This window comes from Bubalus bubalis, chromosome 4 (genome assembly GCF_019923935.1).
Source record: "Bubalus bubalis isolate 160015118507 breed Murrah chromosome 4, NDDB_SH_1, whole genome shotgun sequence".
NCBI classification, from domain to species: Eukaryota; Metazoa; Chordata; class Mammalia; order Artiodactyla; family Bovidae; genus Bubalus; species Bubalus bubalis.
Window position 1 is genome coordinate 164,149,955 of NC_059160.1, and position 71,370 is coordinate 164,221,324.

General features: G+C 48.4%; 1 protein-coding gene across 6 annotated transcripts; it reads left to right on the forward strand.

Annotated features, from left to right (window-relative positions):
* The first annotated feature begins 7,636 nt into the window (after positions 1-7,636).
* Positions 7,637-36,604, forward strand: CXCL12 (C-X-C motif chemokine ligand 12). Of its 6 annotated transcripts, XM_044942454.2 has the most exons (5): positions 7,637-7,810; positions 11,789-11,906; positions 13,958-14,044; positions 25,232-25,283; positions 36,282-36,604. In XM_044942454.2, exons 1-5 carry the CDS (start codon positions 7,750-7,752, stop codon positions 36,396-36,398), a joined length of 435 nt encoding a protein of 144 aa, XP_044798389.1. In that variant the 5' UTR covers positions 7,637-7,749; the 3' UTR covers positions 36,399-36,604. The 6 variants fall into 6 exon arrangements, with proteins under 6 accessions (XP_044798389.1, XP_044798390.1, XP_044798391.1 ...); XM_044942455.2 differs by lacking the exons at positions 25,232-25,283; positions 36,282-36,604 and adding an exon at positions 16,641-19,426 and having other exon boundaries at positions 7,639-7,810; XM_044942456.2 differs by lacking the exon at positions 25,232-25,283 and having other exon boundaries at positions 7,642-7,810.
* Positions 36,605-71,370: the final 34,766 nt, after the last annotated feature.

The following is a 71,370-nucleotide window of genomic DNA, read 5'->3' on the forward strand; positions in this document are numbered from 1 at the left end:
TTTAGGTCCGGGTGAAGCAGATCTTCCAAGTCCAAAGCCACCAAAGGCCGAGCACCTCCACACCCACACTGGAGTGTGATGGGAACACGGGGGCCATCACAGGAGCTCTGGGCAGAGTCTGGTCTGCACTGCCAGCTTGGCAGGTGGTGGGAAGTCCCTTTACTCTCTGGGCATTCGTGGTTGCACCTGAAGTCGGGGACAAGCATACTGACCTGCCATGACGCTGTGGATGGCTGCGTGGGCCATCTCTGCAATTGTCAGCGTCTGTCCGACCCTCAGTTATGCTGCGGGTCACCACACAGGACCTGGGGGCTAAGCGCAGCCTCACAAGGCAGCTTGGCGCTTGGACCCCACAGTAGGACTCCTGTTCTCCTAAGTTTAAGTTTTGCTTTGACTTCAGACTTTAAGATCTGTGCGAAGTCTAGTGGGCTCTTTGTACCAAACCATGAAGTTGGTATACAGCTAAGACTGCCATCCTTGCATGATGGAACGTCAGAAAATCACAGGCCTTCTGAGCACGCTGGGACAAAGTACAGCTTTTGGTGTGGCAGACAAGCAGCGCTACGGGACCAGGTACAAACTAACGCCATCCAGCTCCGCACTTCCATCCAGAGTGTGCAGAGACCCCCACCCCACCTGGCCAGGACAGTACACTGGGCTTTTCTTGGCGTGTTCTGGGCGGGTGTGACTGAATCCTACTGAGGTATGAATGCTCAGGGTTGGAGCTTCCTGCTCAGAACCTCGACTGCAGTCAACTGGTAGACAGAATTATACCCACACTGACCTGCGGAAGAAGCCACAGAAGTAAATATTGCCTCGGGTCAGAGCCCCTCCTGGAATCTCAGGACTTTGTTGAAAGCTGCCGAAGCAGGGGTAATACATCACCACCACCCGCCTCTGTTTACAACCGGGTAATGCCTTTTATGACTGCCTCTCTCTATCCTGAATATTTGTTTTATTGCCCCTGTAGGGAGATTTTTCCATTTGGCAAAAATCGTCAGATGGTTTCAGTCACGTTAACAACTGCTCATTAAATGCAAAGGAGTAAACAGAGAAATAAAGGTTTGTTTCTTTGCTTTTTTTTTTTTGTAATTTATGGAAGAAAATCATGATACAGGCAGTAAGGGTGAAGAATACTCAGATGTTGTCCCTCCTTAGCTCCTGCCTGGGTGGGAAGCCAGGAAGCCCTCCCTGCCTTTCAGAGGTTGCTCTTTTGGCGAGGGGAGAGCAAAGGTTTTGATCTCTATCAAGGTGAGGGTTTACTGGGTGACCTCTGGGTTTCCGGCCTTTGATGCTTCATTCATCTTCCCCCATGGTCCAGAAAGCAGGAGGTGCATCTTTCTTTTCTTGGTGCAAAAGGCATCTCAGGCTAGAGTAGTACCTGGAGAGAACTGGTGGGGAGTGGTTGAAGGGAAGAGCCAGAAGGATGGGTGGATGGGCGGATGGCTGCTTGAGTAGATGAATGGATGGATGGGTGGATGGGCGGATGGCTGCTTGAGTAGATGAATGGATGGATGGATGGATGGATAGATGGATGAGGGGAGAAATGGGTGGATGCATTGGTGGGTGGATGATGATCAGATGAGTGGATGAGTGGGTGTATGGAGGAATGGATGGATGGATGGAAGGCTGGATTGCAGATTTATGAAGGAAGTGTAGCACCTCTTGGTGGCAAGCCTAGGGCTATGAGGCAAAACTTGGGTACTCCACAGAGACAAAGGGCACACCAGGGATCAGTCAACTTGGCTGCAAACACAGGAACTTCATTCCTGGAACCTAAGAAGAGAAAGGCTGCTAGAAGCTGGAAGCCAGTGAGGTGTCATGGATGAGACCCAAATTCCCAGTCAAGATCTTGGAGCTGGCTTGTCTAAAAACAACACTGCCATCCCTAATTTACAAAGTTTAATTGATAAATTATTCCCAAACAACAACAAAAATCTCTTAACGATCCATTTGTTTAATCTCCTCAGTCTGTTTCTGAGCAGTGGGGTGGGTGTTACATACCTTAGAGGTGCTGGCAAGTAGCCCCACCCAAGTCCATCTCCCACTTATCCCATGGACCTGCTGCCTGTGCAGCCTGCCTTTGCACTCAGTCTTGAAAGGCTCTCTGGGCAGCCTTCATGTGAGGTCTTGTCCAACACATCTGTGAAGAAAGACTTCAGACTCTGGCCATGGGGATGTAAGGTGGAGAAAGATGTTCAAGTCCCTCCTCTGAACAGGGAGGGTGGGTAGGTCTGGGATCCTGGCTTCTCTGACTAGGGGCCCAGCTGTGTGGGCAGTAGGCCCAGCTCCTCCTCCATGAACCGCAGCAGCTCTTGACCTCTTTCTTCATCTGCAAATCCCTCTAAACAGGATACTGCCCATGTGATGCTCATTCCTGGGATGACGGCTCCTCGTCGTCCCCCATACACAGCTCAGGCCACCTGAAACACAGAAAGGGTGTCAGTAACTGTGCTTCATGTACATCTTCCCAGACCAGAGGGAGAGGAGGACTGGGGGTGCTGGAGAGAAGAGGCCTGAGGCACGACCAGGACAGTTTCTGGAAGGTCAGGGTTGGGGTTAGCATGTCATTAAACTATTCACAGCAAAAAGGAAAACAGAAAAGATCATTCCCATATTGCTTTAATGCACCACTTTCCAGCATAATAAAACTCTGTTGTAATAAAATTCAAGAAATCCCTTCACTGAGAAAGTGGATGATTTCAGAACTTGCCTTCCCAACACTCTTCCCACCCTCTGCCCACATGTCCTTAATTCCCAGGCAGGGAGCCCACCAAGAGGGGCTTCATGGTACTGAGAGGAGTGTAGACTCTGGAGCCAGGTTACCAGACTCAACAAATAAAAATCCTGCACACCTAGTTAAACTTGAATTTCGGATGAACAAGGAATAATTCTTTTTAGTGTAAGTATGTCCCATCCAATATTTGGAACATATTTATACTAAAAAAAAAAAAGAGACATTTATCTGAGATACAAATTTAATGGGGTGTCCTATATTTTATGTGACAAACCCACCCTTCTATCCTTCACCAGGAACAGCCCCTCCAGAGCCAGGCAGAGTTGATTTGAATCCCGGTTTTGCCAAAGAGTAGCTATGTGATCTTAGTTCCCAAATCTTGGGAATGGAGGGTAACATTGGACTTGCCTCAGAGGGAGACGTGAGGTTGAGGAACTCCTGTGCAAGCACTGTTTATCCCCCGGGGCTCACTCTTCCTATCATCCAGGGATTTATGTGAAGGTTGGGGTATACTCCAGTCCCAGAAACTTCATGGAGCTCCAGATGCTGAGCCCTGTCTGCCCAGAGGCTACCCCTGGACACAGGAAGACGAGGGGAAGCATTAGGATCAGCAGAGCAAATCTGGACTCGACTCCACTGATTTGGGCAATGAGCGCAGGCAGAGTTGTGTTGGTGTGTGTGGGCTGCGGGCATGAAGATGTCCCAGAAAATACCACCCCTGCTTTAGGAGTGTTCATCGAGGCAGAGTCTTTGGGTCCAGGGCCTTCCACAGGAGATCTCTTGCAGGAGGTGCGCCTTCACGTAGGGTGAGCCCTGCTTCCATGTGGATCCCAAAGCCTGCCAGGACCCAGCACTGAACGAGCCCCCCATACAGGAGCCCTGCTCAGCCTCCCTGGGTCCTTCCCTCTGGGATGGACTGGGGCTCCTGCAACTGGCTCCTGAGGCCAATTTAGGATCCCATCAAGGAAGATAGAGTCAGCCTGACAGATTCTGAGTGTGGGCTTTGGGTATAGGGCTACAAGAGATTTCCCTAGACACCTGTCATGAAAGTGACCTCCATCCCGACATACACTGATGTTTCAGAACCCAGAGATTATGGGTCCAGAGAGTTGTGCCTTTGTCTTTGTTCAGCTCTGCCAGGTTGGCCAAGGCCTTGAACTGCTCTTAACTTTAGCCTCCTGTCTACAGAACTGAGGAATTAGGGTTTCTTCTGCAGGTGTCGTCTTTGTAAGAACCAAATGTGACAGATTCAGAGAAAGCAAACTGAAGTCCTGTGTAAATATCTTCTGAGGGCCTTCTCTGTGCCAAGTGCTTTCTTTCACACCTAGCCAATCCCAAAGCCAACGGGAGGGCTATATACCCATTTCACAGATGACAGCAGGCTCTGAAGCTTTGTCGTTCTTCCTTGGCTGCTGGTTCACAGAGTGGGACACACCCTGGTGAACCCCAATGCTAGATGTCAACGATGGGAGAGCGGGGGGCGGGGGGGTGTACCACATGCAGTCGTCCCTGGCTGAGCCCCTCAGGCCCACACTCAGAGATGTGTGAAGGGAGACTCATGGCTGAAGCGGGAGGCCTGTGGGTCTCCAGGGCCAGAGTTTGGAATCTCATAGATTGCCAACCCGAGTGAGCACTCCTGGGTGAGCACCTTCTGGGCTCGTCTGGATGGCAAGAGTGAAGACACCATATCTCCCTTGTATGATTTGGTTTTACCACTTTAAGACCAAACAGTTTGTTCTTAAAAAGGGTGGGAGTATCAAGTAATTTTAAAATGTTCTTTATTTATTTTCAAACTTCAGACCTTTTTGTATCACTGATGTTTTGCTCTTTCCCCAACCACCTATACCATTGACTGCTTTGTTAGTTTAAATCTATTTTTTAAAACTTAAATCATATATTTTAAAATGAAATGTCTTGAGCAATATCTGAAATGCCTGTTTTAAGGTGCTAGTTATACTTTTTTCTTATCACTCTAAAAAATAAATACATAAATCCATGGTTTTTAAAACAAAGTTTTCCGAGTACCACCTAAAGTCACCTTGATGGTTTCACACTGGGAAACACTGATTGGGTGCCAACCTTCAACCCTGTGCTCAGTCCTCCTCCAAAAGCCCCGCCACTGAATTCTGAAGGTATGAACAGCCCAGGCTGGGCAGAGAGCCACAGGGAGGTTCTACACCCACCAGGGGTCCAGAGCCCATAGCCTTGGAAATATATCTGTCTGTTAACAGCCAGACCCCTGCCTCCTTCTGACCTTGAACTCCTCTTGACTGAGGTGCCCTTGAGGAGCTGCAGCTCTGAGTGCTGAGTGTGCATGAGGTCTCACAGGGAAGGTGGCATTGCTTTGGGCCCTGATAGGAAACCGAGTTTCTCGGCAGAGAAAGAAGGTCGAGCCTTTTATGCAGAGATCGAGTCACAAGCAAAGGACAGAGAAAGGGTGGTGTGCCCTGCTGCCTTGAATTTGGGAGGCTTCCCTGGGACAGAGCACAGAGCCCAGGTTAAAAGGGTAGACAGTCTGATGTCCCTGGTCCCCAGAGTGTTGACTTGCACAGAGTTTTAAATGTAAATAGCTTGCCAACTTATAAACTGTGGACATTTTACAGATCCTTGGCTTCCCTATTTAAAAGTCTAACTCACTCCCCTTCCTTCTGGTTCACTTTTTCACTCAATGATTTTCTATCACTTGACAATGCGCTTAGTTACTTACCTGTGGTGCCCATTTTCTTTCCCCACCTCCCAGGGTGTAAACCCAGGAGGACAGGGGTTTGGTTGTTTCGTTTGTTTGTGCCTCCTTTACTAACATATTTCAAACACTTATTCGTGTCTGGAACATAACAGGTGCTCAGGAAGAACTGTAATGAATTAATAGAGGAAGTGAAGGGTCAATGATGTCTGTCCACAATGATGTCTGTTCTGGGATAGCGGGAAGCAGAAGGCCCTTGTTTCCCACCAGTCCACGCGGATCCCTCCCAGTGACTCCCTAAAACTCTGGGAGCAGCTATCGATTTTGTGACAAAAAGGAAACAAGCAAGAGATTTTTACATTGGCTTTGGCCGGTCTTGCAGGTAAAACGCCACCCGCGCATCTCTCGCCAGGCTGTAGGTTCCACGATGTGCCCCTAAGTCCCCGCCGCCCGAGTAAGACTGAACCTTGTAGCTTTACCAGTCTGCTCAGGGATCTGGGGCTGGCCCCAGACTTGGTCCACTCGGACCCCAGGGGCATGGGGGAGGGGTAGAAGGGGAAATGAGAGACGTCGTCACCAGAGGGCGCCCGAGCTCGGCCGCTGCGCTCTAGCTGGTTCGCAGTCGGCTAGGGCTCGGGAACTTGAGATTACCCGCTCCAGCTTTCCCGAGAGGAGGCGATGGCCGGCCCGGGGTTGTCCGAGGACTGTATTATCCATTGGATTGGTAATTCTTTAAGGGCACAGACCAAGTCAGTGAGAGTCCCGGCTCAACGCCCAGTACCCAGAAGTGAGCTCGGCCGGGAGTGAATGAATGAATGAATGAACACGGATTCACAAGGCATCAAATTGGGCGCGACAGTAGTTTGGAAAAACAAAAGACACCCATCCCCACGACTGGAATCCTGGAGCTCTCGCTGTTTCTTGCTGATTTCCCCTTCCCTTGGCCCCCAGTTTGAGCAATTGAATCCAGAGTCGGCAGGCCCCGCCCACTCCCCCAAGGCCAGAGATTCGGGACTCCAGAGACTTGTCCCCACCTAGCAAGCGCCCCTTGGAGGGACGCCGGGAAAGAATCCACTCCACTGTCAGATTACGAGGGAAAGAACAGACGGAGGTGGCCGGGGAGGTTGTGATCACTAGAGAGGATCAAAAGGGCACTTTTCTCACCCCCGCGCCTTCCAGACCGCCTGCTTGCACCCCTGTCCACTTCGGGACCTTCTCATGTGTCCAGGTTGGGGCGCAGCAGCCTGCTGGGAGGGCTGAACACCGCCGAGGGACGACCCTATTGGTATAGTTTCTAAACCAAAAAGACCAACTCCAGGAGCACCGTCCTGGGTGTGGGGAGGAGAGGAGAGTTCTCTCATTGTTTCGGGTGGTAAGAACATCCGATGGGAAGAAGGAGAAAATACTGAAGTGTGAACAGTAATTTCTAGCTTACATTTCTTGAGTACTGACTATCTGTCAGACTGAATGCTGAACACTTCGCGGTGGTCTCAAGTCAATTCCCATAGTTCCCCTTCGCAGGGTGGGAACTAACCCATTTCTCAGTTGAAGAGCAGGTGCAAAGGGCTGAATAAATGCATGGTTACTAAAAGCCTCTGGGGCGAACTGGCATTATTTCCTTTTGACGGCACATTATTCTATTAGAAAGCTTCAACTTCATACTTGAGTAAACTGAGACTTGGCTAATACATAAGTGATAGCTTTGGCTTGGAATAAGAGAAGCTCTGATGCAAAGACCAGTTTGGTTCCCTTGGTTCCAGTTTACCCGGCCGCAGTGCAGCAAGCCGAGGCCCGTGGTCACTTTCAGGTCCTACACTCCCCAAATAGGACGCTATTAGCCTACTCAGGCCGCCACTGGCCTAGCTGGCCCTTACCTCTAGGACCGACCTGTTTGTTTTCCCTTGGTTCTCATTCAGTTCTAGCCTCTGGGACTCAGTCTCTCCATCTGCATAATGGGAACAGTTACCAGCCCTGTCTCCAGCGCTCCCTGGGCACTGGCTTCCTCGGTGCAGGTCGGATTTCCAAAGCAGGACCCAGGGCAACTGAGAGGTCAAAAACTGGAGCTCATCGCAGTCCCGGGAGCATCCAGCGCTGGGGCAGGGGTGGGAAGGGAGGGGACAGGGGGAGCGGCCGGCTGGGAGGGGACTCCGGTCCAAGCCCCCGGCCGCAGCCCGGATTCAGCTCCAGGCCCGCCCCTCGCCGCGCGCCCGCCCCGCCCCGCTCTCGCCTCTAAAGTGCCGGGCGCGCGCCTCCTGCGGCCGCACTTTCACTCTCCGCCGCCGCATCCCCTCCGCGCCCGGCCTCCGTCCGCCCGCCGCCGGCTAGTGCCATGGATGCCAAGGTCTTCGTCGTGCTGGCCCTCGTGCTGACTGCGCTGTGCCTCAGCGACGGTGAGTGCGACCGGGGCGTGGGCAGGCGCCGGGCGCCGGGCTCGGCGAGGGGCCCCGGCTCTTCTGCCCCAGCCCGAGCTGTCCCGAGCCAGCGCACCCCGCGCCGCTTTGCACCCCGGAGGTTGAGGCAGCCCACTTCGCGGGGCGCACTCCCTCGGCGTACGGTGTTCGAAGTCCCCCGCCCCCCAAGCGACCCCGCTCCGAGGCTTCGCACTCCGCGACAGGGCTTGGGTTCCGGGACCCGGGAGCAGCCGCCGACCTCGGGCGGGCTGCAGAGCTTGGTCGCGCAGGATAGTTGGGTGCGAGCGCGCCCCGGGCGCTTTCGGAGTCGGCTAGCCAGGGCGCCGAGGTGTGGAGCTGAACCGGGAGCCGCGGGTCCCTGGCCCTTGACCACCCATCTCCCAGATTAGCGCCTTCCGAGCGCAGCTAAGTTTCCAGAGGCTGGTGGGCTCCGAGGCCCCGCAGCGCATCGCACCGGACATGCGATCTGCGGTTCGTGTTGGAGAGAGCGCTTTGCAAAGCCTGTCTGGCACCGCGACTTGTTTGTCGTGGCGATGCGATCCTGTCAGCCACGAGGCGTCCCATTTACGCGAGGCCTACCCTCTTTCTGCACCCACCTAAGTGGGGCTCCGCGGGCGTCTCGTTCCGAGCAGCTGTCGGGTTTGAGCCAAACGCCTGGCTGCGCTTCCGTACCCGTTGTGCGGTCCGCAGCCACGCGGCGAAGCTGGACGCGCACCCAGCCAGTGCCTTCCCTACCTCTTCCTGGGGTCACCCAAGAGAGACCCAGGCGCCATCCGGGTCATGCATGCTCCTACCCAGTCCCCCAAGCACACCTGCAGACAGGCGCCTTTGTCACCAGCCGACTGAGCTCTCTACCTCGAAGCCAGCTGAGCGCGGCTGCAAAATTCAATCGCCAACGCCTTAGGCCACGGGGAAAGGTGGTGTCCCATTTCACTGTGAGAGGGAGAGAGCGTTTTTTCCTTTTGAGGCTTAAGAGAAAACTCACTGTCCTGTTACAGGACACCGCTGCTGCAAACCAAAATAAACCATTGCCTCTGAACACACAAAACAAAACCAAGTCAGCCTGGTCAGGCCCTGCTGAGAGTTCTTGGCTGCGAAGTTTCTAACCAATCCTGCAGAGAGGGTTGAAGAACACTGAGATCTCCCTGCAGCTGAGGTCAGTTTGGGGGCTCAGACCCTGGAGCAGTCAGCTGGGTTCCCACAGAAGACCGCAGGCTGCATTCTCCATTGCTGGTGACTGACCACCTGGGAAGTGTTCCTTATAAGTGTAGCAAGTTGCTGGTCAAAGCTACAGTGGGACTGCCCCCAAAGGGAATTTAGATTGTTGTTGTTTTTTTTCTGTAAGGTGAAAAAGTAGCCTAGCCTTTTCTTGACACAGTCCTGGCCCCAGGTCATGGGGAGCGCTCTGGTTTGAGGCTGTTAACAAGTGAGTGGTTTGGCGAAAGTGGAGTGTTACTGTCCAGCTGTTGGAGGAGGAAATGGTGCTTCCTCTGGCTGCCACCTCCCCTGGGGAACTGCAGAAATGACTGGAATGCAGGGACCCAGGTCTTGGAGTCCTGGGCTCAGCTGACCCTGGGGAACGCAGAAGGAGTGGGGGCCTCGTTCACAGGCTCCTCCTAGCTCTGGGAAGTGCTGGTTGCTTGCCCATCTGAGTTGCCTCTTGGCAGTTGAGTGGCCAGATCAGGATGGTCATGCTCTCCTTGCATGCGTAGGTCAGGAGGCACTTTGTGACCACCAAGAGGGGGTGTTCACGCTGAGTCCCCATGTTCAGGCTCTGGCTCTGGCTTCTACCCTCCTTCCATTGCTTGACCTCAACCACAAAGCTGGGTCCCTGGATGCTCTGGGCTTCTGGGTCCCTGGATGCCCTGGGTCCCATTCCCAGGCCTGGTTGGAGGGGCTAACTCAGGAGCTCCTGTCTACATTAGTGTGGAAGGACTGCTGTGGAGCAGAGCCCAGTTCACCAGATGCCAACTTCACCAGAAGCCAAGTTCACCCCACTCCTGGGTAATATCTGGGGGCAGTCAGGCCTCTTGCCTGTACATATGCAAAACAGTTGGAAAAGTTAGTAATATTGGTGAAAAGCTGGCAGGACGGTCGGTCACCAGGTGGACACAGCACCCAGCTCTCTTGGTAAGAACACTTGGGGCTCTGTCACTTTAAAAAACCTGTTGAAATTCTCCACTTGATAGGCAGGCAACTGGGTCCTGGGAGCAAGAATGAAAAATTGCCTTTGAAGGAAATGGATAATCCCAGGGTGGGTGGAGAGGGGAGAGGAGAAAAAGAGAAAGCTTGTGTTTTGAGCTCAGAATGGGCTCTGATTTCTGGCCTGATCTCACTGCTTGGTTAATGGAGTCCAAGCCGCATCTGGGGGACGGGGGCGAGGAGCAGCTCCCACCACCCACAGCATCGCCCCAGCAGCTGTCACGCTGTGCACCTTCCAGCTTGATGCTCTGGGATTGGGACCAATGCTGCCTCACCCCTGGGACCCACAGTCTGGTTCTGCTCAGTTGGGACCTGGTCCCAGGACACTCAGTAGGGGGACTTTGACTCTTCCTTTACTCAGGCAGCCCAGCCCCCAGCTCTAGGCCACTTTCCCAGGTGCTCTGGTTACAGAGCCCTGCAGACTTCTGCAGGGACCCGGTGCAGTTGCTAAAAGCCCGGCCCGGCAGTGCCTTTCTGGAGGCAGCCCAGCTGTAAAGCTGAAGGCTGCTCTGGGCTCGCCACAGCCACTGAGCACCTGGAAACCAGGCTTCTTCTTTCTGGTTTTCAGGGAGTCGAGTTTGATCTTGGGAGGGGCCAGGTGGTCTGCTTACCCCTTGACTTGGTGGCCATGGCCTCTCTCAGCTAAATTCAGCCTTTAGAAGAAGAAGAAAAAAAAAAGTCCCTTGCTCATAAGCTTCCCCAGCTCTCTTGCCCCAAAGCATGGAAATTCAGAACCACCAGGAGGCTTCTGGGAGTTCTGTAAACAGGCAAACTTAAAAAAAAAAATCTCTGGACTAAATATTTTCAGACATACATTTAATCCCTGATGAAAGGATCCACAAATTCAAATAATTTGGGGTATTAAGTAGGGCTTGGATAAAATCTGCAGAAAATGCACACACAGACACACACACACAAATCCTAGGATCCACTACCCCCAACCCTACCCGCCACCACACCCACTCCACCCCCCACCCCTGCCCCCGGGCTGGCAATTCTAGACTTACAGGGTGAACTGTGGGTTCTGCAGGAGCCCTTCGCTAATTTACACTAATGAGTGTCAATTATGGCATTTTGCAAATTGGTGGATTGGCAAACAAAGATGGAATACAACCCAGGAGGCTGGGCATCCTCGTGCTGCAGGCCTGCAAGTGCAGGGAGAAGGTGGGCCCTCGCCTGCCCTCTGGGGCTTCCCAGGGAGGAAGCCAGTAGGGAATTCTTTTGTGGTTTGCCTGAGCTTAAGGTAAATGTGAGGGGACAGAAGACTGCAGGTGGGGGAGGGCAGCATTCCCAGGGACTCTGCAGTGGCTTCTCTGGGGGAGGAGGAGGGAGCAAGCCTGGAGCCTCCTTCTTCTTGCTTTTCCCTGAATGGGGAAGTCTTTCTCAGGAGGCCCTGGAAGAGTTGATTTTGCAAAGAATAACTGGGAACCTCAGTGCCTTGGACTGAAACAGTCCTCTCCTGTAATTCATGCCCTTTATCTTGAGACTCAGGAGCAGGAGGCTTCTTATGTTAGCTTCCCTACCCTCCTAGGGTCTAGCCTCCTCAGGTCCTTCTGGCTTCTTGCCTTGTCGAAGCTGAACCCAAGCCCACTCAGAGCTCCCTGTGTGGCCCAAGGTGAAGGTCTCTGCCACGGGGCACCCGTGACTCCCTAGCAAACCACCACCTGATCCCTCAGCTGCAGACTCAGTCACGCTTGTATCCCCAAGGCCCAGCAGGAAAATAACAAGCTGCCTTGTTTTCATTTCCCTTTCCAGCAAAACCGGTCAGCCTGAGCTACAGATGCCCTTGCCGGTTCTTTGAGAGCCATGTCGCCAAAGCCAACGTCAAGCACCTCAAAATCCTCAACACTCCAAACTGCTCCCTTCAGATCGTGTAAGTCTCAACGTCGTCCTCCAGAAATAGGCATAGCGACACCTAACCCGCAGACGCGTTAAAGCTAGAGAAGTGACACATGCCGAGTGTCCAGCCTCGAACCCGGCCTGATTAGCGGCAGCTGATATTACCACCAGGAAGGAGTTTCAAAAGCTGCTCTTAGCCCTGGTGCCCTAAGCCTGGGTGCTGTGCTCCCACAGGTCCTTGCCTCCTCTTTCCAAGCTTCCTCCCTTTCGTGTAAGAGATGGGAGCACGTTCAGATGTGCCCCTTAGACTGGAGGAACATGAACTTCACCAAAGTTTCTTTCTGCTGAAGTATAGTAAATTAACCAGCCCCTTGCTAGTGCCCTCATTTAATCCTTTATCACACAGCAGAAAATCATAAGACCAAAATGCAGCTGAAGCGTCATTCAACTGTTTGGTGAAACTCAAAATCACCAGCTCACTTAACTGCGTTTTCTGAAACCCAACACACAGGGTTTTTGTTTTGCTGGTGTTGATGGCAGCTGCTAACATTTGATTTCCTTCACGTGGGAAACGAGACGCCCCGGAGCCACATATGCAGAAGACAAAGATCTCTCCTGCAGTGCGGGAGGCTGGGCCGGGTGCAGAAAGAAAGCCGCACGTGGTTGTCCATTGCTCAGACCTCCAGTGCCCCCATGTCCGCGTGCTCACTTGCAGTGAGCTTGGTGGGGGACGCAACAGGTGGAAGAAAAGCTACCTGACGATGTTCCACCCGACAGCAACTGGTTTTAGGTTTGATTTTTCTTTGTCCTTTTTTCCTAGCCTTTGCTGTCTTGAATGTGTTTGTCATTTACACTATGTTTTTGGGCACTAGGAGATGAATTTTTTTCTTTGCTTGTAATATAATACTCTGTCATTTGAGAAGTATTTAATCAGATATTGAATTCAGTGAGGATGGGCCACTTTGCAGTGGAGACTCTGCAGGTTTTCCTGCCTGGGACTGCATCTCGAGCTGGAAGAAGCCAAACAGAGTCCTCAGGTCTGTGTGCACAAACACAACATTAAAAAACAGCAGACCCCAGAACTGGACCTCAGTCCCCCTTGCTCTGAGACAGGCCTGCTCAGCTCGTTGGCTCAACAGGCAGGCTGTGTGAAGACTCCTGTGAGCGTTGGCGAGCCACTGTGCTGGCCCCAGGCGTCCTCACGGGTGCTGAGTGGCCGCGGGGTGGTAGTGTCCTCAGGCTGCTTGACATTACCTGGTACCAGGGTTTTATGGAGAGGGATCCAGAGAGAAGTCCAGGCTCTCCTCCGGGAGTCTTTAGGGAGGGAGGCTATGAATGGAGGTGATAGGGTGCACACCAAACTTTCAGAGAACAAATGAGACCATGAACACTCAGTGAACTTGTAAAATCTCTCTGGAAACCATTTTCTGGCAAACTGCCGACACTTCCTCTCCCTCACCCCTTCCCCATCCCTCCCACCCCGCACACTGTCCCTCCCCCTACTGCACTCTCACCTCTCCCACCCCCAGACTACTGCTCTTACTTCTCTGTAGGTCTCCAGGCCCCCAGGCTGTCTTCCGTGTACTGTTGAGATGATCCATCAAAATAAAAATCTGCTTCTGCCACCCTCCGGTTCAAAGTCCCCACGAGTTCCCATCACAAACAAAATTGCAGCTAAAGCCCCGCTTCTTTGCTCCTACACCTGGCCGCAGGCTTCTTTAGGGTCCTGTCTCTCCAGTCCCTCCACGTCCTCTGCGGTGTCACCCCCGTGGGGTATTTGCGCTTACTTTTCTTTCCCCCTTTACTTGCCCACTCCTACTTATCCTTCAAAAGCCAGCTCAAATGTTCCATGTGTGAGTTCTCTCTGGACTCCGTAAAGACTTCCCTGTCTTCCCAGTGTCTCTGGGGTAAAACCTGCACCATGGCTATAGCATCGTCTCCCGGCACATCGAGGGTTCCTTCTGTGCCTGAGCCAGCTGGGAGGCTCCAGTGGTCCACACCTGGGTATCAGGTGAGCAGTGGCCCGGGCCACAGCCGTGCCCCCTTCTGCTCAGCTGCATACTGTCGCCTCTTCTGTTTTGACAGGGCAAGGCTGAAGAACAACAACAGGCAAGTGTGCATTGACCCGAAATTGAAGTGGATTCAGGAATACCTGGACAAAGCTTTAAACAAGTAAGCACAACAACCAAAACGGACTTTCCACTAGACCCACCCGAGGAAAGCTAAACCCGAATGAGATGAAAGGGCAGAGGTACGGGGGGAGGAAGGGTGTGCCCGGGGGCAGGGCACCGGCCTGGGGATGGATGTGAGCGTTGCCTGGCACGCAGACAGCTGCGTTTACCGCACATGGTACAATACTGCGGCGTGTGCTCATCCACACTCTGCACGTTGGCTGTTTTATAACTGGGGTTTTTCTAGGCAATTATATCATCCCATCAGCATTTCCCACCAGCCAGTTACCTCATGATCATCACAGTCCTCATCACTCATTATCCTTTTTTAAATTGATAATTACTTCAAACTCTGTATTTGGTTTGTTTTGGAGATTCTCCTTTTCTCCCCTGGGGAGTCTGAGCACAGTCAGGTGATGGCCAAGCAGGGAGCTGAGAAAGCCTTCTTCCTCCAGACGCTGAGGCTGGGAGGAAGACTGCGGGCAGCTCCGGCAGGGGAAGCACTGCTAGAACGACAACCCAGGTGCTGGCCGGCGCCCCGCAGCGGCCACTGCCTTACACCTCCTCTTTCCAGCTCCGTGATTAGAGGAGAGCTCCATGCAGAACTGCCATCACTGGGGACTGTGCTCAGAGACCCTCTCTGGATCATTCCCAGCCTCTCCCTGCTTCCCAGAGCATGCTTTCATCTTGCTTCTGCTTCTCATTTCTGTACGCTCCCAGCTGGAGGAGGGTGACCGCATGGGCTCCAGCTCTGTGGCCCCCCTCCTCCCTTTGCCCACCCCTCGTCCGCAGGCCTTCTGTGAGATCCTTCCCTGGCCTTCTCCAGAATGGGGCTGGCCCTCTGCTGGGGGTATGAGATCATGTCTCCGCCTTCCCATGAAAGACAGTCTTTGCAGAATCAAATGCAATTTTCAATCTGAGGGTTTCCTTTGAGGAATTTGGTTTCTGTGATTGCCTCTGAAGCCTATTTAGGCCATGGAGGCTCTTCAAATTCTGAGGTTTCTAAAATCAGAAGTGAAAAAATAGATGAATAAACGAGCCTCTGACCACTAACTCCTCCTCCTGAAGCCACAGCACAGTTTCAGGTTCCAATCAGAGATGTTGGCAAGATGAAATTCCCATGCATAAATGGGATCCACAGATGGGCCTGGTGGTATTTGTAACTTTTTGCAAGGCATTTTTTATATATATTTTCGTGCACAATTTTTTTAAACGTTTCTTTAGTAGACAAATGTATTTCAAAATATATTTATAGTCAAACAGTTCCTATATTTGAAGTGGAGCCATATGAATGTCAGTAGGTTACATTTCTCTATTATCGTAAACTACTGGCCATTTGTAAAGAAATATATATGACATATAAGTGTGATCGCAGCTTTTTAATGTTACCCACAGTGTATTTTTTCACTTGTACTAAAATTGTATCAAATGTGACATTATATGTACTAGCAATAAAATGCTCATTGTTTCATGGTATAAACCTCCTACTGTATGTGGGAATTTATTTACCTGAGCTAAAATCCACTGACTGTCAGACACGGGGCTCACACACGTTTCTGGTATTTATGAACATAAGCTGGCCTGCTGGTCAGGTGCCTTGCGTCCCTTCTGCTGAGTTCACACGGCCAGTGACAGTACATGGGCCTCGCTCAGGAGCAGGTTAGGTCTGCAGCTCACGCTTTTGTGTTGTTGTTTAAACAGTGGAATCAGTGGCGCTAGTTTTCTGAAGAATAATATTTGACTCACTAATTCCTCTTCCCCTTCCTCCTCCAACCTGGTTCTCCTAACATCCCCATGTAATCTCCAGAGAAGCAACCCTCATAATACCCAGCTTTCACATTTTCCCATGTAAAAATCCCATAATTCCAGCCCATGGTTAATATCAAGCTTTCTCAGGAACAGGTGGCCTTACCCCATAAATCATTAAATACCATTCAGCTTGAATCATGTTAATGTGACAGTCAAGAGCCAATCGCTCTAATAAGGTCGCTCTAATAAAATCCTGCTAACCAGCTCTCTCCCTTGCTCTCCAGAACAATCCCAGTCATTTCCAGGGGTGTCCACGGGCATCCAGAAAGAAGGTGGGATCCGGCTGCCTTCTTTTTTCTCCTGGATGGTCATTTAAACCTTGCTCCTCCAGCCTTCTTTATTTGATTTGAAATGCAGAGATGTTTAAGATAAAGCAGGGAGTTCAGCTCTGCATTGAGATGTGAAGAAGCCCTAGGAGAGCAGGTTGGGTTGACACAGTCTGGCCCTGGGCCTGCCTTCCCACCCTTACAGATATCAAGCCCTGGTCCCTGTTAGAAGCCTCAGGCAATAACGGGAACCAGGGTCAAGCTGGCCAATGGACCATGGCTATAACCAGTTCACAAATATCGGTGTTCTGGAAGCCCGTGTAATATTTTTTTTGGAATTGGGGAAAATATCTGACTTAGTTTAATGAAATACTGACAGACAGTATTTTGCCCAGGGGCCTCCAGGCCTGAGAGTAAAGACAGGGTTAAACACATACACGGGCCAGTTTTAAATATTGCACAGACTGACATGTACTCTTGTTTATTTGAACATTATTAATGGTTCTACTAATTTTATCTAAGGGGGAGCAGAGAAGAAAAAGTGGGGAAAAAAGAAAAGATAGGAAAAAAGAAGCGACAGAAGAAGAGAAAGGCTGCTCAGAAAAGGAAAAACTAGTTATCTGCCACTTCGAGATGGACCGCAGTGCACTCTGCTCCCGGCGCTTTGTAAATTTGCTCTCAGCCTCCTCCAGGGCAGACCCCCCTGCCTCCCGGGGCAGGCTTTCAGACTTCCATGGGGGAGCAGTGCTTTGCCGCCTCTGTGGCCACACTGGCTCCTGTATTTGTGTGCTTTTCAGGGCCCTTCCTGGTCTGCTAAGTTAAGAAGAAAGTAGTTGTGCAGAGATGGGGGTTGGGGTCTGTGATGCAGAGCCTGTGTGCTCAGGACTCCATCTAGAACAGCCTGGACTCTAGAATGGCTCAGGGCTCCATCTAGAGTGACCCAGCGTCTCTCTCCAGCATCACCCTGGGCTGATGAGCCTCCCACCTAGCCCTCCACTCCCTCTCTTGGAAGGCCCATGGTCAGGATCGCTCAGAGCTGACACAGCTCCACACTCTTACAATCTGCATTCCTGTCTGAGGGCAGCATGTGGCCACCTGAACTCTGCACAGAGCAGTCTGCTAGCCCAGCAGGGGCATCTGAAGACAGCCAGCGAGAGGCATGTGCCTTATGCCTTCTTGTTTGGCCCCTGCCTGGGGCGTCCCTGCCTTTGTGGAGGAGAGAGCTGGCTGCGGTCATGACATTTGCAGGTGATAACTGAAACCTTGCCCCGAGTGCCTTGCCTGGTCCTCCACCACTCTGCCATGTGAGGCGGGACTTTTCTCCTGGGCCTGGGACTGTGTGAGTGGCTTTACCTTCAAGCTCAGGTGGGTTTCCTCCGACTATGTGGGGAAAATGGCTGGCAGCTCTGAATTTCCAGAGAGCAGCTGTGGAAATGCTTCTCAGGGAGCCTCTTTGCAGGGCAGTTAATTCGCTTTGTAGATTCTTGCAACGGTCCGGAGTCCCTGATGCAGAGGAGTTGTGTGAAGGGCCTGTAGCTCTGGGGACTCCTAGTGCGTCCCCTCCCCCGCTTCTGCCTGACCTTGAGTGATTAGGTTCCGGGACACAGCTGTCTCAGTCCTCGTTCACCAGCCCCCAATCCAACAGGTATACACACACAGATTTATAGCTGAGATTTCTTCCCAAGTCTCTAATTTGGACTGGGAGGAGGAGGGATCCCAGGGGAGAAAAAGACTGATTTCAGTGATGCTTTGGAAAGGGAACCCTTGAATACATATATTATTTTCCCCACCCCCCATCACACATGGACACCCATGCACCCTGCATCCCAGACCCCTGATCATGATTTCAGTACACAGAACCAGAAAGATGACATGGGTGACGGATGGAGCACATGGATTTCAAGCGAAGAAGCTCAGGGTCCCTGCCTGTCACCTGGGTCACAGAGCATTGTGAGCTCCTCTTGTTTTACGGCATAAGAATTAGTCGTGGCTCAGACGGTAAAGCATCTGCCTACAATGCAGGAGACCTGGGTTCGATCCCTGGGTCGAGAAGATCCTCTGGAGAAGGAAATGGCAACCCACTCCAGTCCTCTTGCCTGGAAAATCCCATGGACGGGGGAGCTGGTAGGCTACAGTCTATGGGGTCGCGAGGAGTCGGACACGACTTCACTTTCACTTTCACTTTGCCCACTGGAGGACTGTACCCCTTAGGACGCTGCGGCCAAGGACTTTTTACTTCCCACTGCATCCCTTGTATCTGGCGAATCCCCCCGGCCTGTACCCCTCTTGCAGGGGGCGGGGGAATTGGCAGGCCTGCTTCCGGGTGTGTGGGCTCCCATCTACCTCGTCCTGCGCTCGGTGCCTCTGAAGGCCTCTGGACTGCCTAGGGTTGCAGTCCTTTCTGTGGAAGCCAGCAGCAGTGATTTGCGAGACCTCGGCCAGGGTAGCACTCCTGTACAAGTGTCTGAAAAAGCGGGCCGGACACGTGTCTCCGTGCTCCCTTCTTCACACCTCAGGAACAGGATCTCTGTGCCAAAGAGGTCTGTTCTGGGAGAGCTGTTTGTCCTGTAGCAACTGTGGGTCAAGCTGTTGCTTCCCTGAGGTGGCAAACTGCTTTCTGCAGTGCTTGGGAAGACAGCACCTGCCACCCATCCCGGGGGCAGCCCAAGCTGAGCGAGTTGCCCCCTGCCCCATCAAGAAACACAGGCAAGCCTCCATCTGCCCTTAGATTACCCCACTGGCCCTGGGGCCACACTGTATCTGACCAGCGGGCACAGCCCCAGCCGCACTGAAAACAGGGTCACCGTGGAAGAGCCGAAGAGCCGGACCTCCATTCCATTGTGGGTTGAACCGTAACTAGGCAGCGCTCAGGCCTCTGCAACTAGGTGCGCGTGCGCAGTCCCCGCGCGGCCCGGCTGCAGGGGCTCCGAGCTCCAGGACGAACGCGCCGCGCCCGCCCAGAGGTCCTGGGGCTGGGTGCTTTGCGACCCGGGCTGATGCCTGTGCTGGGTTAAGGCAGCGTGCCTCGTCCTGTCGTGTGACCGCTGTGCCATGCCCTCGTTCGTCCTTTCGCCCTGTGCTTGCTGTGCCCACCTGCCCTCTCCTCTTCCCGCCTTCCATCCGTCCCTCGCCTATGCCATCTGTCCCTCTCACTTCAGTCTCCTCGCTCAGGGTCTCGGAAGGGAGAAGTACCGCAGCGATTTGGAAATCAACAGGGGGGTCCTCGGCTGGAGCGGGTCTCGGCGTCTCAAGTGTGCTGCCCCGCCACTGCGGGAACCCGCCTTAATGGTGTCTCCCTCTGTTCTTGTCAACAGGAGGTTCAAGATGTGAAAGGCGCAGGTTGGGTCAGACGCCTGAGGAAGCCTTACAGTAGGAGCCCAGGTCTGAAACCAGTGTTAGGAAGGGCTTGTAGCCACCCCCTGCACCCAGGCAGGGCTGAGTGCATTTCCAAGGGCCTTGTCTCGCACAGTTTGCCTTACTTCACCATTTGATTATGTAGCAGAATATATGGTGTTTATTTCTCATTTAGTTTGATTATCCAATGTCACTGGTAACAGATAGGAACTTAGATTAAGACCATTCTATTACCTGCTTTGTTGTATCTTTCCCACAGAACCCCTCATCTGGCCAGAGGTTCCTGAGCCGTGCAGGCTGGAACCCCAGAACCCCAGAGGGAGGGAGACTTGCCCACATCACCATGTCCAGGGTGGAGAGCCACCAGGAGGGGTTCGCAGCAACCAGCCTGGGCAGATTCTAGTGAAGGCTGCCCTGTGCGAGTGGCGGGGGAGGCAGGTTCTAGGGGGCCAGGCAGGAGGCTTACGCTTCTCTGGGGCGAGAGCAGGGGTGGGCCTTTTTGGTGAGCACCGCAGGGCTTCCCTGAGCTGAGCAGGCAGGAGTGTGAGGCCAGGGCAGGGTGAGATGCACCCTTCATCCCGTGCTCTCCTCTACATCCCATCACGTCCTTCTCATCATTCTCTCTCTCATCCATCATCATGTGTATCCAAGACTGTCTCCGTGACCCCGGAAAAGGACTCTCTCAAGACAAAAGCTTTACTTTAAACTGGGCACCAAGAAGCAACCCAAAAATGTCTCGTGTTACCTGGTCCTGAAATCACTGTGCACATCTCTGTCTTGTTTGGAATACTGTCCAGCGTCCAATCCTGTGTTTTTGTTCAAAGCCAATGTCCTTGGTGCATGCGCTGTCAGTTCCTCGAATGCAAAGGCTGAGTGAGGATGTGCCCCTTGGGGCCTTTGACCAGGTTCCTGATTAGGGCTGTGATCCGTTTGGACCTTGATTTCCCCATGATCACAAACCCCTGGTTGTATCAACAGAGCCCAAGGGAACTCAGTTTGCAGCAGTATGGACCTCAGGATGCAGACCGTCAGGGCTTCTGTAACTGTTGGTATCTCAGAACCACAGAGGATCTTCTCACTGTGGTGTCAGCGTTGTTTGGGGAATAACAAAAAACTTTTTTCAACTTTTTTTGGTTTTGAAAGCCTGACCCATAAAATAATCAAAGCTGAACATGAGGATTCCTTCCCAATTAAAATCTAACCTCCTTCTCCCCCATTCGGTGAGTCCATCATCGGTTACCTTGCACAGTGGCCCCTGGACCCTCTCTGCTGCCGCTGTCTTTTTGCGCTTACAGGATGTCCAGATGTCCAGCAGAGCATTCCTCTGCTGCTTAGGAAAGTAGCTCACAAATCCTGACATTTAGCATGTTTCCCTTTGCTGAGAGCAGTTTGTAGGGTTGCATTAAAACAGTTAAAACTTTCACTTTCTGGAAAGGTAGGCACTTGAACGGTTTTTGCTGGTTTTGCTTTTCATTTGGTCTCACTAATACTTTTCCTCTCTGGTTAAAGTTCCCAGTAAGGTTTTTTAAGTTAAGAAAGTAGAGAAAAAAAAAGAAGGGCAAAACCAGGAAATGTATCAATTGACAGGAACTGTAAATAACATGCAGAAAGTATATAGTTGTAAAATAATCTTGAATTGTAGGTGTTCTCAGATTTAATAATCTTTGAGTTATCAGTAACATGTGTTAGGCATTTCCATAAACATTCCTTTAAATTAGATCTTCACGGTATATGGCAAATCCATCAACCAAACAAAAATTCACATTGTCAAACCAGCTTTGTTATACTGATTAAATAGAGTATGGAGGGGCCTTTAATAGTTACAAGGGATACAGAACTGGTTTCAAAACCCCCTTCTGAAATTAACTTGTCACTACAGGGCTCCTGAATTATACATGAAATGACCGAATTATCAGTGGGAGAATCATTTTTTAAGTAATTCAAGGTATTTTAAAATCTCATGGAAAATTTAGAAGCATCTTCCCCTGGAACCCATGAACCAGAACCATTAAATCTCTTTCTCTTAGAAAATTAACATGGCCCTAAATAAATCTTGACTGCAGTTAAATAAAGAATAATTTTTGTTTCTCCCCTGTTGGGGGGGAAATAAATAAGAGGAGAAACTGCCTGGAAAATTATTTGTGTGACAATTCCTCTCCTTGCAGTCGCTCCTAAGTGGAGACTGCCCAGCTAAAGCAAATATGCATTTAAATAGTCCATTTGCACAGGAAAAGACTCTCTTGATCCCCTTTTGCTTTCAAAATACAAATCCTGTGCATCGCTTTGATTAGGGAGTACCCAGCTGTTCCTCCTGGTCCAGTGCTGCCCCTACCTGACCTTCCCTTGTGCTCTGTGCAACCTCCAGGGTGGTCCTCCACCACCAGCCTTTGCATCGGGGCCGGGCAGGGAAGACTGGGGTGGCTGAGCTCACAGGTGTGCTGCGTGCTGGAATCTGAATCTGTCCCTCGTGTTGTTTGCACTGCTCTTTGCCCCACTCCAGCCAGGTGCTAAGACCCCAGCGAGGCTCAGGAGGGGCCCTCTGCTTATCTGCCGGTCCTCCAGAAAGAGGAGGGCCAGCTTTGAGGAGAGGGCCTGAGTAACAGAAGGTTGTGGCTCCCCCGTGTGAAGTCCAGAGAACTTAAGCCTGTCACTGGACCCAGTCTGACCTTCCTTTTCTGACTGCTGCCTGGTGTAATCACTAGGAGACCTCTCACTGGGAGTTTATCGCCTTTCCCCGGTGGCACAGCCTTTTGTAGCTGGCTGAGAATTGTGGGGTCCTGATCCCTCTATGCATCTTCACTGGGAAATTTCCCATCCCTTGGAAATATCCCTTAGAAAAACCTTCATGTCCCCTAAGGAGACCACTGACATTGCCAAGTTGAAAAATCCCATAGATTGTAATCCTGCAACCTCGCTGGACTCTCAGTCTCTGAGCAGTGATGGGTTCAGTGTTAAATGTGATAAATACTGTATTTTGTATTGTTTAAATGGCATCTCCCACAAAATGTGAAAATGGTCCCGGAGAAGGCAGCTTCCTGTATGCAGTGTGCTTTTTTTTAAAAAAAAACAAAACAAAACAAGTAACAACTCCTTTTGAGAAACAATTTCTACTTTGAAATCATATCAATGAAAAGATGTATATGCACTTATAATTTTCCTAATAAAGACATGTACTCAAATGTAGCAGCCAACGGTTTGAAATTAGTGTTACCATGTGGAACTCTCCAGACTTGGTTTTTCTTCCTCAGACCCAACACACGGAGGGGTTGTATAATCCTTGCTGCAACAGTTGGTAGAAAACAAGCCATAGTAATAACACTCATCATAGGCAAGAATTGGGGGGCAGACTTTCATCCTTTAGTCTGCATCCTTAGCAGGGGGGGAAGGCACTCCCTCTTCCCTGAATGCACTTGGTTTTGCTAGAAGCCCTTCTTTAAGGCCAGTCAGCCCTCTACTCCCAAAGGATAGTTTTGTGTAAGGGCTTGAGTGTTTGCGTATCAGCGATGGGGAGGGAAACCTCCACTCTGTGTTTCTCAGGCTTAGTAGAAGGCAGCAGAGCCTCTGTCCCAGATGGCAGGGCCAAACACCCAGCACTTTCTTACTTTCTGTCCTGCTCCAGGGCCCCTGATGGATGCCAGATGCTGATTCAGCCAGCACTGGCCTGGACACTGAGAACAGGGAGAGAGCCCGACAGATAAACTGGGTTCTGTCCACACAGAGGGCTGTCAGCCTTCCACACTTTCCACCACCTTCTCTCAACCATGCTGGAAAGGAGAGGTCAGCACAAAGGCCCCCGAAATCTGGAGTCCAGAGTGTTCTGTGCTCCAGACTCTCCTGCCCGTAGGCCCACATGTGACTGTCACCCCTGTGCTCGGTACGGTCATTTATAGAGTGACTGTGATACGGTTACCAAGTTGCAGATGGGCTGGAGGAAGAAGGAAGGATTTGAGGCCATGTCAAGTGGCACCGTGGGGTCCTGGGACAGGCCAGTTCTTGAATCCTGGTCTTCTCTGCTCACTCTGTGATTTGAGACCCTTGCCTGAGTCTCAGCCTCCCCACATAAGTCTGGAGCTTAGCATCACCCACACTTGCATGGATCAGACTGGGCTGGTGTGCATGGAAGCCATCCTGCTCCCCCTCTCGCCCTGATGCTCCCTGGGGTCTACAGGGTTGGGATGAGATCCTGCCTGCCTCTGCTTAGACTCTGAGCAAAGCTTGGATACCAGCCGGAGCTGAAAGCGATCTTAAAAGTTGAGTTTCTCCCTCTTAGCCAACTGATGGGGAAAAGCCTTTTGGGTCTGTGTTGTTGGTGCCTTGGGGCCTGTGCAGGGCTGGTCCGGAATGCTCCACCACCAGGGAGGGACCCACAAACTAACCCCTGGGTTCATCCCGCAGATGATATTGACTCTTCAGAATGATGTTGCATTAAAAAGAAAAGCCCATGGCCCACCATGTTTTACACAGCCGGTGGCCCTCTTTAGCCAGCAACTGCCCGGTCAGGCTCATTACCAGGCGGTGTGAGTACTGCGGGGAGCAAGCCGGCTTGTCCCCTGACTTCACGGAACCTACAGTCAGGGGTGGGGGGGATGACTTGCAATGAAGTGCGCATTTTCATAAAGCATGGTAAGTGTAGGTCAGGATTCATCCAGGGATCAGGGAAGCTTAGAGCACCACCAAGGATTCCCCAGAAGCAGTGCTGGTGAAGCCGAGACTTGAGAGAGGTAGATTATTTCTCTCCCGCTCTCAGGGAGGGGATGATCTACTGAGCCCTGAGGACTGCCACTGTGAGCCCATGTGGTGTCCTGCTGTGAGTTAGAAATGGGAGCTTATTCTGCCCAGGGCTAAGGAATCCAGGGATCTCTCTCCCAGACTCCTATGTCCTCTGAAATGCACCATATGCAAAACAAAATTCCCAATTCCCACTTTCCCCCTACTTGCCATCCTCGTTTATGCAAATAACAACCCCTGGTCTTCCCATGGCTCGGGCCAAAACCTTTTAGTTATCTTTGATTTATTGTATTATTTCACAGCCCTCAGCTGAACATTAACAAACCCAATTAGTTACCTTCAAAATACATCCAAAGCCCAGACACCCCTCATGCTCCCATTTTGATCCAAGCCACAGCCATCTCCTGTCTGAACCGCCTACACCAGGCCGCTAGCTGGCTCATTGTCATGTCCTGTGGCTTCCTCTCACAGCAGCAAAAGTGGCTGACCGTCATGCCCTGCCATGTCAGCCCACCGAGGTCCTCCAGTGGTCAACAGAGGTTTACACCTGCGGCCCCTGTCCCCTCGGAACTTGCCCGTCTGTAGCCCAGCCACACCGGCCTTTCTGACTTTGAATAGGCCAGGGCTGCCCCTGTAGAGGACTTCTGCGCTCGGTGGTCTCTGCCTAGAAATCAAAGGGTTTACCCCTCCTTTCCTTCCATCTCTGATTGCCATCACCTTGTCAGAAATGGCTTTGCAGACCCCCGACCCTGCATAGCAGCCCGTCACCTGCATGTGCCCTGGCCACCGTATCCTGCGTGTTCCCATCCCCTGTGCCACCTTCCCTGTCCACTTGCTTGCTGACCGTCCCCCGAAGGAGAGGAGTAATACAGCCACACAGGAGGAGAGGGGCCTGGCCTCTTTCACTCACTGTTTGTTCTTTGTGGCTGGTCCATAGAAGGTACTCAAGAAACATTTTTAGACTGACTGCCTGATAAATCAACAAGATGCTAACACATTGGACCCTTTCTTTGTTCATCTCTAAAATAAAGACAGCAATGCTCACAAGACTGTGCATTCATTTGTGCACCTGAGGCCACACTGGTAAGTCATGATCTGGACCCAAATTTATCTCACTCTAATGTCTGCATATGCTCACACACACTGTCTCTTCTCTAGAGTCCTCCTTCCCCCAGAATCTCCACCACATGACCAACTATAGGGGTTCATTCCCTGTGAGTCCAGACTAAGGAGTCACCCCTCTCATCAGAGGCCCTCCCTCCTCCCCACTGTAGGGACCAGCACGCACTCCCTGGGTCACGGTCAGTGTGTGTCCCCAGGGATGAGATCTCTGCTGCTGGTGCTTCATCATAGGCCGTGGGTGGCTGGCCACACCTTAGGACACAGCCAGGCCCTTAGAAGAGTGTGATTCCCGAAATACTGAGCAGAAAAGGACAATCATCAGGGATCAGCTCCAGAGAAATGAGGCTGTGTCCTTCTGCAGATGGACACAAGATGTCCTTCTGCAGAGACTGGAGGAGGTCTGAGCTCCATGACCACTGGGATTCCCTGACTCACCTATAGGGGTCCCAGTGCCTCTCCTGGCAGCAGCTGGATGCTGCTGGCTTGGCCTCAAGGCAGATGCCAGCAGCCAGATCTAGGCGGGATGGCCGACCCTCTGTGGAGGAGGTGAGGCCAGTGGCCGAGGACTTGGGAAGGTTGGCACCCAGTGTTCAGCCCCCCTGAGCCCAGCCAAGCCCTGCACTGCAGCTGTGGAAGTCCCCAGAAGGAGAGACCGGTCTTGGTCAGTCTAATAGGCCCCAGATGCAGCCATGGGGTTCTCACCTTGTCCTGGCCTCTTCTTAGGCATTTTCCTGAACGTGGGAACATCAGCCTGGGTCATGGGGGCTTGTAGGGCCGTGAGGAAACAACCATTCTGGGCATTCCTGAGCTTTGGGGGAGGTGACCGTCCTTCCGACTGCTGTGGGAACCCCCAGAGCCATGCCGGGGCCTTGGCACCTGGGAACAAGGCCTGCGAGAGACCAGCTCTTTCCAGTTCTCCCACTGAGAGATCGCTTGCCCAGGTGGCCGAGGGGGACCTGGAGGTTGATGCATTCACCACATGTTTGCTCATGTGGGCAGGACAGAGCTCCCAGTGGGAACAAACCGGCGCCTTGCTCAGGCGCTGTCCGTCCTGCTGTTTCCAGGGCAGCCTGCGCCAGCAAGGGCCCTGGCACAATTGATTCTAGACACAATCTTCTTATCCTCTCAACCGTCCTGCGGGAGACCAGCCCTCTCACGCTTGATGGACAAGGCACCAGAGCCAAGCACGGGCCTTTGTGTCGCAGAGTTGGGACTCGGGGAGGCCTGATCGGATTCTGGGCTGTTTGGCTTCAGACAAGCCATCCTTGCCATCTGCAGAGAGGAGCCCCAGGCAGGAGGCGGTGGGCAGAGGCTACTGGGCTTCAGATCCAGTTCTGCCCTGTATGATTCCGGGGTATTTTCAGATCTCAAATGAGAAGCCATTTGGAAGAAATGGTGGCTGTAATGTCAGTGCAGCCTGCAGAAATAGCGATTTTAAAAAGGAAATAGCAGCAAATGGAAAAAAAAAAGATAAATTGGAAAACACAAGCAGGCGTACATCACACTTACTAAAGAGAAGAACAATTTGCACGTATGTGTGTTGTGTGTTTCACAATGTCAAATGCAATTTTTCTTGCAGATGGTGGTCACAAGTATACTTACTGGTCCTGTGCACATAAAACCCAGTGGCTAATGGGTCTCAGCCTCCCTGAGTACAAGGAAAGAAGTTAGAGGATAGCAGGAGAGTCTCTTGATTTAATAAGAGTTAAAAAACAAAACAAAACAAAAAAAACAAAACCTTATGTTTCTAAAATCAGGATACATTGACAGTAACGGTATACATCAAATAGCTACTCTTTTTTTTTCCTTTCTTAAAGAAGGCAATGGCACCCCACTCCAGTCCTCTTGCCTGGAAAATCCCATGGATGGAGGAGCTTGGTGGGCTGCAGTCCATGGGGTCACTAAGAGTCGGACACGACTGAGCGACTTCACTTTCACTTTTCACTTTCATGCATTGGAGAAGGACATGGCAACCCACTCCAGTGTTCTTGCCTGGAGAATCCCAGGGACGGGGGAGCCTCATGGGCTGCCATCTATGGGGTCACACAGTGTCAGACACGACTGAAGTGACTTAGCAGCAGCAGCAAAGAGCTGTAGGCTTTTATAACCAAATCAGTCCTAACTCACAAGGTACTTTCGTGGCCCATGTTCTCAGGTAGCGGGAGGACAGGAGCCAGATCCTGTCATTAAACCTTTCCGGGGAGGCCAGTTCCAAAAGAGTGAGGCTCATGGAGCCCCCAACTCACCTCCGAAAGCCTGGTCTGCACTCGGGAAGACACAAGGAGCGAGAACCTGGAGTCTGGGTCCCAGAAAGGAGAGGGTCTGAATTCAAAGATTCCCAAAGAGGGAAGTCAAAGGGGACATCCCCTGGGCAATCACGGACATGAGTGATGCTATGAAGATGCCCTTTCAGAGTTCTTTTCATCTGCCCAAACAGCGCCAGCACCAGCCTGTCATCCCAACAGAATCGCCAGCAGGGTCCTTTCTCTCTCATAACGTCCCAGCTTGAATGATACATTATCAAAGAGTGAATGAGCTTGTGAACTCTGCTAAGCTCACTCCTGCTTCTCCCAGCCCTTTTCTCCTCTGTCTCCTCCTCGCCCTTCAGAAAAGCTGAACAAGACTCAGGTCCCTGTCCCATGTCCTCCCCTGGCCTTCATCTCTGTTCATTCAAACCAGAGCTGCTTTCTGGGGCAGGTGGCTCCCTGGCCCAGTGTTGGGCTCCCCTTTCTCCCCAGAGGCCAGGTTCAAGACAGGGCAGCGGCCTAGGAAGGGGAGAGATCAGAATCCACAGAAGTTTGAAGAATCACTGGACCCATAGTGAATGCCCTCCTGCCACAGACTGCACTGGGGACCCAGGGAAGCCTGTGTACCTCCCCGAGCCCTGATCTCCTTGTCTGTGGTTCCTCGTCTGGAGCTCACAGAGTAGGGTAAAGGGACTGCCCTGGATTGCCCCGGAGGTGGGCAGGGCTGGCGCCTTAGCACAGGGAAAGGTACAGACCTAACATTCACTGAATCCTTCCTCGTGCCCAACACACAATACATGCTAACAGGTGGTCACTGCAAGGGAGGTGATGTTCCTCTTTTGCATATGAGAAAAGTCAAGTTCAGCACTTTCCTAAGCCGTGTGTGTAGCAGAACCTTGAGTCTCTACATGTTTTACTGCACATGCGCGTCACCAGTTAGTCCTTTGCCCTGCGTGTCTCAGAAGTAACCATAAGCCGTGGAGGGAAGGAAGGGAGGTGTTGGGATGGGGAGGGGCTATGGTGACAGGAGGGAGTCACTCTGAGCCTAAAAGGCACTGGACACTCCTCCACCATCCACTGGGCTGGGTGCTGTGACCCTCACGGGGGCTGCACACGTGAGGTATGCAGAAGTGTCTGCTGCACGTGAGCCTGTGACTGACTTGCCCCCACCCAGCCACGTGTGGCCATGAGCTCAGGACCGTGGGTGAAAGACATGCATTCTTGCGTTAAATGAAGAGTTAGACCTTGCCCTGAGCAGTCGGCATGGAGGGAGCCAGGGCTATTGTTGTTTAGTCGCTCAGTTGTGTCCGACTCTTGGTGACCCCATGGACTATAACCCGCCAGGCTCCTCTGTCCATGTGATTCTCCAGGCAAGAATGCTGGAGTGTGTTGCCATTTCCTCCTCCAAGAGCCAGGACAGAGGCTGATAAAGAATAACAGGAATATCAATATAAAGACAGAATGGATGCCAGCTAATGTTATCCATGTGCTGATTAGGTGCCAGACTCAGGGCTGGCTGCTCTGGATCAGGGACCTCATTTGACCTGACATACCCAGGAGGAAGGAGCACTCAGGATCAGTAGCAGAGGAGGACCAGATCCGTCCCATCTCTGCATGGTAGGGGTATGCAGGCTCGAGTTGGGGTTTTGCAGCTTGATATGTCGGGTTCCACAGAGTGCAGTGCTGAGTAGGGGTTCACTTGCCTAGCTCTGCCCCTCAAACCCGCCATCATGAGGCTCTTTCATTTTTCAGAGATGTCTCCTCTGTCCTCCATTTGTAACAAACCTGTGTTTTAGTGAAGTGCCAGGCGCTCTTGGTGGTATTTGTCTCCCAGCTGTCTGTGCTGAGGTTGTTCCTTTGCAGAAGACCAGGCTGGGATAACGGGCTGAAGCCCCCCACTTCAGCTTTTTCCTCGGGCCTGTCTCCAGTATGCTCCTGCTGGGCTCTTTGAAGTACCCAGGGCAGGGTGTTCTCATGCAGCCCTGTTCAGGAATTGCTCCAGATTCATATGTTCAGGCTCTGTCCTTGGCCTTAGGGTCCACAGGCCCACAGTCCACCCACCGTGGGCTCAGCCCGTTGCTTCCTTTCTCCCTTCCTCATCTCCATGCTGCTCTCTGTCTGCAGTCTCAGACCCATACTCAGGGACCCCAGGTCCTAGCTCAGTTCTCCAAGATTTCCTATGCACAGGGCTTTGGCCCCTGTTCCCCTGGGTTCATCACCAAGAGTCACCAGCAACTGCCAGTTTCATGGAAATTTCCCACTGCTCAATCTCCATCTTGGGGCCACCACTCACTCATTGCGCGAAATGTTAACTATTTGTTGAACAGAATATTTAAACAGAAACACCTGAGGTTACGCAATTGCCACTGGCTGCAGCTCCCTGACTGGCACCTCCGGAAGGGTTGGGACAGTTGTGGTCTGGGCTGGACCTAGAAGGTACCTGTGACATCTCAGCACATGCGGGGCCCATCTGATTATAAGGCCGCTGATGAGGGTGTGGTTTGAAAATCATTTTTGCTCCTTTATCTGTGAACTGAAAATTTTTTCATCTGGATTTCAGCATTTCTTAATTTTGCTGAGAGATCACAAACCACAGATCTCCACAGTTTGAAATACGTGTTCTTGGGGGTTCAAATTTCCAGTTTTCATCCTTCATCCCAATTGTCCTGCCAGGGGTCCCTGGCACCATCTCATGCCAATGTAACAAAGACAGATAAATCCTTTTCAGTGCACCCAGATGGCCTCCTGAGCAAAAGATTTTTTAAAAAAATTTAAATAAGTTTCTCAAGTAAAATAAGACAGATAGAGCCCTCTGTCTGGTTCCCTCAACCTAAACCACCCACCACACAACCTGGTCCCCACTCAGGGGTTGCTTAGCAGGATGCCCAAGGCAACTTGAAAATGACTTGAATCTCCTCTTCTCCCAACACACATTGTGGGCTTTTCTATAAGAATCAGATCGAAGTGGAACAGAGTGTAAAGTTTCCAGCAGTGACATGCGCCGGTCCCATTGTTTTTCTCTCACATGTTCACACAATTCAGCATCAAACTGGAACAAAACAAGACAGAAAAAGGCATCTTTGGCAGGTTTGGGCTTGGAATTGTGGCAGGAACTAAAAATACTTATGAGAAATCGCATCTCAGGGACCCAGTCAAACCCAACCTGGATGAGTCAGGACCAGACTAGGAGCAGCTCTGGCCTAATCTGTGGCTCTTTGGGTATGTCCCTAATGCTTAGGACAAGGGAAGGCAGGTTCTCAGAACTTTGTATTTCCCATCCAGAAAGAGAAACAAAGAGCCTCGCTGATTCCCTGGACGTGGGCCAAGGAGTTCATCCATAGTAAGAAAAGATATGCAGTGAATTAAGATGAGCCTGAAGAGAAAAACCAAACAAAAATTGAAATGGATGGAAGAAAAACATGATTTATAAAGTAATATTATTAAACATTCAGTTTTAAACAATGTGAGGATAACCTTTGCAACGGTCTTGAACATTTTTGGGTTTTGGATTCAACTGTCTTTCCTCACAGGAGAGTGAGAAGTAGCTCAAAGGTAGGAACGTGTTACCTGCTGGAGCAAAAGATCAGCTTCACCTTGCTTTGGGGTTCCCTATGTGCTCAGTAAAATTGCCAACATCTGTTGGATCATAGAAAATGAAAGATAATTCTAGAAAAACATCTACTTCTGCTTCATTGACTATGCTAAAGCCTTTGACTGTGTGGATCACAACAAACTGTGGAAAAGTCTTAAAGAGATGGGAATACCAGACCACCTGACCTGCCTCCTGAAAAATCTATATGCAGGCCAAGAGCAACAGTTAGAACTGGACATGGAACAACAGACTTGTTCCAAATAGGAAAAGGAGTACATCAAGCAGTATATTGTCACCCTGCTTATTTAACTTATATGCAGAGTACATCATGCAAATGCCAGGCTAGATGAAGCACAAGCTGGAATCAAGATTTCCAGGATAAATATCAATAACCTCAGATAGGCAGATGACATCACCCTTAAGGCAGAAAGTGAAGAGAAACTAAAGAGCCTCTTGATAAAGGTGAGAGAAAAAGCTGACTTAAAACTCCACATTCATGCTGGGAAAACTAGTCAATTACCTGTAAAAGAATGAAACTAAAACACTTTCTAACACCATACATAAAAATAAACTCAAAATGGATTAAAGATCTAAATGTAAGACCATAAACTATAAAACTCCTAGAGGAAAACATAGAACACCCTCTGACATAAATCATAGCAAGATCCTCTAATGACCCACCTTCCAGAGTAATGGGAAAAAAGCAAAAATAAACAAATGAGACCTAATTAAACTTAAAAGCTTTTGCAAAGCAAAGGAAACTATAAGCAAGGTGAAAAGATAGCCTTCAGAATGGGAGAAAATAATAGCAAACAAAACAACTGACAAAGAATTGATCTTCAAAATATACAAGCAGCTCATGCAGCTCAATACCAGAAACATAAAAGACCCAATCAAAAAATGGGCCAAAGAACTAAACAGACATTTCTCCAAAGAAGACATACAGATGGCTAACAAAAACACACTTAAAGATGCTCAACATCACTCATTATCAGAGAAATGCAAATCAAAACCACAATGAGGTACCATCTCTTGTCAGTCAGAATGGCTGCTATCCAAAAGTCTACAAGAAATAAATGCTGGAGAGGATGTGGAGAAAAGGGAACCCTCTTACACTGTTGGTGGGAATGCAAACTAGTACAGCCACTATGGAGAACAGTGTGGAGATTCCTTACAAAACTAATAAAAATAGAACTGCACCATGACCCAGCAATTCCACTGCTGGGCATACACACTGAGGAAACCAGAAGGGAAAGAGACACGTGTACCCCAATGTTCATCGCAGCACTGTTTCTAATAGCCAGGACATGGAAGCAACCTAGATGTCCATCAGCAGATGAATGGATAAGAAAGCTGTGGTACATATACACAATGGAGTATTACTCCGCCATTAAAAAGAATAGAATGAATCAATTCTAATGAGGTGGATGAAACTGGAGCCTATTATACAGAGTGAAGTAAGCCAGAAAGAAAAACACCAATACAGTATACTAACGCATATATATGGAAGTTAGAATGATGGTAACGATGACCCTATATGCAAGACAACAAAAGAGACACAGATGTAAAAAACAGACTTTTGGACTCTGTGGGAGAAGGCAAGGGTGGGATGATTTGAGAGAATAGCATTGAAACTTGTATATTACCATACATGAAATAGATGGCCAGTTCAAGTTCAAACCATGAAACAGGTACTGAAAGCCGGTGCATTGGGACAACCTAGAGGGATGAGATGGGGAGGCAGGAGGGAGAGGGGTTCAGGATGGGGGGACACGTGTATACCCGTGGCTGATTCATGTCAGTGTATGGCAAAAACCAGTACAGTATTGTAAAGTAATCAGCCCCCAATTAAAATAAATTAATTCATTTAAAAAACCCAACTCCACACTAAGATCATGGCATTTGGTCCCATCACTTCATGGCAAATAGATGGGGAAACAATGGAAACAGTGAGAGACTTTATTTTCTTGGGCTCCAAAATCACTGCGGACAGGGCTTGCAGCCATGACACTAAAAGACGCTTGCTCCTTGGAAGAAAAGCTGTGACCAACCTAGACAGCATATTAAAAAGCAGAGACAATACTTTGCCAACAAAGGTCCGTCTAGCCAAAGCTATGGTTTTTCCAGTAGTCATGTATGGATGTGAGAGTTGGACTATAAAGAAAGCTGAGTGCTGAAAAAAGGATGCTTTTGAACTGTGGTGTTGGAGAAGACTCTTGAGAGTCCTTTGAACTGCAAGGAGATCCAACTAGTCCATCCTAAAGGAAATCAGTCCTGAATATTCATTGGAAGGACTGATGCCGAAGCTGAAGCTTCAATACTCAGCCACCTGATGCAAAGAAGTGACTCATTAGAAAAGACTCTGATGCTGGGAAAGATAGAAGGCAGGAAGAGTAGGGGACAACAGAGGATGAGATGGTTGGATGGCATCATCAATTCAATGGACGTGAGTCTGAGCAAGCTCTGGGAGTTGGTGATGTATAGGGAGGTCTGGCGTACTGCAGTTAATGGGTCAAAAATAGTCGGGCACGACTGAGCGTCTGAACTGAACTGCACTGACCCCTCCACCTGAGGCCGCCCTGAGCGCCATTTCTGCTCCACCCAGCTTCCCGCACAGCCCACAGGTCTCCGCACCATCTTCACCCCAGGCGATCCCCGCACCATCTTCACCCCAGGCTCACCTGTCTGTGTGTCTGTCTGGGGTCTGTCCCGCCTCTGCTTGCCAGCTCCACCAGACTCTCTCCTCACACCACCCCCAGCTGACCCTGCTAGGACGCCCTCTGAGGGCAGCTGCTAGTCTTCATTCTTGTCTCTCTGGAAGTTTCCTCCCATCATGCAGCCAAGTCCAAGTTTGTTTATCTGCTCTTTGGCCAAAGCCTGATCTACTATCCCAAGAAGGAAGGCAGCAAAACTGTCTGTCACCTGTTAACTATTTACAAAGCAGTACTTTTTTTTTTTGCTGTTGCTCACATGGCCTGAGGGCTTTGCTTTGGTCAATTTGACATAATTTGAATAATGTGCCAAGTTAATATTTCTCTAAACACTTTCATGTGGTTACATTTGCAATGCATGTTACTATATTAACATAAGCCATAGTATTCATTTTATTTAAAAAAAATCATTTGGCAGGTTTCATATGGAACACAGTAAGTCCCCAAGGCTATAGGCTGAAGCATTAGGAAAAATGGAACATACTATTTTTAACATATTTGTGCAAAATCCCCAGACAGAGGTTTTGCTCACAATAATCCATCTTGTTGAGGCACTTATTTATTTATTTATTTATTTTTTTGTCTCAGTAAATGTTTGGAAAGAAGATTATCACCCTAACTCATTTTCAGTGATTAGATGGAAAAAAAAAATATAGACAGAGAGAAGGGAAATCCAAGAGGAAGATTTAGTAAAAGTAATATAGAGATGCAAAGAGCTAGGCAGTCTAGAGACAGCAGAGGCCTCGCGGGGGAAGGCCCAGGCGAGGGGCTCCGTTAGGGTTCCCAGACTGTGACCAACAAAATCAGAGACTGGGGCTGGGGTCCATGTGGCAGTATGTTTTGCTCTGTGGGGACCCTCACAGTGGGGAAATCGCTGCCCTAGACCAGAGGTGCTCAAGTTTGAGAGGTGAGCAGAGGGCCTCTTAGGACACGTTTCTTGGCTGCAGCGCAGAGCTTCTGACTCAACAGGCCTGGGTGGCACCTAAACAGGTGCATCTCTAACATCAGAAGCTGTGATGTTGCAGGCCCAGGACACAGGACGACAGTGGACCTGGACTCTGGACTTGGGATACTCAGCCTTGTAGAAAAGACAAAGCTGCAGGGATTGTCTGAAAGCTAAATCAGATTCTCTAATAGCTTCCTGCAGCCCCTGGGATCCCCAGGCTCGTTACACCTGCTCTGAGGCTGCACAGGAAGCTTTCAGTGCACGTGGAGTTGGGAGGGGTGTCAGGATGCAGAGGCAGACCGGTCCAGGAGCCTCACTGAAGCAGGTGCCCTGACCATTTGCTGCCTTAAGCCCTGGACATCCTCCTCCTCCACACGTCAGCCTGTCACCAGGGACCCAGCCTCCGTGTGGCTGCTTCTCTTCAGTTCAGTTCAGTTCAGTCGCTCAGTCATGTCCGACTCTGTGACCCTGTGAACTGCAGCACACCAGGCCTCCCTGTCCATTACCAATTCTTGGAGTTCACCCAAACTCATGTCCATCAATTCGGTGATGCCATCCAACCATCTCATCCTCTGTCATCCCCTTCTCCTCCTGCCCCCAAATCCCTCCCAGAATTAGGGTCTTTTCTAGTGAGTTAACTCTTCACATAAGGTGGCCAAAGTATTGGAGTTTCAGCTTTAGCATCAGTCCTTCCAATGAACACCCAGGATTGATCTCCTTTAGAATGGACTGGTTGGATCACCTTGCAGTCCAAGGGACTCTCAAGAGTCTTCTCCAACACCACAGTTCAAAAGCATCAATTCTTCTCCGCTCAGCTTTCTTCACAGTCCAACTTTCACATCCATACGTAACCACTGGAAAAGCCATAGCCTTGACTAGACAGACCTTTGTTGGCAGAGTGATGTCTCTGCTTTTGAATATGCTATCTAGTTTGGTCATAACTTTCCTTCCAAGGAATAAGTGTCTTTTAATTTCATGGTTGCAATCACCATCTGCAGAGATTTTGGAGCCCGCCAAAATAAAGTCTGACACTGTTTCCACTGTTTCCCCATCTATTTCCCATGAAGTGATGGGACCAGATGCCATGATCTTAGTTTTCTGAATGTTGAGCTTTAAGCCAACTTTTTCACTCTCCTCCTTCACTTTCGTCAAGAGGCTTTTTAGTTCGTCTTCACTTTCTGCCATAAGGGTGGTGTCTCTTATATCTCTTCTCCTCATTAATTTGTGTGTCTCTCACTCTGTTAGTAGGATTCTCGGCGTGTATAAGGCAGACTGCTCCTCACTCACCCAGTGCCCGGCAGAGCTTAAGGGCTAAGTGAGATGTGGGAGGAACAATCCAGGTTTAGTGCATGTCTTGAGGACTTAGTTTCTACAATGGTCTTCAGAGACTCCACTGCCAGCAGAGGTTACTTTACAGGCTGGGGTTCTGGGGGACTGTTTGGAATATCTCCTGTCACCTTGCAGACCCAGCCCCACTCTCTCGGGCCTGACCTCTGCCCTGGGAACCGACCCGGCCGGGACTACTGTCGCCGTCACCAGTGGGAGCTGAGGACGACGGAGGTTTGTTCCCTGGAGCCTTGAGCCAAGTCATTCCACGCCCCCTGCCCCTGCCCCGCTCCTGCTTCTGCTGATGAAGTTTGGAACTCTGACCCTCTGTCCAGGGTTCCTCCCTGATTCGTATCCGGTGACTGACCGCTCCCCCGCCCCCTCTCCGGGGAGGTGACTCCATGTCCTGCCTGCACCTTTGTAACTAGTTCCTTTAATAAACTCTTCTGAGCTGACGCTAACTGGAGCGTGCCGTCTCTTCTTTGCTGGGACCCTAACTGCTACACTCACTTTCATATTTTCAGGTTATATTTTCCCATGATGTTTGCATTTCTTACAACAAGCCCATGTTACTTCTACAGTGAAAGTGAACAGCAAAGAGAAGAATCAGGAAAGCAGCATTCAGCGTGCTGCAGCGTCAACTGCTCCCGGACCTGGCTCACCCTGGGCCTAGGTTTCCATCCCCAGGGGGACACAGAGCTGACCCAGGTCCCTGCATCTGTGCAAAGGATACCCAGGGGAAGATTTTAATTCAGCAAATTATGAAGGTGCAAAAGGATTTGCCAGGAACAACTCAATTCACACTCTGGAAAGAGAATGTTATAACTTCACTCTACACTAATTTCACGGTCTGCATCAAGTTCAGAGGCTATAGATCTCCTTGGGGTTAGGCAGACCTGGGCTCCTGTCCAGGTCTGTATGACCTCAGAGAAGTCACTTAACCTCTCTGAAAAACAACCTTGTCATTGGCAGAACCCTTTCAGTTCTCTGTGGGGATAACTGAAATAATATATTTTCAACATTTAGCATAATAAGCACCCAGCAAGTCCTCAAAACACAGAGCTAATTCTCATATAATTATTATAAATGCATTCATAACTTATCAATGGTGAGTACAGTAAGGGGGGCAATGATAGAAAACTACTCACTTCTAGTTTTCTATAAGATGTGACGGAAACAAGGTAATTTTGGTCCCAGTCAGGCCTGAGCCCCTTCAAGGTCTTCAACCCCTATTCTGTCCTTTCTAAGTTGTGGGTCTCAAACTACCTGGGGCCCAACTGGCTCTGCTTTGGGGTAGCAAGCCCTCTCCTAGTTGGCAGAAGGTCTGCAACCATCAGAAGGTCACTTCATGCACAGACGTGTTACCACCTGATGTCTGAGGAAGAAACACCCCCCCCAGCCAGTTTCCTTGCACTCCGGCCGCTGGTCTGCGTGGTGGGTGGGGACGAGCATCTTGCTGTCAGTCACGGAGGGCTTTGCGATGGACTCACTGCAGCATTGGGACCGCCATCTTAAATGTTTGCTTTTCAGTAAGAATCTTTTCCTACATGGGATTCACCCTCAGTGCCTGCAAGAGGACACAGGACAATTCCCCTATAAAGGCACCCCGTCCTTCCTGACCATCCAACCACTCTGCCACAGTCAGAGGGCCCATCCACACCTTCGCATAAAAAGCACAAAGCGTTTGATGCTGTTCGCCAGGGGGCCATCTTATGTGAAGGTGGGAGAGTCACTCAAGCTATATGTCTCCAGGTGTGAAAGAGCAAAGCCAGTTCCTTGTCCAGCTTCATGGACCGGGAGCAAAGGCTAGCAACGGAAGCTTTCAGGGCGGCATGGGAAGGACCGCTGGTCTCCATGGACTGTGCCACACTCTTTCTTCAGTCCCTCCTTGGCCACTCTCCGTCTGCTCCTCTGTAGCCCGGGTCTGCCAGAGAATCATGGAGATCGCAGGTGTAGCACCCATGTGCTCGGGCCTTAGTTCCTGGTGTCCAGTGTGAAGTTACCAGCTCCAGTCATGGGACACGTGTCTGCCAGGGGGTTCTCTATGGTACCAGACCCTCCACTGGGTACCCAAAGGCTCCCAGCTGCCAGATTGATCTTTAAAATCTAAATTATTCACATCCTTCTCCAAGAGTAAAGTATTTGAATTTTTTTCTTCTGTGCTGTTATAATAAAATACAAGCATTTCTCCAGAAACCACAGGCCCAAGAAGCTCAGCCTCTGGTTACCTTCCCGTGCTCATCAAAAAACACCTTGTCACCTGTTTCCTGTGATCCATTCTCCCCACCACTTCCTGTCCCTTGGCCAAACCCCCCTTGCTCCATTTTCAGGACCAGAATGTTTGCCTTGCCTGGTCCCTATATCTTCCCATACTGTCCCCGCTTGACCCTAAACTTAAAGAAATTTCTCCATCTCTCGGCCTCTTCTGACCCCCCAAGCAGACCACCCTCTCCTCCTCAGTTTGCCTCTTCATCCTACCCCATTTATCATTTGACATTTTCTCCCTCATCGTCTTTCTGTGAATGTAAGTGTGTAAAGGCAGCGCTCGGGCTTGTGCTCAATCACTACGTCATGTCTGATTCTTCTGTGACTCCATGGACTACAGCCTGCCAGGCTTCTCTGTCCATGGGATCTCCCAGGCAAGAATACAGAAGCAGGTTGCCATTTCCTCCTCCAGGGGATCTTCCTGATCCAGGGATCAAACCCACGTCACCTGCATTAGCAAGGGGATTCTGTACCACTGAGCCACCTGGGAAGCCCCATAAAAGCAGAGAGCCTTGTCTGTTTCCATCCATCACCAGGGCCCTGGAACACTCCAGAGAACATAGTAGGGACTTAATAAATATGTGAAGACAGATAATGATTTCCCAGGTGCCTTCCAGTTTAGAGCCTGGTCCTGGCTCCAGGCCAGAGGGCCCAGGGGAAGCCCAGGCAGCCTTGCCAGCTGTGGATGGGCTGTACTACAGGGAAATGGAGGCAGGAGACGGCCCAGCCTGGTTCATGAAGAGCACACCCTCCCCCGTGCACCTGATGGAGAGAGGCTGAGGAGACGGGAGGGGACGGGGGTGTTGAGAGACTGAGCACATTCAGGGGTGTGGAGCACTAGGCCGCAGTTGTGGACACCATGGCTTCCCAGGGCTCCTAGGCCCGACACCAACTGGTGGGATGCTGGGCTTCTGCGCTAGGCGGCTTGCCCAGGCCACAGCTGGCCAGGCTCAGCTGAGCCTCCCTGGAGGAGGGGAGCTGTATAAACAGGAAGCCGCTGCCGCTGCCCAGATGCTGATGTGCTTTGATAAGTGTCGAGTCCTCAAGTCCTCGGAGGTCTCTTTCTCCCAAACAGTTTCTCTATCAGTTTGAAGCCGCAGCCCCGCTGCAGGAAAACAAACTGGAAAGCGTAGATGCTTGCCTGCTTCCTGCCTCAGTCACTACGGGAGGGCGGGGGTGGGCGGGGGGCTCGGAGCCAGAAGGCCTGAAAGGAGGAGAGGGGAGGGCGGGACACGGAATACACGAGAAAAAGGGTGGAAGGGGGAAGAAAATAGAGAAGAGTGGAGGGGAGGGTGAGACACCGCGGAAGAAGCAAGGGAAGAGCTGAGTGATCTTATAATTTCTCTAAAGTAAAACCAGCTAAACAAAGTGGAACCTTCAAAAAGCTAGAGGTATTTTGAAGGGTCAGTGTATGAAGTTTCACAGGTAGAACTTCTGTGGCTGCCTTGCTTGCAAACACCGAGTCAGAAGCACTCTTCTTCGAGAAACAGTTCTCTTCAGAAATTCGGTTTTTAGTGCGTGCTCTCTGTGGGGAAGAGATCAAGCAGCTTAGCGCCATCCTTGATGGACCTCTCCAGCCCTCTTCCTGCTTCCTATGCTGTCTCCATCACAGAGCTTGTCTGGCCCAGCTGTTCCAGGTAAATCGCTCCCAAATGTCCATTCTGTCTTCATTTCACTCCAAAAGTCACTCTCACATTATCTATTATCATCTCCAGCCTGGTGCTCTGTGGATACCTCAAACTCACCAAAATCTGGCCTCTGAGCATCAAGTAATGTCCAGAGACAGAATACATCTAAAATAAGAAATAAGAGAATTGCTTGGAGGAGCAATTTTGTAATTCTGAAGTATTCCTCCACCTCCCCACACATTGCTAGGTTCTTCGATGCAGTAGATCAATGGCTGTTCACTGAGTGAATGAACTGATAAAAGACATCACAACCCACCTAAATGGAGATCACTCCATGGTGAAGCCCAGCGAGCCCCACCCCCGCCATCCTCCCTGTTCCTCCTCTGCTACCCTCATTCAAGTATTCTTCTTTGAACTGTGCCATGTAGCATCTTCATTTGTCCCCCTCTTCAGCTTCTCCACTCCAATACATTTTGCTGGCTAATCTTCCTCAAGCGAAGCTTTAATATTTGACATGTACGCATATGTGTGCTGGGCTCTGTGCTGAGCCTCTCACACGCCTGGGCGAACATTCTCGTCCAAGTCAGCATGCTAGGCAGGTGCCACTCTCTCCCCCCCTCCCTATGGACAAGAGGAAAACTGAAACCCTCGTGCAGCATCAGTGGGCTTGTCATTGGTACAGCTATGGAAAACAGCACAGAGATGCCTCAAAGTACTAAAAATAGAACTGCCATATGATCCAACAGTTTTGCTTCCATGTATTAACCCAAAGAAAACAAAGACGCTAATTTGAAAAGATACATGAACTCCAGTGTGCTTTGTAGCATTACTTACAATAGCCAAGATATGGAAGCAACCTAACTGTCCATTAATAGACAAATGGATAGAGAAGATGTAGTATATACATACACACACCTTGGATTATTATTCATTCATGAGAAATGAAATATTGCCATTTGTGGCAACATGGATGGACCTAGGAGATATTAAGCTAAGTGACATATATCAAACAGAGACAGACAAAGAAATCCGCAGGATTTCACTTATATGTGGAATCTGAAAAACAAAACTAACAAATGGGAAAAAACAAGAACACATTCATAGACACAGAGGCCAAGGCATGGTTGTCAGAGGGGAGGGTGTGATAAATAGGTGAAGGGGATTAAGAGGTACAAACCTTCAATCGCATAACAAATGCATCACTGGGATGTAATACACAGCATAAGCAATAAGGTCCATGATATTGCAACTTCTTATGGGGACAGATGGTAGCTAAACTTATGCTGGGGATCATTTCATAATGTATGCAAATGTCAAATTGTTGTACAGCACACCTGAAACTAATAAAATATTGTACATCTACTTTATCTCAATTTAAAAAATTTAATAGCAAGTAGGTCAGAGGAAAATCGAGCTTAGAGGTGGTGCAGCTCACCAGGGTGAGGCAGGAAGCGTGTGGTGACTTCACAGCTGATCACTGCATTGCTCTCTTGGGCTCTTACTTAAACACTGCTCCTCAAAACTGGAGAACATGGTAGTAAGTCCTTCCCGTGGACATTCCAGGAATGTTCCAGTCTGTGCCTTGCCCTTTCCAGGCTGCCGTCCCCTGGAGATCTTCCGGTTTGGCTCCTGTGAGCTCCTCCCCACATGCCTGCCTCTGCTCTTTCCCTTGCTTGAAGGGTCATTTCTCAACATGTTCAAAGCCTGTCCCTTGTTGAGGGCCAAGACCATATAAATACAAGACACCTCCTTTTGGAGTATTTCCATGTGCTTTTCCTGTGTGCCCAGTATCTAGCCCTCCTTCGCCACCCCAACCTCCAGAAGATGTTGTCCTGGCAGCACCACGGTGCCGCTCCCAGGCCCCGGGGCCGAAGGAATGCCCACCCTCTAGTGGTCAGACTGCAGGATATCTCCCAACTATCTGTGCTGTCTTCTCCCCAGCATCCAGACTAAGAGGGAAGTTATTCCTCAGAGCTCACTACGAGCATTGCTTAAAGAGATATTGTCTCTGGGGAACTCTATCTCACCAGCCTGCACGCAGGGAGGTCAGAATGTCCAAAGCCTGCATAAACTCAAGAGCAGAAATACATAGTTGCTCTTCGAATACCCACTCTTACTTGATTGCCAGTTAAGTACTTTGTGGATTTTTAAACTTTGGATTCATTACTCCAGGTCATTAAACATAACTGTGAGTTTCAACATGCAACACACTAATTAAGAGTTCACCACCTGGTTCCTGTCATTTCCTTTAATTCCTGAAATCCAAGTTCTCTCTTTCGCCAGTTTATTGAAATTCAAACATACATCCTACGTTTAGTCAAGTTCCAGGTGACACTTTAAAAAAAACTACTTTTTAGATGAGATAAGTAGTTGGTATGAATCTATAAGAACAAATTGATAAAAACTTAAAAGTATTGGACATGTACATTTTTAACCTTTGAGAGTACCCCCACCCCCTCAGGAAAAAGAGCCCTAGGGACAACTTAATAATGTGCAGGAAATTCAGAGGAATCTGTGTTAGTCTGATGCTCCTAAGACCCACCTTGGAGGAAAGTACAGAAAGTTAAATGCAAGAAAATTTAGGACCTGAAGCTATGCTACTTTAACTAAGAAACGAGAGGTGGCAGATTGGGTTGGGAAGCTAGATCTGGGAGGCTTCAACTTTGTGTGGTTGGCACCCTACATGGAGACACTCTTAGCTGCCCATGCACCCAGGGCTGCCCTGTTCTCTGCTCCTAGGTCTCTGCCCTTTCAGCAAAATATGGGCTGAAAGGGCTGGTCCCTGAACCGTGTAGAGGAGAAGCCTGAATGCATTCTGAGGGCTGCGGCTGAACTACACACCCCAAGGTCTCAGTGACCTTCAAGGCAGCCCTAAGAGGCATGATGGCTGGATGTTCACAGATTCGAGTTCTCACTGGTCTTCTTCTCTGCAGTAGGGGTGGGAGGCATGCTCAAAACCAAAGATTCTCCTTTTGAATATTCATTCTGCTAGGTTGTATACATATCTCTGGGTTGGTCAGTTAACTTTGGATCTTGGTTCTCTCACCCAAGGCATCTGCAATTCCTCCAAGCTGTATACAAAGTATTGATCAGAGTTTCTACAGTGGACCAATGTCTTAAATGCCCTTCTGGCAGCTTGTCCTTCTTCCCCCAGTCTGCAGGTGATGAGAGAGGCCTGGGAAACAGGTCTTGTTGAGGACTAACTGCATTTTGAACCCTTCTTTTCTTTTATTGTTGCAGTTCAGTCACTAAGTTGTGTCCAAATCAAACTCTTGTCTACTGAGTCATGAACAGCGTGTCATGGTTGGAGGGCATCACTGACTTTAGGACCTGTCTTTTTAATTCCTCTGCTATTACCATGGATTTCTTCCATGCTGTACACGTTTTTAGGCGCCTTTTAAAAATGGCACCAGAATTGAGTTTGGACTGGAAAGCAGGACTATGCTGCTTCCCTCTCCCAGGGGAAAAGCTACACTCAGGGGTTCTCCTTTCTAACCCATTTGACAGTCATCCTTGGCTCTTTCAGCTGGCTTGAGGCTCATTTACACTCAATGGGGAAAGGATGCCCCATGTTGCCCACTGCAACCCCGTTTTCATATGTTAGAGATACACCAAAGTGACAGACTTTATTTTCCTGGGCTCCAAAATCACTGAGGACAGTGACTACTGTCATGAAATTAAAAGACGCTTGCTGCTTGGAGGAAAAGTGATGGCAAATCTAGACAGCGTGTTAAAAAGCAGAGATATCACTTTGCCGATAAAGGTCCATCTAGTCAAGGCTATGGTTTTTCCAGTGGTCATGTACAGATGTGAGAGTTGGACCATAATGAAGGCTGAGTGTTGAAGAATTGATGCTTTTGAACTGTGGTGTTGGAGAAGACTCTTGAGAGTCCCTTGGACTGCAAGGAGATCCAACCAGTCCACTCTAAAGGAGATCAGCCCTGAATATTCATTGGAAGGACTGATGCTGAAGCTGAAGCTCCAATACTTTGGCCACCTGATGCGACAAGTCAACACATTGGAAAAGACCCTGATGCTGGGAAAGACTGAGGGCAAGAGGAGAAGGGGGCAACAGAGAATGAGATAGTTGGATGGCATCATCAATTCAATGGACATGAGTTTAAGCAAACTCAGGGAGATGGTGAAGGACAGGGAAGCCTGGCGTGCTGCAGTTCATGGGTTGCAAACAGTCTGACATGACTGAGCTACTAAATAGCAACAAAAGATTATAATGGCACTTTTCCAAACATTCTTTCTCAGAAAAAATTTAAAGAGAAGGGATGGGCCTAGAGTCCTCCTGAAGTCGAGATATGGAGAGTCAGATTTTCCATCCCCTTGTTCCCTCCCCTCCACACACGTGGTCATGGCTCTTCACACCAGTCTGGGCGGTGGAGACCAGGAAACAAATAGCCTGTTCCTTTCTCTTCCCTTCCTAAAAAAACGCATTTCCCTCCAAAGCAATCTTATAATTTGTGTATGTTCCCAGTGTCCTTCATTACAGGTGGCTGGCAGCCAGCTCAAGGCAAACTGTGAAACTCACAAGAGAGCCCTTGTAGATGGAAAGAATCACTCACTAACTCCAGTAATTATGTTTTTTCTTTTTATTAATAGATTAACCCTCCAATGTATCCTCAGCTAAGTAATTTATCAAATATAAATTCCAGAGCCTATATATAATTGGATTCCTTCTTAAGCTTTAAATGGATCCATCCTATAAGACCTGATTTGTTGAGGGTTCAGGGGAACATGAGAAGATGAAATGAGGGAGACTGGGGAGTTAACGCTTTAAAATTGAGACTTCTTGGGTTGGTTTAGGGAAGGCTGTACTTCTGGGGAAGGAAAATAAAGAAAGATGAGACAGGAAGAGGTGAGAAATCTTAGGATTTGGTGCAATGAGCACTGTTTGGGGAGTTATAGGTTTTCAGCCAAGCCAGCAAAAATCCCCCTCAGCAACATGAGAGGGCTATGTAGGAATACTTCTCCTCAAGATGTCAGTAGTTCAGTTATGCATTCAGTTGGCAAAAAAGTTAGATTGGGTTTTTCTGTAAAATGTTATGGAAAAACATGAACGGATGTTTTGGCCAACCCAATATTGCTGTCTATCAAACCAAGCCAAACAGTGACATGAAGCCACTTCACCACCATGTGGCTGTGCCCACAGAGTCTGTGGATCATGAGTTTGAACAGGAAAGAAAGGGGTGATTTATCTCTGCTTCATGCACTTGGGGGCCTCAGCTAGAAAAAAAATGGAATGGCCAGGAGTGATGCTTGTAGCTGAGGGCTGAACTGGGGTCCTCTGGAGGTAGCTTCTCTGAATACCAGGCAGCTGGGCTGGATGGTCCGCTGCTTAGGCTCCACTGTGACTGCTGACCACAGGACAAAGGCCTTGCCTTTGCGTGTTGCCTTTCTTGGCTGTAGATTCCAAGTGGAAGAGCCTGCAATGGTTACTTTTATGTGTTAGCTTGACAAGACCATAGAATCTCGTAGCATACTTCTGCTGCATTCCCTCTGTTATGAGCATTACTGAGGTCAGACCATATTCAGGATGAGGAGTATCAAAGCACTTTCACACATGGCTAAAAACCACCGCAGGCAGCCTTTTCTCCCCTTCTTTTACAGATGAGGAAGCAGCGATCTGAAGAGGCTCAGTTGAGCTAGGAGGTTCACACAGCTAGTAAGTAGCAGAGAGGAGACCTAAAACCAGCTCAGCCAGACTCCAAAGCCTGTACTGTACTCTACCTCTGTGTGGCCCATGTTCCAGCAGGGCACACAAAAGACAGATGCACAGCACAGATGCTGAGAAGCACTAGAGGAAAGGAACTGATAAATTATTCTAAGAGTGAAGAAGGAATGAAGTATTCTGCTCAGAGAGGTAAGGAAAGGCTTCCTGAAGCAGGTGGCTTGGAGCAGAGGGGAAGGATCTGTGTAAGACACCAATGTGCAGAGAAGCTGGGGGAGAGGCAGGAGGTAGAGGGGCACATGCTTTCCTGGCTGAGACACAGACTGAGCAGATATGCACAGGCAGGAACACATATGGCCACTCTAACTATTAACAGCTGAATGCGCATAAGGCATTTCATGGAGGAAGATGCAGGACGTGAGAAATGCCACCTGAGGATGAAAACAGCTTAAATGCTGGGTTGCAAGCTTCTCAATGCGTGATCCCTGAATCAGAAGCACAGGCGGCACCAGCATCAGCTGGGAACCAGAGATGCAAGTTCTCAGTCCCACCCCAGACCCAATAAATGAGGAACCCTGGGGAGGGGGGCCAACAGCCTCAAAAGCAGGTTCTGACAGGGACCTGCGGCTCCCAGGTGTTGGGGAATCCCTCAGAGAGTGCTGTGAGCTGAGATCGTCTTAAAGCAGAGGACCCTGGTTGTGGTGTGTTGGGCAGACAGAAACGAGAGAGCAGACACATGTCTCCGTGAGACACGTGTCTCTGGGAAAGAGATCGCGCACAATCAGACAAGTGCAGGAGGAGGGGAGGATGGGGCAGAAGTGATGGAGAGGCATTGGGGCGGGCAAAACTACTTGGAAATCGGTGAGACTGTGAGCCCTTCTTCACAGCATCCCCTCTAAGGACAAATAGCCTTGTTGGGCTATCAAGAATTTCTCTACATATTTGAATCACATGGCCCAGGAATTTGGATATAAACTGAGGCCCCAGGGGTTGGGTTACAGACGCAGTGTCCTGTTACACAGCCAAGCTACTCTCTGCAGGTTGCCTGGGGGAAAGCACGGCCTGGTCCAGCGTTTTCTTCTTCGTGCTTCATTACAGTGTCTGTTGGCTCCACCAAGCTGTTGCAGAATGGGCTTAATAGTAGGACCTACCGCACACAGTTGAAAATTAAGTAATTCCAGCAAACTCAATATATATTAGATATTTTAATTATCATTTTTCTTGTTGTCATCATCATTATTCATTTATCAAAGACATATTTGCTGTGCAGCCATAGTGTGCAAAGCACTGATAATATAGTGGTCCATTCTCTGGGTCTGTCTCTCCTTTGCTGAGAGCTCATTGGTAAGATGGACAAGAATGTGGATCTTAAATGCTAAAGAATTGGATTTGAGCTCTAAGTTTTATAAAGTCTTAACTTTAATCTTGGAAGACCACAGCTCTAGGCCTCTTTATTCATCTCTGCAAATGAAATTAAAAGACTTGTCTTGTTTCACAAGTCTGTGTAAGGATAAAATGAGAAAAAAGATGGGAAGATGGTTCTTTACTGTTTGATCATGGTCAAGGCCATGAACCTGCAGAGAGGTGCTGCAGAACCAATGCTTCTCACTCCTTCCTTCCCCATTCCCACCAGCCCCCTCCACTCCCTGACAGCATCCATTCTGGGCCCCTCCCTCTCTCTTGTGTTCCCCACTGGAGTGGTACAGATTTCACTGTCTGTTTCTCTGGATTGTCCCCAGCCATCCTTCCAATTCAATGAAAGTCAATTAAGTCACAAATTATTTGGTCAAACGACTAATTCAGTGACTGTATCAAATAGATTTGCCAACAACTTGTTCCTTTTGACTCTTTATTGAGAATTTGGCACTCTTACTGGATGTGATGATTTATCAGCTTATTAATGTTTTAAGGAGCGTTTCATTTGTGCTGCTCTGAGTCCTGGAGGGCACCAGGACCAAGAGGAATTCTCTGATGGAGGACGGGCAAAGGTAGTCAGCACACAGACTACCACCCCCACCCCTGCCCCGACTGCCTGACTCAGAGAGAAAGCAGATGGGGGTACTAGCAGAATATGGAATGTGGAGGCCCTGGAGCCCCAACTCCTCTAACAGCTTTCTTAGGCCTGACAACCCATCAAATATGTTATTGGAGACATTAATAAATATTTTGGTAAATCTGCCAAGTTTGCAGATTTGAAACATTAAATGTTTTAAATTTAATACACTGAATTAGCCCTCCAGGGCTGAATGGTCCAGGCACCCATCAGTGAGTGGTTGGCTGGTTTTTGAGGACTTGTTGAGGCCCAGAAAGATCCTGCCACGTGGAGTTTCAGCCACTCATGAGCACATGGAGCCGAGCCTGGTCTTCAACACACTTGTCTTGATCAGCCTTGTCTCCGACAAGGCACCGCATTCTGACTCGAGCCCAGAGCCCAGAGCCCTGAGCCGTGTCTCAGCAGAGGCCACAGAAGCAAAGGCAGGGGGACCGGTCTCCAGCCCCCAGCACCAGGGTGGGATTTAGCACCACCTGGAAAATTCTGGCCTGGAAATATCTTAGGTAACATCTCTGTTCTTCCTCTGTCTGAACCTTCCTAAAGCTATCATTTTCCCCACCTGTTTCAACAAGATTTCTATTTCAAGTCAAGAATGAAGGTCAGAGAACTTTCTCCATTAGCAAGTGTCCTTTGAGTACACTCAGCTTCCAGGCGGGGCCCAGAGTGGCTGGAGAGCTGACCTCCACCTCCCTTTCTGTCTGCATCTGTGATGGTGTCTGCCCTGCCAGGGGCCTGTGTCTGCCTATGTGACCCATCAGCTGTGGCTCCACCCAGAGTGTGTGGGTGTGTGTATGTGTGTGTGCGCTGGCTGTGGCATCTCTCCTCTGCAATAAGGCGAGGAGTGGAGACGGGACTGGAACCACTCACCCTCCCCAGCATCTCTTGAGGAGGGGGAGGGGGAGGGGGAGGGGGAGGGGGAGGGGGAGGAGGAGTGTCAGATAGAAAGGATGACCCCTGAGGTCCTGTCTTCAAATTCTGTACAGTGAAATCCCTGGAAGGATCCTGCCAGGGTCGTGGGCGGTGGGGGCGACACCCTGTGGATTCCACTGTTGTTTACTTTTGGGGAAACTGAGGGCTGTGGCCAGGAGGAACACGGTGAAGACACGTGTCAGTAAGATGAAGGTGAAACTGAACAGCAGGGTTCTGAGCAGCTCCGTCAGCGGCACTGGGTCTCCCTGCTGGAGCTCTGAGCCTGCTTACCTCCCATTCTACTCAGCAGAGAAAACTCCACACTGATCGGCTGTCTCAGGCCCCACCTCGCCTCCCAGCACACCCTTGTTCTTGAGGGCAATTTCTGAACCAGAACCCCCTGATGCTGGCCTACTGCAGATGAGCAGACCGAGGCACTGGGAGGCAGGTGACCTCCTCGAGGACACAGGACAGGCATGACCCACTGAAACTCACACGCTCCAGCCCTCTCACAGCCACAGTTTCACTCTTAAAGTTTGTGGTCCACTCTCAACTGAAATTTAAACAGAAACACTCAAACTGGGAGTTTACACACACACACACCCCTCTGCAGGACGGAGCACCGTGGGCCTGTGCATCATCGGCAGGCGCTGCGTGTGCCAGGCTGGGAGCTGCTGCACAGGCACGGGCCACCTTCATCCTTCCCCTTGGCCTTTGCTCCCCGTCCACCCTCCTCTCCTCCCCGAATTGTCCCTCTACTCCATGGTCACAGTGGCCTCACCGTAGCCTGTTTTGTTTTATTTTTTTAACCACAGCAGCGGTCAGGGCCACGGATTTCATGGGCAGTCAGTCCTTAACTGTATCCTGTGAGTCACAATCATTTACTGGCTACTAATAACTTTGGCTACCCCTGCACAAGAGCTCTTTCACCCTGGGACAAGTCCAGTGGGTCCTTCTCAAGGCTTCCTCAGGAAAGCAGGTGGCAGTGCTGTCTTGCCTCTTCTAGGTCATCCAGGGGCCCAGGAAAGGGGCAGAGGGGGTGGCTTCTTTACCCTGTGCTTGAAACCTGATGCCGGCTTCAGGGTGGGGTGGAGCCTGTGGAATCTGAGATTGCGGCTGACTGCGCATTTTTAGAGACCACACAGATGGGACAGACACTTGGCTCCCAATATGCGTCATCGCACAAGGCGCAGAACGTGCTCTACGCAAAAGAATCCGTAAAGAGACTGAGAGGAAGAAGAAAAAAAGGAAAAAAGAGCAGAAAGGAGGCGGCCTTGCTCAGTGGGCACGTGGAAGTGATTGGAGCTGTTGGGGGATCACCTTACACCCCTGGGAAATCAAGCAGGTGGTGATGCTGGGGATCTAAGGGAGTTTGAAAGTAATTATCCCTGGTTTGTTATTCAGAACAGCATCGTTTATAGCTGAGCAAGAAGAAGAAAGCAAGTCCACCTTTCCTGAACTTTGGCCTCCTTGTTTCCACGACGTCCAGACCTGGACTGTAAACCAGGCTGTGGGGACATCTGGACTTGACAGCTGGATCTGGGAGAAAGGCATGCCTGCGTCAAGGAAGGAGGCAAGCCTCTGTTATCCAGGAGAATCTCACAGCTGGAGACAGCGAGAGAGCTTCTCGATGTCTCCTTTAGTGAGGACTGGAAGGGAGAGAGGGGTCTTGGAGGATTAGGAAAAGGCTCCCTGACACCCAGATGCAGGAGCAGGGCTGAGCCTGGGACCAGAGGCCGGCCTCCCAGCTGGTGAGTGCCTGCCAGGACCCTGCAGACCAGAAGGGCCCCTCACTTTGAAATGCTTCCCGGCTTCGAGCACCTGAGCTCAGCTTCTGCCACGGGAGGCGCGTTTCTCTCCAGCCCATTCTGTGGCCCTCCTGCACAGTGAAGGGCATGAGAGAACGTCTGTTTTCCCATTTCTGAAGAGCATCAGGCTTTGTTTGTTTTCCTTTTCTTCCCCTTTCTCTTTCTCTATTTCTTCACTGAGAACAGACCAAGCCAGGCATGTATTAAGTATTCAAGAAACAGCTGTTAAGTAGAGTACTTTAGTCTTCTTTTTAAATAACACCTTTTGTGACTGGTTGTGGAATTAATACGAGCTTAACTGTAGGAGCCCTTGAAAGTACAGATAAGTGTAAAGGGGAAGATAAAAACTCTAAATGCCTACAACTTGGATAAATACATGTTAGCATCTAAATATATCTTCTTCTGGTCTTTTATAGATGCACATATTTACATACATAGTTAACAAATCTGGGAGTCATCATTTATATAAGGCTTTATATATATAAATAAATATAATATTTTATTTCCTGTATTATTTATATATAGTTATATATATGCATATATATATGATTTTCACTTATTATTTCAACAGAAACAAATTTCCCACAGTTTTTTGTATTTTTTTTTTTTTTTTTTTTGCCACATCACAGCATGAGAGATCTTAGTTCCCTAACCAGGGATGCAACCATGCCTCCTATACTGGAAGCATGGAATCCTAACCATGGACAACCAGGGAAGTCCCTTTTGCCCCTAAATTATTCAAGTTCCTTAAAAAAACAAATGGCGTCTTAGAGCATGCTCATCGTTTCATCATAAGACGGGCCGTAATTTATCTAACCATTTCTTCTGTAAATACTGCTTCTATGAGCAACACCTTGCACAAACCATTGTGGGTGCTCAGGGGGTTTCTTTAGCGTCATTCCTAGAAAGGCAGTGAGTGGTTTCACGGCCCTGTGCACACGCACTCCAGGCTGCCCTGAGGACGCTGTGGGTGGGTCTCTGCGACTTGCTCACTTCTCTGGAGCTTGAAAACACTCCAGGAGTGTCAGGCTCCCTGGGTACTTGGCAATCTGTGTCTGTGAGTCATTACAAATACAAATAAATAAAGGAAGGTGAAGTAAAGATATGGGATATGAGAGAGGAGAGAGGCAAAGTGCACACATCAGAAGTCCGGCTTAAGGACAGTGAACTCCTTGTCAGCATCTAGGTCTTCCCAAGGTGTGGACAAGCAGATCCTCCCACGGAGGCGCGTGGTCACTTTCCTATGCTCAAGTGGCTCTGTAAGGTGGTAGAAGGGTGCCTATTTCCTCGTAGCCTTGGTAGCTCAATAGCATTGACATTAAAATGAGTCCCAGTGATTCTTCTACTTGGCTCGGAAAAGGATTACGGTTTGTGTTCTCAACAGATAGAAGTGCCAGTTTCTCAGACCTCCAAAAAAGGACCCTGGCTTATCTTTCAGATCTTGTTTTCTACCTACTCATTTGCCCAAATTTCAGACTCCAACTAAGAGAGAAATCTCTCTGTGATCCAACCATGCCACCCACCACCCCATCAAATTTCTCCTGCCTGACTTGCTGGGACAGATCTCTGCCCCTAGAAAGTCTTTTCCTCGCATGGTTCCTTTCACCTCTTGTAGAAATGCTGATTTCTCAAAACCTGGGATTTATTCAAGAATCTGGTTTTAAGAGTCTCACTTGAGGCCCCTGATGTGTCAAGAATCGACAGATCACAGTAATCCTACTCCTAGGCATATACACAGGTTTATAAATATCATATGTATAAACTCATAAATTTATATTATAAGTATTATATAATTTAAAATGATAATGTACCCCTGTGTTCATTATATATATATATATACATACATATATATATATATACACACACACACACATATGTATATATACCATTTGCAGCAACATAAGTGGACCTAGAGTTGGAAGCAAAATCCCCATGAAGTGCCAGGGAAGCAGTATTCATGGTTCTCTGCCAAGCATGCATGTGCTAAGAAACGTCAGTTGTGTCCTATTCTTTGCCACCCATGGGATTCTCCAGGCAGGAACACTGAAGTGGGCTGCCACCTCCTCCTCCAGGGGATCTTTGAACCCAGGTCTCCTGCAGCTCCTGCATTGCAGGTGGAGTCTTTACTGCTGAGCCACCAGAGAGGCCCCGAGTATAGAGTTAAACATTTTGAGCTCTTCAGATCTCTCTCCCCTATTCCACTTCTCTCCCCAATTCCACTTGCTTCAGGTAAAATAAGTCTCTCTGGTTCAGTGGGTAGAAGACCCTACTCCTTCTGGAGACATCTGAACTTGGGAGGGAGTTCTGATTTCCTTTCACACCAGATGCACTCCTCCCAGTGAAAGAAGTAGCAGACTCACTGCAGCCTTCCCATGGGTCTTGTGCTTCTTTCTCTTTACTGCTGCTACTAAAAGCTACTGTTTAATAACGTTCTATTACCTAATTTATTCCTTTCAGTAACCCTGGGGGTTATACATTCCCCCTTTCACAGATGAGGAAACTGAGATTTATGGAACCCAAATGACTTCCCTACAACCTCATTAATTGATGATAGAGTTGACAACTGACGCTAGTCTAGTCCAGATCTCACCTTGTCCGCTGGTTTATACTCTCCCCAGCTAAGTTAGAGTCTTGGAGCACTGGGTCCACTTTCATGGGTGTCCAGGTCTGAAGGAAGATTACTTGCCAGAGAGCTTAGATTCATGCGGCAACAAGGTGATTCCAAGGACTCCCTAACAAAGATTTTTCTTAGGTGAAGAGGTACAGGGTCAGAAAAAGGAGCATCAAGATGCAAATTTGGGGAAGCAATCGATGGCCATGTTGGTAGCAAGGGAGTAGAAAAGAAGCCAAGCTAGGTTTTCCCTGCTTTTTTCCTACTGCAGTGGGTTTAACAGTGTTCCTCCTGGTCCCAAATTCATGTCCACCCAGAATCTCAGACTATGACCTTATTTAGAGATGAGATATTTGCAGAAGTAATAGTTAAGATGACGTCATCCTGGATCAGGGTGAGCCCTATATATGACTGGTGTCCTTGTAAGAATAGGAGTCGGCATGCAGAAATGCATGTGGGTAAGAAGGCCATGTGAAGCCAGAGGCAGACATGATGCTGCCACGAGCTGGGGGAACCAAGGATCAAGGGGCACCAGGGTCAACTTCAACCAACAGAAGCTGACAGACAAGAAAGGCTCTTCCCTTTGGAGGGAGTGCGGCTCTGCTGACACCTTGATCTCTGCCTATGTCTTTCTGAACTGTGAGAAAAGAAATTTCTGGTGTGTTAAGCTGCCTGATTTGCGGTAATTTGTGATGATAGCCCCAGGACACTAATACACCTACTCAGGAGTGAGAAGGGACATCCCTGTTGAAACAGCTGAGGTGACATTTCCAGAGACCTCTAATTTCTTATTCGTTTGATGGCCAGATGTGAGAAATTGTCTCTGCTTCTTGGCATGTGAAATACAAATGAAGCAAATCCTAGGTCTGAGGTTGCTTCTCAGCACGTTTGATTCTGGCTGGGATAAGGTTCTCAAGTGTCTGGCATGCAGTAGACTCTACGTATTCATATTTGCGAATGGATGGATTGATTTATGAGTGATGGCTATGGAAGGTAGAAGAGATCATTCTACTTCTTTGTGGAAGTCAGGCTTCTTCATATTTTTCTTTGATTCAGTCATCTGTAAAGGATGGTCTGGTTTACTGAAGTGGTAGAGAAAGGGCTTGAAATCAAACTTGGAGTCACTTTCTGTGTGATTTTGAGCCAATAACTTAGCCTCACTGAACCTTTCTTTCCTTATCTGTGAGTAAAGATGACAATGCCTGCCTCAGAGGGTTGCTGAGGGGATTAGTCATATGAGTGCCTAGCCTACCATAGGGTTTCCCTGGTGGAGCTAGTGGTAAAGAATCCACCTGCCAATGCCAGAGACGAAAGGGACGTAGGTTTGATCCCTGGGCTGGAAAGATCCCCTGGAGTAAGAAATGGCAACCGCTCCAGAATTCTTGCCTGGAAAATTCCATGGATGGAGGAACCTGATAGACCACAAAGAGTGGGACATGTCTGAGCATGCACGCTAAAGCCTATCCTATATGTGGTCACAGGGCTATAATGTTGATCTACCTGCTCTTCTCAAGTGGGAGGTGCCTAAAGGTCATACTTGCAATGGCCCTTTGAATTTGGAAGGTGCGTGTACACATTTTATGGTGTCTCTGTGTTATATGTATTCTTAGGTGTGAGATGTGTACAAAGTAGTGTGTGTCCATCGAATGGCTATTCTTAAATAAACCTGGAAATCTGTGACCACCCAAAATTGTTGCTTCTCAGCTCTAGAAAAATCCAAGTTTTCCAAGAAGCCCTCCTCTGAGAGTGGAGCATCTAAGAATTGAGTCACTTGGTCACACATTTTAAATCTCTGTTAACGTTTCCCTCATTTATCCCAGGACTGTCAACATAGCTGTTACGCAGCGTAGGTGTAGACAGCTTTCTAAACGGAATGGTAAGTCCATTGGTTTTGCTTTAATAGACACAGTAGTAGATGTTTTCCACTTTTGGCTACTGTACTCAATAAATCATCTTCTCTGGAGGAATTACAAAGGAATAAAAAAGAAGAAAGAAAAGAGAAAAGGCATCAATCTTGACTGATGATGATCTGCAGAGCTTGTCTCCTCGGGAGGAGTTTGGGAAGAGCGTGTGAATGTGAGTGCCACCACGGACACGATTAACCTGTCCTGGATCTGAATGTCAGCACTGCTAACACGGCGCTGTGCGGTGGGAACACACTCCCAGGGTAAGAGGGAGGCGAGGGAGCAGGGGACAATCTGACCACTGAAGACAGGGCCTCCAGGTACCTTTGAAGCAGATGCTGGCAAATGATTACTCTGCACGACCTGGTCCCCAGCCAATTTCTTAAGCTTCACCAGATCCTATAACCAGAGCAAAGTGGCTTCAAGCCCCACTTGTCTGATTTTAAATCCAGGCACACACACACAAACTATTAGATGACATTGCATTGGTATTTTTATGACTTTGTAAATCCGTTCTTTGTCTAATGCCTTAGACACCTTGGACAACTCTTTGGGTGGCTAGGAGGAGGGGAAGCAAGGAATCCCATAAACAAGGCAACACTGGTATTAAACTAGTTGTTACTCCCCTGCCTGTGATCTTTCCACCCAGTGCACTGCTCGGGAAGCAGCAGAGACTTAAGGCCGCCCACCACCCGGGCTCAGCTTCTCCCTTTGGTCTATTCTTCCATAAATCCACACTCGCCTTCCTGGTCTCCAGTCACACTGAATTCCTCGCCTTTCATGGATGCGCATCTCAAGTCGACGTCTTTGCACTTGCCGTCCCTTCGATCTGGAACACACTCTGCTTAGAATAGCTTCAGGCCTCTTGGCTGCCTGCCATGGAAGCCACGTCTGCAAAGTTTTCTTCATCTCCCTGTTCTATCTCTCAGCTTTTTATAGCTCCGTTTTTGATAGCTTACGTCCTTAAGTCTCTAATTATTTGCTATCTGGCTGCCTGCCTCACCTTTCACCTTTATGGCTCCTTTACTCAAGAGTGTTCTGAGGCTCTAGTGGCATTTGACAGGGATTGTTTACTGAATGAAGAGCATAATGAATGTATAAATCCAAGGAAACTCTAAGCAAAAGTCTCCAAACCTTTGGGATGAGGTGAACTCTGATCATTGTACATCCTGCACGTTATTATGTAGCATGCTAAATAAACCATGATGCAGTCAGTTCTCCCTGAATCCGACTACCTGCTGCTTTCTGAGAAGGCAGAGTCCTCAGTTTGGTTTATAAATTAAGCATCAGAAATAATTAGCATTGCAGACATCAGCTGGTGTAGCCAATTATCTCATATATCCAAGAAGTGAGTTTAACTCTTAGTTGACTACTGGCTTAGCATGTGACTTCAAGCAAGCATCAGTTCTTCTTTAATCTTCTCACTAATACAGGAGAGATAGAGACTTTGATCTTTAACTCGAGGACTAACGAGGTTATGTGAGTGCTCTGAGCATCTTGAGGGAAAATGCTTGCCACCAGGCGGTGACCATGTACTCTCACCTCATGTGGGGCGTGTAGGCTGGCAGTTGTTTCCTCTCTTCTCTACCATCTAAGGCAGACAATCTGGATGTCAAATGTTACTACATGGAAGGTTGCAGTTAGATGCTATTTCTGGAGAAGGAAGAGATAGCATTGACATTTCTGGAATAGTTTTCATTGGCTCAGGGTACAAACTGAGGCCAATACAGCTTTATAGGATTAAATTTGGAGCACCCATCCTGCAAGCTGTGGGAAAGTCTCTCTCCCCCCTCTGACATCTCCCTCCCATCATAAATCTGAGAAATCTATTCTCAGCTCTGGAAGATCAGCCTTGGTGATTATTGTCATCCAGAGGCTCCATTGCTGCAGACACTAAGTTCTGTCAAAGATTCCTCACGCTGAAGGGGAAGAGAAGCCCTGCACTCAGTTAGGGGTGCCCCACCCCAAAGAGACCTGTGCCGTGGGTACTGTGGCTTTTGCCTTAGCCACATGCAGTGCCCGAAATAAGCTTTTCCCACAGAAAAAGCTCATGACACTAGATGGCAGGTACTCTCAAGTCAGAAAGAGTCACTGCAAGTAAATCACGATGGGGCCCTAAAATAGGGTTCAAGGAATGCAAAGGAAGACAAGAAGAGGGAAACAAAAGAACGAGAAATAGAAGAAAACACTAGGAAACCACAGAATGGCAGCCGAAAGGCCTATAATAACAATAATTGCCTCAAGAGAAAGTGATCTAAATGCCAATCAAAAGTCAGAAATGGACAGAGTGGACTCAATAATATAATCAAAGATACACTGTCCACAAGACATGCACAAATGCAGTGACATACAAACATCAGATACAAGGACCTAGGTGGGCAGAAGGAAAAAGACGGCTGAAGATATACCATGAAAACATTAGTTTAAAAAAGAAATCAGGAGTGGCTGCTATTAATATCAGATAAAGTAGACTGCAGATGAAAAAGTTGAAACAAAAAGGGACATTGCATAATGATTAAAAAATATATCCCACCAAGACAGTGACGACCTTAAATGTGCTCACACCAAACAGCAGAGCATCAACTAGTGAAGCAAAGACTGATGCAGTGAAAGCTGAACAGGCGAGTCCACAGCTCCAGCTGGAGACCTCAACACCACATTCTCAGCAACTGACGGGACTGTAAGACAGAGAATCAGCAACCCCCATTCTCAGCAACTGATGGACTGTAAGACAGAATCAGCAAAGACTTAGAACTACCGAAAACAACTGTCAGCAAGCAAGATTTGACTGACAAGTGTTCTACTCAGCAACAGCAGAATACATGTTCTTTTCAAGCATCTATGGAACATTCACTAAGACAAATCCGAATCCTGAGTCATAAACAAATTTCAATAAATTTAAAAGAATTGGAATCATACAAAGTATGTTTTCTGACTATCATGGAAATCCAACTAGAAATCAATAAGAAAAAAAAAAGACAACAGAAAATCTCCAACTTAGAAATTAGCACAGTTGTAAATAACTCATGGGGCAAAGAAAAATATCAAAAGATACAAAAAGTACATAGAACTCATCAAAACAAAAATTAGCACATTTAACTATGTGAGGTGGAGTTATTGCAGTGCTTAGAGAGAAGCTTATAGTCCTAAATTTTTCCTTATAAAAGAGAAAAGTTCTCAAACCAATAATTTAAACTCCTACCTCAAGTAATTGGGGGGGGGGGGGGAAGGAAAAATAAACCTCAAACAAACAGAAAAAAGAAAACAAAGAAGAACAGAAATTTACAGAGTTTAGAATAGGAAAATATATTAAAGATAATCAATGAAACAAACAACTGGTTCTTCAAAAAAATTTTAAAATTGCTAAACCTCTCTCAAGGCTAACAGAAAAAAACACAAATCATCAATATCGGTTATGAAACAGAGGATGTCACTACAGACTTTGAAACCATTAAAAGGGTAAGAGAGAAATACTTTGAACCATTTTACTATCATAAATTCAATAACTTAGAAGAAATGGGTCCAGTCCTCAAAAACCACAAGCTAGCAAAACTTAATGAGGAAAAAATAACAACCCAAACAGTCCTATAACTTGTGGAAGAAATTGAATTCATAAAAGCTCCCAACAAAGAAATCTCCAGACTCAGAAAGACTCCCTGGAGAATTCTATGAAACATTTAAAGAGTAACTAACATCAGTTTTACACAACATCTTCCAGAAAATAGAACTCATTTTCTTACCTCGAAACAAAACCGAGGAGAGTACAAAGCAATTAGGAAACTACAAATTCACATCTCTTGTGAATTTTGATACAAAACCCTCAACAAAACATTAGCAAAGCAAATCCAGCAATGCATAAAACCACCACTAAGTGGGATTTATTCCAGGTATGCATGGCCTGCTTAACAGTAAAAAGTCATCAGTGTGATCTGCCCTGTCAGTGGGATGAAGAAGAAAAGCCGTACAAGCACACCAATCGGTGGGAAAAATACTGCCCCTCCCCCCAAAAAAGGAAAGTGAAATTCTACTTCACCAAAAAATGAGTATGGCTTGTGCTGGCCTTGTTCAACTATGGCAAAGATCAAAATGAACAATCTTTGGTTCCCTGGTCTTAGAGAAACAGCAAGTCTGGAATGGAGCAGAGATATGCAGAAGGGTGGATTCAGACCATTTGCATTACGGACTCAGGAAGGCTAAATCGTTTGGTTAAGGTCATGTAACCAGTAATGGAGAATTAGACTTTTTGATAAAGAAAATCCAGAGATATGTGCACCGGGGTACCCTGGAATTGTACTCCTGATCAAATTATTTCATAAAATTATACATGCACACTTTTGTGTATGTATATATCATAGAGATGAAAAACAACAAGTCTCAAGACAAGAAAATAGTGAATACAGCAACTTGAAATCCTTGAACTAATGTGTACTGGTGATTTTTATTTTTATAGTATTTTGGAGCCTAATTGGCATCACATAACTCCTTCATATATGTAGATTTACAATGATGGTTAAGATCAGAACATTAAGGCTTGCCTGAAATCACACAGTTACTTAAAAGCACAGAGAAAACTAGATCTCGTTTACTGTCTTGCAGGAAAATCCTTTTTTACACTGCAGCTCACTAAAATGTTAATTATGAATGCTTTATATATGTATTAATTGTATAAGAGGACTGTATGCACTTTTAAAAACATTAATGCCATGTTAAAATCCAGCCTTGTTGTATCATTAATTGGAATTGTAAAAGGGGCTTATACTGTAAACTATCTCAAATTCTTTTAAAATTATGTGGGAATTGCTTTATAAACACTTATAATTAGATCTCACATATTTGATCTGCAAAATGAGCATTTTAGTAAATACTGTAAACATTTAATAATAAAATCTAGGTAGTTTCAGAGGATGTGAAAGGGATTGGTTTGATGGAATTGCCCATGTTATTTATAAAAGTCATTCATAAAAATGGGGCTGATGTTTTATTTTTCCCCTCAATACAGTTCCTCAAAGCAAACAGCTGTTCAGAATCCTTCCATGGATACTCTTTTCACAAGAATTTTGAGCATCTGGAGGAGAAAGCATTTTTTAAATCTTATCTCATTAACATTAATGAGGATTTTGTTCTGGGAACAATTCAGGGCCCTTTCTGCATTTTTTTTTTTAAAGCTCACACCATTCTTCCAAGGTAGGTAATTGTTAATAGTAATAATAGTCCGAATTTACAGGCAGATGAACTCATTGGCTTACCCAGCATCACAGCACACTGCTGGGAAAGCTGGGGCTGGACCCAGATGCCTAGGCTCTCTCTCATTCCTATCGTTCCAGCCTCCTACCCTCTATCCACCTCCAGCATCAGAGGTTCCTGTGGTGTTACCTTCCAGGTTACTACAGAGGGGAATCTTAGTCAATGTTTAGAAGGAGGAGGCCAGGGCAGTATGTGGAGCTTATGTACTTGGGCGGATGTAAATGCCAGGAATTTTGTAGAAATCCCAGGAGCTAGGATGGTGATGGCTAACCTTTACCTGGGGGCACACCTGAAACTGTGCCCACAGCCATGCAGAGGCACCACACACAGCCCGGCAGATAGCCCCAGGCTGCCATCCCAAAAGGAGCGGCTGCTTTGAGAAGAATGATGACCCCACCAAGATGCACCTCATTTTGGATCAATCCACAACTGACATTCACTCTTTTACTTCATTTTTTCCAAAATTTAAGGAGAAATTAGAACTAGACCTAAAAGGAGCAACAAATGATTAAAAGGAAAATTAAGATTCACCCTTTTAAAGTATGCAATTGAATGATTTTTAGTGTATTCACAAGGTTCTGCAAACATCACCACTATCTAATTCCAGAACATTTCATCACCCTCAAAAGAAAACCCGTAACTATTAGTAGTCACTGCTCATCCCCATTCCTAACCACTACCACCCTTGGCGAGGATAATCTATTTTCTGGCCTGTGGACTCGCCTGGACATTTCATCTAAAAGGAATCATATACATGTTGTCACCTTTCACTTAGCATGTTTTCAAAGTTCATTATATGTAGCATGTTTCAGTACTTCATTTTTTTACTTCCATTTGTGATATACAGTATTCTGTTTATCCATTCATCAGTTGGTGGGCCCTTGGGTTGGTTCCACTTGCTGGCTATAGCTCAGTTGGTAAAGAATCTGCCTGCAATGTGAGATCTGGCTTTGATTCCTGGGTCAGGAAGATCCTCTGGAGAAGGAAATGGCAACCCACTCCAGTATTCTCAACTGGAGAACCCCATTGACAGAGGAGCCTGGCAGGGTACAGTCCATGGGGTCACCAGAGTCAGACAAGACTTAGTGACTAAACACCATGAACATTCGAGTGTAAGTTTTTCTGTACACATGTGTTTTAAATTTTCTCAGGCATCTACTCAGGAGTAGAATTGCTGGATCATATGATATTCTACTTTTAACTTTTTCAGAGATTGCCAAACTGTTTTCCAAAGTGACTGCACCATTTTATACTCCTACCAACAGTGTATAAAAGTTTCAATTTCTCCACATCCTTGTCAGCTCTTGTTATTGTCTTTTTTATGATGGTCGTCCTCGTGGGTATAAAGTGCTTTTGATTTGCATTTCCTTAAAGATATTGAGCATCCTTTCATGTACTCACTGGTAATTTGCTTATCTTCTTTGGAGAAATGTCTATTTAAATACTTTGCCCACTTTTTTACCTGGGTTATTTGTCTGGATATTAGACCCTTATCTAAGATTTACAGATATTTTCTCCTGTATCGGCTGTCTTTTCAGGTTCTTTAAAGTGTCCCTTGATGCACAAGGTTTTAATTTTGAAAAAGCGTTGTTTAACATTTAAAAAAAAATGCCTTGCATATAGTTTTGGTATCATATCTGGAATTATACACACTACTATATATAAAACAGATAACTAATAAAGACCTATTGTATAGCACAGGGAACTCTACTCAATACTTTGAAATGGCCAGTGTGAAAAAAGAACCTTTAAAAAGTGTACATACGCATATACATAACTGAGTCACTCTGCTGTACCTCTGAAACTGACACATTGTAAATCAACTATCCTCCAAATACAGTTTTTTGTAAAAAGAAAAAGAAAATTAAACCTTCACAGCAGACAAAAGATAAGTAAAATCACTACCAAAAAATATCCACACCTAAGTATGAAACTAGAAAAATCATGTAAAAGATTGGTATGTGGAAAATTTTTAAATACAGATGGAGACCAAAGATTTAGCTTCAGCTCTTAGATTTGTGTTTTTGATATATTTTCAGTTAATTTTTCACTAACGTATGAGATAAGCGTCCGACTTTGTTCTTTTGTGTGAAGCCGTTCGGTGGTCTCAGCACTATTTGTTGATAAAATTATTCTTTCTCCCACTGAATGGTCTTGATGCTCATCTGTTGACCGTACATGTAAAGATTCCCTTATGAAACCCTTACATGGGGCAAGCTGCCTCTGCTTTTGTTCTCTAACCAAATATGCAGCTATCCAATGATAGATGTGAACATGCGTGGTGATCTTAAGAGTCCTGTGCACACCGGAGGGTGAGGATGTAGATGAAGACCCGTCAGGTAGGACACAGAGAGCTCCAGGCTGCCCTCTGTCTCGTGGCGAAACAAGCTAGATCTGTATCTCAACTTATGACCACATTCTGGGTGTAAAATGCAAGCGGCCAACAGCTCCACAGACTGAACTAGGACGTCAGGGAAGAAGGAGGATGCCTGGGACAGACAGTGCTCTCCGGGGCACAGGAGAGTGTAATCAGACAGCGATGCAGTAATAAGAAAGGGTGGAGGTCTGCTTCCCGGCACACCTGCAGGAAGGAAGGAAACCTTCACCGCAGCCCCCAAGGGCCTGTGACCCCTTCACCTCGCAGCTTCCTCCGCAGTGTGCAGGGAGGCCACGGTCAGAAGGAATGGAGGTGGAGACACTTCTTTGCCGCAGGACCATGCAGGGCGCCTGACTCGGTGCAGAGGAAGAGCAGTGCCTCGCTCCTCCCAGCCAGGCTGCCTTAGGGGACCAAATGCTACTCAGTCTGCCTAAGGGCTGACTCCACAGAGCCCTGGGTCTGCCAAAAGCTTTCTGGACCTCAGTCTTTGCTGGAAATAAAACCCTTTCTTTGGGGTGATTACCCATGATGAGACCCAAATGTAGGATTTGCTACTAAGTGATTTGATGATGAAATTATAAACCAATTATGAGTGAAAACAATAATTTTAAGAGGCAGTCTGGAAGTTGTCAGGGGCATGTCTCTACAGCAACAACCTTCACAGCTGCCTCATTTGAAAACTAGAGCCAGGAGACTTCTTAAAACAATGACCCAAAGCAAAATGTCTGAGGGGCTCGGCACGGTAACGGCCAACAGCTTCAGAGAGTGGAGAGGTTTCCTCTCGCTCACTGGCTGTTCTCAGGGCATCGGGGCTCGGCTGGTAGTGTCCCGCATGTCAGCACTGGAGGCCAAGGCACCACGAGGACGTGTGACGGGACCCACGCGTGGCACTCTCGCCCTGGGCCTTGTCAGATCCAGCCCAAAGTGAAGCACTGCTGTGTGTCTGTGAGTGTGCAGCCCGTAACAAACAAAACAAACTCCAAACGCATTCTGTGGGCCTCGGAACCTGGATTAGTGCAGCAATTTCAATAGCAAGTAGGTGGTTTTTGTTTAGCAAAATAATGTGAATGAGGAGGCTCCCAGATGTTATTTGCAAAGAGACAACGGGAGAGACAGTTAGAAGACACTGTCTATGAAATCAGAGGAAACGCAGGAGGTGGGTTGGGGGATGGGGAGACCACGAGGAGAGTGGACGCATCTTAGAGGAGGGGAGAGCCACACGGCCCACTTAGGAGAGATACATCCAGTGACAAATCCTCAGAGGCACAGAGGACTGAATACTGTGAAACACAGGGCTGGCATAGGCTACTTTTATTTATTTATTTTTTATTACATGCTACTTACATTTCACATCACCATGGCCTCTCAAACCTTTAAGGATTAGCTAAATGCCTACTCCCTTTTGAGGTGGTGGTCTGGGGAACATGGATATTAGCAGCAAAGGAAGAGATATTTCCACCTTGTTTTAGGGGCCATCGTTCCAGGAATCAATGTCCGAAGGAGAGGTCTTCAGCTCTCCTGAAGCGGCCTGCAGTCACCAGAAGCAAAGATTGCTGAGGGATGCCTGGAGAAGCTGAGGAGGGTGGGAGGGGCTAAGCTAGTAGGAGAGTCAGCTGCCAAGTGATTGGCCAAGAGCCCTTCTAGGACCAATCCTACGTCACCTTCCAAGTGTGGCTCAGTGGTAAAGAATCCGCCTGCCAATGCAGGAGACCAGTTTCTCTAGGTAGGGAAGATCCCACGGAGAAGGAAGTGGAAAACAACTCCAGTATTCTTGCCTGAGAAATCCCATGGGCAGAGAGAGGAGCCTGGTGGGTTACAGTCCATGGTGTCACAAAGAGTCGGACACAAATGAGCACACGTGCCCAGTATCATAGCTTATCATAATAAAGGTATAGTCTAGTATGGGGCTTTCCAGGGGATGCTAGTGGTAAAGAACCCATCTGCTAATTCAGGACCCGTAAGAGATGCGAGTTCAATCTCTGGGTCAGGAAGATCCCCTGGAGAAGGAAATGGCACCCCACTCCAGTGTTCTTGCCTGGGAAATCCCATGGACAGAGGAGCCTGGTGACCTACAGTCCATAGGGCTGCAAAGAGTCGAACACGACTGAAGTGACTTAGCATGCACGCTTAGACTAGTATATAATATGAAATATAGTACAGCCTAGTGTATAGCATGTGCTATATATTATAAAATAAATGTAAAACAGCAACTGTCTTGTATAAGATCTTTGTCATACATACCATACACATAGCACACATATTTTGGCATACCCTGAAGAGATGGATGTTATTTATATTAAAAACAAAAGGTGTAAGAAGACATAATAGTGTGAAATCATTGTGAGACAATTTATGAGTAATATCAGGAAGTCTTTGTTAAGTGTGCCATCTATTATTAGACTAAAATAGCTTCCCCGGGGACATGGAGGCAGTAGCATGAGTTGAGACATTTCAGCCGCAACAAGGCACTGCTAAGCACAGAGGGAAACACTGCAGCCCCTCCCAGGGACAAAGCTGGAGTCCTGGCCCTCTATCTGAGTGTAGGGTATAGAGTGGAATTTTGATCCAGATCAGAGCATGCCTCTGTGTGCAGCAGCCTCTTCTCAGTGTCAGGCTGAGTGAACTGAGCTGCAGGCTTAGAAACTGCTAGGGGCAATTAAAAGCCGTTGGGACAGAAGCCCACAGCAGGGCAGGGGAGCGCGAAGGCAGTTACTAGCTGCATGCGGAGATGTGTGGTGGGCTCCACAACTCTGGATATCTGCAGGCACAGGACAAGGTGACATGTGGAAGCTTTTTGATCAATCTAAAGACGACAGGGCAAGAGCTTCGAGGGCTCCTTATAAAAGCCTTAGTAGTTGATTGAATAATCTCCCACAAGGGGAGTGATGAATGTGAACTCAAGGGAGCTCTCCAGGAGCTGTTCAACCTCCTTAAATAAATATTAAGATGGATTGTGGTACTCAGAGGCTCTGGGATAGAAAGGTTGCCTGCCAAACTCACTAAATTGATTTATAAAGCATTATAGATATATTGGATATCAAAAAAATCACATCCCCAATAAATAATGATACAAAAGCTGAAGATATGCCAAGGCTGAACAACAGTAATAACAATGGCCTGGCATACACTAGGAGTGAGATGTCTGCTGGCTCAATTCACAGGTGGGATTACTGAAAAGCATGTATAAAATAAAAAGTTGAACATAAACTCAAAGTATCAGAAGTGCAAAAGTTTGTGTCACATCAACTGCTGTGACCCCCCCTGTGTGCCCACGTCCAGCTGTCAGACCCGGGAGGTAACATCTCATTCTGTGCATTGGGTACACCTTGCCTACAGGGTGGGCTCTGGGCACCACTGAGCAAGAGGGAGCTGGAGACATGAACTGTGTCCAGAAGCCAGGAATCCAAATGGTGACATTACATTACAGCTCCATGGACAGAGAACCTAGGAAGGTAAAGAAAGAGAAGAAATGTGATTAGGTGACGGTTGGGTGCAAATTTCTGAAGGACTGTCATGAGAAACGCAACTGTCTTTGCTCAAGGTGACTTGGAAGGACAGAGCCAGGGCAAGCTGAACAAATAGCAAAGGGCTCAGTATAAGGAAGGTATTTCCAGTGGTTGGAGTTGACAATAGTGGAATGGACTGCTAATGAGCTCCCCGTCACAGCAAATGTGAAATCAGAGGCTGAACAGTTACGTACTGTGTTTGGCACAAGCAAATCTGATCCATGGACGAGGTGGACGATCAGACAGGTTTGTGTCTTTCCTAGGCTTGGCTCTAGAGGTGGGCAGCCACCTTGCTGGCCCAGGCCAAGAGGCCATTGCCAGCAGAGGGCGCACTTACTGGTGACTGGCGGGCGGGCTGCCTGGGCCACTGGCTGCTGTAAGCGATGGGATTCCGAGTGAAAACAGCTGGCAGGGGCCCGGGCACCGGGTCCAGAGAGAAGCTGATGGAGCAGGCAGGGTCGAGGGAGAAGACCTTGTTCACACGAGCTGGGGGCCACAGGCTTCTACTGCAGGCGTCAGGGCAAAGGCCAGCAGGCACACGCAGCTGCAGTCAGTCGGGGAGGCGGACCTGGAGGGACCACAGGGGAGCTTCGGGCCCCTCTGGAGGTGACAGCCGCCACTCAACTCCGGACCACCCACTCTTGCCCTCTCCTCTGTCCAGCACGCTAAGAATTCTTGCTAAACCACAGTCCTTGCATTTCTCACATTTCCAGTTTGTTTGGGGAATTTTCCCTCACACCTTTCTCATCACGCCTGCCCCCACCCCTGATTGGGTCCCCTGGGTGTCTACATACTCCTGGCCTCATGATGGGCACTTAGAGGCAGTGGGGGTGAAGGAGGGTTTCTGCCCCTCCGGGAATCCGTTGCTCAGATGACTCTTCTGGCTCTGGTGGCGCTAGCGGTAAAGAACCTGCCTGCCAATGCAGGAGACGTAAGAGACGAGGGTTCAATCCCTGAGTCAGGAAGATCCCCTGGAGGAGGGCACGGCAACCCACTCCAGTATTCTTGCCTGGGAAATCCCATGGACAGCGGAGCCTGGTGAGCTACAGTCCATGGGGTCGCAAAGAGCCGGCCACGACCGTAGCAACTTAGCATGCGCAGCTCTATGTCCATCTAGCACTAACTGCTGAAGAGAAGCCAATCAACACTGCAGGCCAAAAAAAAAAAAAAAAAAAAAATCTTCCGGCACCAGCCTCTCTGGTTTCCTTAGTGGTTTTTTACCTTTGCACACCTTAAGGTGAAAATTCCTCCACAGGTTTCCGGGGGGCGAGCCCAGTAGAGTCACACCTGGGCTGCACTATTGATTCAGGCATCTTGCTTTCCATGGTTTTAGCAAACCCAACGATCTCAAGTGGCTTCCCCGCAGGGGAGAAGGGGATAAAGGGAAGTGAGACTCAGATCAGTCTCCAGGGCCAGGTCTCTGGTCTGCGTCGGTCACACCAGGCAGCCAGCTTTTTACGGAGACGTCTGGCTCTGGCTGGGGCGCGCTCCAGCTGTATGGAATGTGCCCGTCTCCCTCTGCCTCCCACCGCCGTCCCCCCACGGCGTGTCCAGTGGGCAGCAGTCATGGTAGCTCTGCTGATGCCCCACCCTGTGGGAGAGTCCAGCTGACAAAAGTGGGCAACCTGATTCCAGGCTTCCATCTGTGGACAGAGCAATCAGGTGGGGTTTTTTCACGTCACCGAGAATCACCAACACCAAGCTCGGAAGAGTCCACACCAGGAAGAGAGAGGCCGGGTGGCTTTATCTGGGGCCAGGAGGCTAAACAGGGAGGTGAAGAGGTAAAGTTCCTCCATGCACATCAGTACAAAGTTCACTTAGTCAAGGGGTACACCCTCGCTCCCCCAAACATAAAACCACATAAATTATTCCTCTGAAAATTTCTCTGATGTTCTTGACCCACATGGTGTTTTCAGGGAATGAACTGTCTGTTTACAATTCAGAGACTACAGTTCATTAGGCTTTGCTTCTTGCAACCTCACTTTATTTCACTTTTTCTAGGCCGACAGCAGCCCCCAGATGAGCAGGACCACAGCACCCATTTGTACCTTACAGAGCTGCGAGACTGTGTATACTCCACCCTTAAACTTCCTGATGGCAGAGCCCTGCAACCCAGACAGTGTGGGGGCAATGCAGCCATGCAAAAGGAGCCAGGTAGGCCTCCAAAGCGAGCCACCTGCAGAGTGACGGGGACATCTATCAGATCTGCATCGTCCACACGGTGTCCATCATAACCAGCCATCCCCAACTGTAACTCTTGATTGGGGGGAAAAAATAGTAAACACATCACCCAGCTGTAACACTGTATTTTTAAGCAAATTATTAAGTAAACAATATGGAAGATGTCTGCCAATCTTTGAAAATGAAGAGGGCCTGTAGGTTCCACATTTTTTTTTTTAATAGTAGAGGATTCTTCTATTTGTTGTGTTATGAAGATTTAACTCAGCAAACCCATGCGGCTCTCCTTCCCTTTCCTATATTGAGGCCTTTACTCTCTATTTCTGATTTCTAGGCATTATTGAGCTCCCAGCTTACCAGGAGCCACACGAGGGATTGAATTAATTATTTACATGAGAGAGCACCAGTAAAACATTAGATAAGCCTTTCCCTCCTCCAGGGGATCGTCCCAACCCAGGGATTGAACCCAGGTCTCCTGCATTGCAGGCGGATTCTTTACCAGCTGAGCCACAAGGGAAGCCCAAGAATACTGGAGTGGGTAGCCTATCCCTTTTCCAGCAGATCTTCCTCACCCAGGATTGCAGGCGGATTCTTTACCAGCTGGGCTACCAGGGAAGCCCCTAGGTAGGACACTGACGCTTAATGGGGACGATTTACAGAGGTCCAAAAATACATCCCGCTTGTACAGGGCTTGAGACGGAGTTGGGAGCGGGACTTAGCTCGTGCTAATCAAAAGCACAGAAAGCTGATAGATAACCAGAGTATCAGTTGTTAATATCATATATCTCACAACCCACCCGCAACCCCCGGACATGGTTGGCATTTTCTTTTTTTCTGAGCTGACCAAATTCAAGCCAGAAGATTGCTTTCTGTGTATTGCCCACCGGATGAGCCCTGGCGTGGTTCTGGCTCAGAGGCAGATGGGATGATGATGGGAAAGGCTGGGTGAATGGCAGAAGGATCAACAGAAGCTTTTCTCATTACCCTTCCACGAGGTTAATAGACTTCTGGCTTTTGTGAGCCACCGCCCCGTGTGGCGATATCTAGCAATGAGTACTTTCTTTGTAAGATTGCCTTACTGGTGCAGGACACTGGATGTGTTTTTAATAGAAGAAACTATTTCCGAAGATGTGTTAACCATGACTTTTCTTTATTCTGGTGCTTTGACATCTTAGGACCTTGCTGACCTTGGAGGGGCTGCCCCTCCCAAGGTTAGAAAAATTCCTAAAGATCGCCAACAACTTGCCTTTGAGCGTTCCTGTCAAATGCTGTAAATTGGTTCTGTGTCATTTTTTAAATTACAATAATACTCATTCATAGTAATAAATCAAATAGTAAGGAAGGCTTATAATACAAAGTGACAGCTTCTTACCAGATGCCTCAGAGCCGAGAGCCAGCCTGCAGAGAGTGCTCACTCTTTCCCTTAGTATTTGTTTTGCTAAATCTCCCCACAGCTCTGAGTAACATGCATTATACATGTTATCAATCCTCATTCTGCTGGAGATGCAGAAGGGCTTGGTTCCCTTACAACCAACTCCTTTCCTACTCTGCTGGGAAAGGCTAGAAAATTGTATTATTATTTCTAGCACTTTTATTGTAATACTGTAACTTTAAGTAACTTTAAGTAGCGGAACTGCTGGTAAACGGTGAGTGTGGACACTTTCTGGACACTCCACTTTGTAAAATGAGGTTGTTCGGGGCTCTTTCTTCTGCTTTCCCTCTCCCTCTCTGCACTCTTCAGGCCGTTTTGGCCACCCTACCTTCTTTGGGCTGTACATTTCAACATGATGTAGCTAGCACTCTCCAGCTTGACTTCTGAGTCCAACATCGGCGTGTTGCAGCGGCCAGATGAGGAGCTCTTAGGAAAGGAACCAAGGCTGTTTTCTTTTGTTTTTTTTCAAGGCTGATTTCAACGCGTGATTTTTCTCTGCTCCCTGCAGGAACCCGGCCAATTCCTTGTCACCTCCAGTGCCTCATTCCTTTCCCTTCAGAGGCCCAAAATGAGATGAAGTGTGGTCAAAGGAGACCACACTGGTGAAACGATGCTGTCCACAAGGCAAGGGGAAGCTTCTTGGGACCTGTCCTCCAAGAAGTGTAGTGACTGGATGGGTGTGAGCGTCCTGGCCTTGCGCCACGTAGCGCTGTCATGGCCATGGACAGGCTGACGTCCTCTGGGCACTGTGGTTGGGAAAGGAACACTATATGGATTCTTTCGGTGTCACATCCCATCACACAGCGCTCATAAATGTTTTTACTCTTTGTGTTTCGCATGTGCATATTTGAACACAAGTTATATTTTGCGATTTTTAAAGGGGCAAAGGGAGTGATTTCATCATTATTTACCTCTCTGGAGTAAAATGTTCTAATTTACTGATAATAAAATTCAATCCATTCTTTTCCTTAATATCCTTAGTAGTCCCATTTGGTCCCTTTACTGGTCTTGCAGTAAAACTGCAACTACCCCAGAAATGTTACTTACATAGGGCCTAGAGTCACAGGGATAAATCCTAGAAAGGATTGCTCTATGTCTTGATCTGTTTCATACACAGCAACACATCCCGCGCCACCTTTCTTTTCTTTTTCCTCTCTCTGAGAGTTGCTCTCTTATTTTTAGACTCTAACCCTCTATTTTTTTGCTTATTTGTTTAGCCATTAAGTTGTGTCAGACTCTTTGCGACCTTCATGGACTGTAGTATGCCAGGCACCTCTGTCCATGGGATTTCCCAGGCAAGAATACTGGAGTAGGTTGCCATTTCCTTCTCCAGGGATCAAACCCATGTGTCCTGCGTTGGCAGGCTGATTCTTTACCGCTAAGCCACTGGTTCAGTCCACTTCAGTCGCTCAGTCGTGTCCGACTCTTTGAGACCCCATGAATCACAGCACGCCAGGCCTCCCTGTCCATCACCGACTCCCAGAGTTCACTCAGACTCATGTCCATCAAGTCAGTGATGCCATCCAGCCATCTCATCCTCTGTCGTCCCCTTCTCCTCCTGCCCCCAATCCCTCCCAGCATCAGGGTCTTTTCCAATGAGTCAACTCTTTGCATGAGGTGGCCAAAGTACTG

Bases quoted from the DNA above. Each gene is read 5' to 3' on its own strand.
- CXCL12 (XM_044942454.2), top strand. From the start codon at position 7,750: ATGGATGCCAAGGTCTTCGTCGTGCTGGCCCTCGTGCTGACTGCGCTG. The intron at 7,811-11,788 runs GTGAGTGCGACC...TTCCCTTTCCAG, and splicing joins TGCGCTGTGCCTCAGCGACG to CAAAACCGGTCAGCCTGAGC. The intron at 11,907-13,957 runs GTAAGTCTCAAC...CTGTTTTGACAG, and splicing joins AACTGCTCCCTTCAGATCGT to GGCAAGGCTGAAGAACAACA.